A 72,089-nucleotide genomic window follows, 5' to 3' on the forward strand; every position below is an offset into this window, starting at 1 on the left:
TATTCTGTTATATATAAGAATATTCCGTTAAAGTTAATATTAAAAAATTAAAAAACTGTTAAAACCAAAAATTTCTGTTATCTACACACTTATTATATAGAAGAGATATAGAAGTTTTGATTGTTGAAATACGGGGAAAATGGAACCACAATATTGTTTAATGGTTGAAAAAGATAGTCAAACTTATCTTCTTGGAAGTGGGATTTGCTTCATAATTGATGAGGAATAGTTTTGTCATTTAATTCTAACTTGCTAAAAGGGGAATGCATCTAACTTGTTGCTTCTTCTTTTTTTTCTTTCAATCAAAGTATTATATGTATATATATATAGAAATTTACTTGTGAATATATAAATTGGATTATATACAAATATTCTTTTAAAAAAATTCCTTAGCCATCTTTTTATGTTTGCTTAAAAGAAAAAGGAAAAAAAAAAGTCAAGATAAATCAAGACTAAAAGATATGACATATATTTTTAACATAACTTTGCAAGTGAGGTTAAATTAAAAGTGATTAGTATCACGATTAACTCAGGTGTGCATAAAAAGTATTGTAAGAGGGAATGTATAATTAATCACCAATATTAAACAGATCATTGTATATGGTCACTTTTCTAGGTAGTTTTTTTCAATAATTTTTAATAAAATTACCTCTTCGATATCAATAAAGTACTGTTAAGGATTTTTAATGCAATGTCTGAAACTTTTTATAAGATGTCAAGAATTTTTTTACATGCTGATGCGTATTTGAAAGACTATTTTATAAAGAATTATCAAAACAAAATTATAATATAGAAAGACGACAGTTTTACAGCCTATCTTTCTATGCTAACTCAGGTCTTCTTATTGATTCAAATGGGATAAGAATCATTTTTCTTATTTATTTGTTAGAATTGTGTATTAATTACTTTTGTTTATCATGTATAGTGTTTAATATTCGTAGATGTAGAAACATGGCAGCTGACTGTTTGGCCAATTAGTCCAGTCAGTTGGGTATTACAAGATTTGGAGGTCTACAGGAGGTTGACTCCATATGCCAATTAATATTAGACTACTTTCAATGTATATAAGATAACAAAATTTTTTGTTTTATCAATTTCTTTTGTTAAAATTTGAAAGCTAATTAAAAATAAATATTTATTAATTATATTAATATAAATTCAAATATTATAAAATATCGTTAGATATTTATTAATTATATTAATATAAATTCAAATGTTATAAAATATTATTATTATAAGGGTTATTTGAGGCAATAATGTCTATGTAGTTTATTTTGTTACACTTAAATGTTTATGTAAAAAATTTGGCGGCAATAATGCCTATCGTTAATGATTTGGTGCAGCTATTGGTCCCTGAGCCGTTAGGAGTGTATATGATACACGTGGCACGAACCGATTGGGTTAAATTATTAAAATTTAAAACAAAACTCTATTTATTATTCTGGTTTCTAATTTAAAACAAAAAAAAAAAACTAACCTTGATTAATTAATAACCAAAAAAACTGATTGTCTAAAACCAAAAAATCTCAAAATTCCATACCCAGAAAAACGATGAAGCTTTCCCCCCGACCACACCCAGACGATCCACCCCCGACAGTATACCACGTGAACCCACTAGAAGAAAACTTGTAATTCCTTCGAATTGGGGGTTAGGGCATCTTTTGCATCGTGTTAATGGAGATTGGAAAAAATTGTCATTGTCGACCACCAAGGCCAGTGGTAGAAAGAACAGCTTCGACAAACAAAAATCATGGGCGAAGATTCAGAACATGCAACAAGTATCGGGTAAGATTGGTCTCCATTTGTTTTTGTAATCTGATTCATTGAATAAATAGTTATGGGTGTTCACTAGAAATTTTGTATGTTTTGGTCAACTCAGATTCATGGTGGGTGTAATTTCTTTGAATGGATAGACCCTCCAATGTGCCATTGAGCAAAGGTGGTCATCCCTGGACTACTAAGAAAAATTGGTGACCTTGAAACTGAAATCACATCCCTAAGTACGACAACTGACATTGGAAGTCATCGACAATGCAGTGGTTCTTCAAATGGATTTGAGACACAATTTCACAACATTCAAAATGTTGGAAGAGAAAGCAGTGAAAGTTGTGCTGAAAGCAGGGGTAGAGTAAATGATGGAGGTCGAATGCAGTGTTACTACTTTTTGAATACTACGTATTTTGCTGTAATTCTATTGGTTGTGGTTATTTGGGCTACAAAATCAAAGTAGAAGTTGTTGGTATTGTTAGTTTATTATTAGGTAATCTTCATGTGCAGTATTGACAATGACAAAGCTATTGCACCCTAGGCATTAATTTGTAATGAATTTTGTTGTAAAATGAAACCCCGAATCAATGTAATCTATCTTGGTCTATTTTGAATTCAGTATTCTAGTTTATGTATTTTGTGAAATAAATATGATCAACATCTAGTTACATTCATTACCATAAGAGATAGGTACAAAAATATAGGCCTAAAAAGCCAAATGTATATGATATGTACATGACCAATATCATGGCCAGCATGACCCTGTCATGACTCAAAAAACAGATATGATCAAAAGGTGATTTGTACATGACTCTAAAATGGTCAACATAACAGACACCAAAATACAAGATTCGACCACTACTTCAAAATAAAATCAAAAGATGAAACTCCTTCCAGTCAGACAGTATCGGGTTGAGCATTCTTTGCACCACTAGTTCCTCCTTTAGCATGTTGTTTCAGTCTTCTTTCCTTCCTTAAAAGTGTGGATTTAGTTGGTTTCTGCAGTGGTGGACGACCTCACTTTTTGACCACACGATTCTAAAATAGATTGAACAAACAAATATTTAGCTCCAAATTCACAAAACAATGATAAAGTAACTAATCAATGATAAAAATTATCTAGGAAGAGAAGAAAGCATAAAGTGTATACCTCAACCACCTTAGCAGATTTGCATGTTTCTCTCCTGTGGCCTGTTTTCAGACAATTGCTCCATGTTTTAACTTGTCCAGTTCTTCGAGCTTTCTTTAAAGCAGGTGGAGGTTCATCTGTCTCCCTTCTCCTAGCTTTCTTAGGTCTTCCAGGTAGCTTCGTCTCAGGTGGTGGATCAATTGGGTTGAGTCCTGTCTGAGGCCACATATCTGGACTAGGCATAGGATGCACACTCTGTTCATATGCTTTTTGCAATGATTCTTTTTTATAGAATTCGTGGACATAATCAAAGACATTACCTCCCATGAACCAGATAGTAGCTAGTGCATGGCCACAAGGAAGCCCAGATAGTTGAAACCTCCTACATGTACAAGTTTTGAATTCCAAATCGACAACCAAGGCACTACCATTGCTACATTGAACCTGAAACTGAAACTTGTCAGACCTAGTAACCAGACAATGCTTTGCAACCTCTTTTTGCTTCTCAATTATCTTCAAAATTCTCTTCCCCACAGGTTGAGTCATCTTCTCCAACTCAGTTTTTTTGTTATAAAACCGAGACATCAACCAAAATCTAATTTTCTCTAGTAAAGTTATAATTGGCTTATCGCGAGCATCAAGTATGGCTGCATTGAAACTCTCACACAAATTATTCACCAAAATGTCACATTTTGGGTACTCTGAAATATGTGACTTACTCCATTCTGTGGGGTTCTTCCCTGCCAGCCAATTGTAAGCACCATCCGAGACATCCTTGACTTCTTGCATTGCTCGAGCAAACTCAGCTTGTGTTGTTGTATTAGCTGCTGCCCACAAAAGTTGCTTAAGTAAAAGTCCAGGATATTCCTTTTTAAAGTTAGCATGAAGATGTCTAACACAATACCTCACCTCACACCCACTAAAGATGGCTCCCACTGCATTTTCTAATCCTTTTTGACGATCACTCATCATTGTCACCTTGGTAGGACTCAAACTCCCAATATCAGCCTTCAATAGCTCCAAGAACCAAGTCCAAACCTCAGTGTTTTCCTTTTCAGCAACACAGTAGGCAATGGGAAACATGGAGTTATTACCGTCAATGCCTATTGCAGCCAATAAAGTGCCCCTACAATAATCTTTTAAAAAGCAGCCATCAAGACCAATTAGAGGTCTACAACCCCCCAACCAGCCATCTCTACATGCCTTAAGACAAACATAAATACGCTGAAATTGCCTTCTCCCATTAACCAAATCAGTTTCAAACTTCACAGTAGAGCCATGATTGGTATCCAACAACCTTTTACAGTAGTTATCAAGAATGGCGTATTGTTCCTTGATAGACCCATCCAACATCTTCCTTGCTTTTGTCTTGGCCCTGTAAAATGTCCAGCTAAACACACGTGAGTACTTGGTCTTTGCAGTTATCTCCCTAAATGCATTGTATTCCATACTCGGATTTAGCCTAAATTGCTCCAAAAAGTGCTTTGCAAGCCAAGTTGAGGTCAGCTTTTTATTGTCCAAAACAATGCCACAACTATGCTTGTCAACAAGTGTTTTGACCCTCATTGTTTTGCCATCTATCTTGTTAACTATTGAAGCAAACAACATTCATTCACAGTTTGCACCCTTGCACTTAACTCTAACTCTATTTGAATCATTGGCATTAAATACATATTCTCAATCACATTCAATAAAGTACTCCCTTATTGCATTCCTTAAAATTGTAATAGTGGCAAATTCCATGCCAAGAACAAATTGGAAGTTTTGCATTTTGGTTTTCGGGTTGAATTCTTTGGAATTTTTACCAGAATCAAACTCATCATCTAACTTCAATTCGTGTAACTCCTCCTCAGAACATATATCATCTGAGTCTCCATCATCAAGATTTTGAGTACAAAAATATGAAACTGATCGCCACCACTTCCTAGGGTCAGACTGTGTACCCATCTCTATCTCAGCTTCAACATCTTGCTCAAACTCTTCCTCCTCCAATATGAAATCTTCATCACTTTTCTTTCCTTTCCCTTTTCTGTCACGCTGAACTTTGTCTTGGCTCTCCTCAGCTGTATTTTCCCTCACATCAGCTTGCTTTCCTTTCCCTTTTCTGTCACGCTGAACTTTGTCTTGGCTCTCCTCAACTGTATTTTCCCTCACATCAGCTTGCTTTCCTTTCCTATTTCTGTCACTTTGAACCGAGTCTTGGTTCTCCTCAACTGTATCCTCCCTCACATCACCAATATCATCCTATGAATCTGAAAGCACAACCACCTATGGTATTTGGTTCTCCATATCACTTTCATAATCCATGTAGTCAAACTCTTCTTCATATTCCTCTTTATCAGGTTCATCAAAGGCAGCATCATGAAATTCCTCAAAATATTGATCAGCATCAAACTCTTATAGTTCCCCATCAATGGTTGCATCAACAGGGATACCAACAACATCTGTAGGGACATCACAATCATCTGGTAGTTCCTCTATAATACATCTTTTCAAAGGAGGTAAAATGGTAGCAGGGACATGTTTAACAGCTTCTAAGTCTTCCTTCCAATCTAAAGGTAGAACTGTTTCAGGAAAAACAAGATATATGCCAATCTTTGTAGCCCGATTCCTCTCAATATCCTCTACAATTCTTAGGATAACCTTATCCCCTACCACCATGAAGCCCATATTAAGCACCTTTCCTATTGGTTTGTACATAAAACCCACTGGAAGTTTATGTCCTAAGTCCAATGCCATTCCATCCAATTCCATCCTAGTGAAGTAATCAGTATCCACCCAATCAACATAATCAACTTTACCTCCTTCATATCTTCTATTGCCGAATGGAGTAAACCAGCTTCCCCCATGGTGTATTGCAATAGTGAAGATGTTAGTATGACCACTTGTCAATAGAAATAAAAAATGCAATGTCAACATTTCACACACACACAAACTGAAACACAATATAGTTCACACACTTGAAGAGCAACATAGTCTACCACATGATTGAATTATGGACCACAACAACAAAGATTCCTTTTAATAAACAAAGTATATATTTCAATGGACTCCACTCTGTCAATTGTATGCACATGCTTCCCAACAACATTTTTACCCAAATTTAATAATACCACCTACCATAAATCAACAATATTCTCACCCACAAAAAATTTGAAAATCGACACCCTTCTCCGCCCAAAATGCTCTATATAGAGTATCATTATCATTCTCCCCAAAAAATAACAGCATGAACACTTTGAGAAATGAAACCCAATCAACATAAAAGAATTTTGGGTAAAAGAACTCTGTACGACAGAAAAGAACTCACCGTAGTCGGGTGGTTGTTCCTCCAGTTGTCGAATGGTCGGCATTGTGTCGTCGTCTCTTCCGTGCTAGGTCGGTCATCTCTTCGATCGTGGGGGGAAAACTTAGATGATTTTTCTGGGTATGGAATTATGAGATTTTTTGGTTTTAGATTAGTTTTACAACTTGGTTTTAGACAATCGATTTTTTTGGTTATATTAATTAATCAAGGTTAGTTTTTTTTTTGTTTTAAATTAGAAACCAGAATAATAAATAGAGTTTTGTTTTAAATTTTAATAATTTAACTCAATCGGGTCGTGCCACGTGTATCATATATACTCCTAATGGCTCAGGGACCAACAGCTGCACCAAAACATTAACGGTAGGTGTTGACTGCGTTTTTAGCCAACGACGTGAGAACGCCAATAACGACAAGCCTTCAAGAGAAATAAAAACGACAACAGACGGTATAAACAAGAAAAGTAAATAACACAGGAGATTTTTATAGTGGTTCAGCCCCGATTGTCGGTAATAGCCTAATCCACTTAGAGTTGTGATTTATAAATCTATACTCAAGATCAGATGGATTGTGCCAACTGAGTTTCTTCAGTACAGATTGTGAAAATACAAAAATTCTCTCTAATTTCAGCACTTTCTCTCTCTAGAATAGACAGACCCAATTTTATCTCTCTAGAAAGAAAAAGCAGAAGGAAGCCCCTCTCTCATCCCATAAACTCTCTATTTATAGGCCTGGGATCCTTAACTGATATCCCCTTATGATAGGGATATTTTATTATATTTATTACATTTAAACATTCAGAATTCGAAATGTAACAAACCCCCCATTTGTGGGAAGAATGAGAGATTCCCGCGTATGTTGTTGGAGTTGTGTCTGACTTAGTCTCCTCTAGCTAGTTGGTCCACCTCCTACCCACTACCCATGCAAGTGCTGGTTGAACATGCATGGTGGTAGGATATGCATGGTGGTAGGACATATTTTTGGTGGGTTGAACGTGCATGGTGGTAGGAGATGCACTTCTCTCCTCTAACATGCACTCTCCTCTAGCATGCCATGTTCCTCCTTGAACCAATCTCCTTGGCTTCTCCTCGGACCAAGGTGGTCCGAGGCAACCTCCTTGGCACCTCACCTTGAACAACATTGAGGGAACCTCACCTTGGACAACATTGAGGGAACCTCATCTTGGACAACATTGAGGCAACCTCCTTTAGCATCTCCCAAACATGTCCGATCGAACATTGTATAGACTTTCCTTATGAAAGTCTAAGTCTCCATTCTCTTGCATGAGACTCCTCCTCCTTAGCTATTTACCTTGGACACGTTCGAGCCAACACTTAGAAAACCTTGGGAGGCTTACCTCCTACACACCCTTGGGGTCTCCTAGGACCACACCCTCCTTGGGGTCTCCTAGGACCATTCCCCTTAACTCTCCTAGAATGCACCTTCCTATTTTTTGGGTATAACAGTAGGCATTATTGCCGCCAAAAATTTTACATAAGCATTTAAGTGCAACAAAATGAACTACATAGGCATTATTGCCGCAAATAACCCTAAATAAAATACCGGGAATTCTCCTATAGGGGCTTCACTTTAAGCCCTACCAGTAGGGCTCTCAGTGTTCTCGACATTTGAACAGTTTTCGGCGCGATTTTTTTTATGACCGTGTATATTGTAGTTATTTAGAGCATCCTGCAAATTTTCAAAAAATTCTGAATAGTTTACAGTACCGAAAACTAGGTTAAAACATGTTGCTTTCCACGCGCATAAAAAAAATTAGTCACGCGTGCAACAACATATTTGAACCAAGTTTTCGGTACTGTAAATTATTCAAAATTTTCTGAAAATCACGCCAATACTCTAAATAGCTACAATATATACGGTCATAAAAAAAAATCGCGCTGAAAACTATTCAAAGGTCGAGAACACTGAGAGTCCTACCGGTAGGGCTTAAAATGAAGTCCTATAGAAGAATTGTCCAATAAAATACCATCCGACACTAGTATTTTATTTATGGGCTGTAAAATAAATAAACCCACCTTGTTTTCTTATTTTTCAGGTACCATCTTAAAACATCACTGGTTTCATCACTTTCAGTACTTAATTACCTTGAAACCCAAGCAACCTTTTCTTTCTTTTGTTTTGAAAAATATTATACATGAAATGAGACTTGCAATATTGTTCTTTTCAATTGCTTCTTGTGACAAAGTAAAAACAAGTAGAGTCAAATTTCATATTTATACTAGAGTAATGATGGAATTAATAAATAATATTATTGCATTAAAAAATTTAATTAATAATCTGATTTATTGAATATTTGTGTTATAGATTAATGGTTTTCGGGTCGCTTCTGTCCTACACTGTCAAGGTGAGGATGTCACAACAAAAACTAATACAACAAAAACTAATAGAGAAAATGACTAAATTACAAATGAATTAATTTTCCTGGAAAAAAAAAATTATGCGATAATTATGAATTGTGAATTAATTAATTAATTAACTTTTATTGGAAAAAAATTATATTAGTTTAATTAAATATTAATCAGTATTTTGATTAATATATGAAATAATTAATTATTATCTTATTATAAAATAATTATTTAAGCTTTATTATAATTAGTTTTTAGTGAAAAAAATATTTAACAAATTTGTTTGAAGCAATTAAGAGATTTCAAGAAAAATAAATAAAAATTAGCTTTTATAATAACATATGTAGGGTATTTCTCACATGCAGTAGCTAGAAACAGCTGCACCGGTGCAATCATTTCTTTAGACCATTGGATTTTATTAAATGGCTAAGATGTGCATGACACCTCTAACTTAGATACATGTTACCGTGGTCCCTAGCACACAACATACTAATTCTTTTTTTTTTTTTTCATTTGAGAAACAGTGGTCTATCCTCCCTCATTTTCTCTATGTAGTCAACCATGACTGCTTTGTCACAAAGCTTTCATCGATGACACGGACAGTGCCATTGTGCTCCTCTCGCCATCGTAAGCATGGGCATGAGGTATGGTAATTCCTCTCGGCATTTTGGCTTCGCATGGTGCTGACAAAGTTTCCCTTCGCCGACGTCTTTTTGGACCACCTAAGTTGTAGAGGACTATGTACATGTAAATAGTTTTATATACATGTATGGCCATATAAATTGATATATATATATATATTGTTTTTCATACACATAGTAGCCATGACGAAAGTGACATTTATTATTTGGCCCCAACGACGACAAAAAAAAAGTTGTTGTGTCGTGGTGGAGAAGACTAGGTGGTCGTTGGTGATCTTGTACCAAGAATCACCTATTATATATATATATATATGATTTAATAACAATGTTGGCAGCTCTTTGGTTGGGTTCATCTTCAAGAATTGATTTTTTTTTTAAACCATAGTCCCAAAACAGAAAAAGAGAGATAAGGAATGATATTCTTCTGGGTAACATGAAAGTAAATCTCAGGAAACAACCACTCTCTCTACAGTCTACAAACCCGATGTCATTTCTTGCTTGATCTATCTTTCATGACCATCAATGGTTGGCGTCACCGCCATTTCCACACCTACGGCGATGGAGACTACGCCGTTGTGCTCTCATTCACTGCCGCTAGAATGGACATTGCTGTTGCAATGGAAACTGCCAATCTGAAACTGCCGCTGCAATGGAAGCTGCCATCTTCACCAATGGACAGGAGAGAGCCCTCAATCCCAATCCCAAAAAATGGTCATCAAGTCCGCTTACTCGATCTAATGGGTCTTAAGTCTAGGGAAGAATTATATCCTCCACGAGAGCCTACATTAACTCATTGGGGTGCATCCAGCTGGACCAATTAAAGCAAAGAAAAATGTATGCATGGGTGGAGACGTTTAAGGGGCTGCACATGAGCAATACCCTATACATATATAGAAGAATTTTTCTAGGGGCTTCACTTTAAGCCCTACCGGTGGGGCACTTCAGTATTCTCAACTCGTGAACAGTTTTTGGCGCAATTTTTTTTATGACCGTATATATTGTAGTTGTTTAGAGCATCCTGTAAATTTTCTAAAAATTCTGAATAGTTTACAGTACCGAAAACTAGGTTCAAACATGTTGATTTCTACGCGCATAAAAAAAATTAGTCACGCATGCAACAACATGTTTGAACTTAGTTTTCGGTACTGTAAATTATTCGAAATTTTCTAAAAATTTTCAGTATGCTCTAAATAGCTACAATATACACGGTCATAAAAAAAATCATGTTGAAAACTGTTCACGGGTCGAGAACACTGAGAGACCCACCGGTAGAGCTTAAAGTAAAATCCCTATAGAAGAATTCTCAGATATATATATATAAAGCGATGTTTTGTATTATGTATCATTTTGACTAAATTATATTAAATTGAGATTAATACAAAAATTGTGTTTGGCAAAATAGTTATATATATATTTACTTTGCACAACAATTTTTTGTAAAATGACTTTGAAGACACTCAATTTCTTGTTTACTATACTCAACACTCACTAAAATTCTCTATACTTTGTTGAAATTTCTAAACACTCTATTTAAAGACCATTTAAAAAAAATAAGAAATATTATTTTATAAAATAACATTAAAAAATAATCTATGTTTACCAATTACTCTAATATATAATTATATGTTTATCATATATAATATCTAGATTCATCAAATATATTTATATTGTAATAGAAATTAAATAATCTTAATTTTAAATTGATAAAATAAAAAATTATATAGTTAATTGAAATTACTTCATAAAATATGGAGAATAAAAAAAAACTATATTAATTAATATTTCAAAACATTAAAATCACCATGCAATGAGGTGCAAACATCAAAATCATGTAAAGTCGTAGCATTTGAAAAAAAAAAGTTAATAAAAATAAGCACAAGCAAGACCACCAATTAGAAAAGGGAAATTTCCATTTATATGCTTGATAAAAGTTATAATTACAAAAAAATACTAGGCATATTAAAAATTACAAAATAATGCTATATTTTGGCACTTTACCCAAAATGCCCTTTCCACTTCTTCGACCTTGCTCGATGGTGGTTCGATGGTGCTCGATGCCAGCTCGATGAGACCTTCAAAATCATGATTTTTCATGAAAAATGACTTTGCTCGATGGTGGTTCGATAATAGTTCGATGGTGGTTCGATGGTGCTCGATACCAGCTCGATGAGACCTTCAAAATCATGATTTTTCATGAAAAAATGACTTTGCTCGATGGTGGTTCGATGGTAGTTCGATAGTGGCTCGATGGTGCTCGATGCCAGCTCGATGAGACCTTCAAAATCATGATTTTTCATGAAAAAATGACTTAGCTCGATGGTGGTTCGATGGTAGTTCGATAGTGGTTCGATGGTGCTCGATGGTGCTCGATGCAATTCTTGTAAGAGACATAATTTTTCACTCGGGTGTCCGTTTGGGGTGATTTTTTTTTTATTTTGGGTATTTTTTCAATATCTACACGTTGGACATGTTAATATGAACATTTATGAAGTGTAACACTTGTAAAAATACAAAATTGCAAACATACCTCATGTTTAAGACATCTTTTGGTATATTTTTAAGTTTTAAACTTCCCAAATGTGCATATTAACATGTTAAACGTGTAGATCTTGAAAAAATACCTAAAATCAAAAAAAAAATCACCCAAAACGGACACCCGAGTGAAAAATTATGTCTCTTACAAGAATTGCATCGAGCACCATCGAACCACTATCGAACTACCATCGAACCACCATCGAGCTAAGTCATTTTTTCATGAAAAATCATGATTTTGAAGGTCTCATCGAGCTGATATCGAGCATCATCGAACCACCATCGAACTACCATCGAACCACCATCGAGCAAAGTCATTTTTCATGAAAAATCATGATTTTGAAGGTCTCATCGAGCTGGCATCGAGCACCATCGAACCAGGTCGAAGAAGTGGAAAGGGCATTTTGGGTAAAGTGCCAAAATATAGCATTATTTTGTAATTTTTAATATGCCTAGCATTTTTTTGTAATTATAACTTTTATCAAGCATAAAAATTGAAATTTCCCTTAGAAAAAGCATACAAAACTTATGTATACACATTGATGGTTACGGTAATTTTATCATCAGATCGCTATTTAATGATTGTGATTAATTTAAATGAATATTAAATAATGACGTATAACGTGATACTAATATAATTATAATTATTTTTAAAAATATTTTATTTCGTTATAAAAACCTCAATTAAGATTTTCTTTTATTTTAAAAATTAAGTTTTTAATGAAAATATTAATTTGTTCGGTTCAAAAATCGAAGTTGGTAAATAATTAACATTGATTGTTTTATTGTATAATTCAATCGCTCACAAGTTTTTTTGGTGAATTTGCAGGGGAATTACTAGCTGCCACTCCTCGTTGAAGTGGCACATTATTCCAATTCACTTTTCTTTATATGTTTATTTTGAATTTTTTTTTTTTTTTAAAATAGAAATGTTTCTCATAATTTCTATTCATCATTAGATTTTTTTTGTTTGCATTATATTACATTATAAAATCTTAAATGTTTTTGGTGCTAAAATTTGCCAAAATCCTTCTAATGAAACTATTTTTGATATATATCACAGATCAAGATAAGATTCAGAAGACCAAAACCAATACCAAACTTTAACAATGTTGAACTCATGAGAAAATCAGTTGCTGGTTTCTCTTACACATATAGTTAGAAGAAGCTTATGAACTTGTACATATATAACAATGTTACTCTCATATATTTTTATATCAATCATAAACAGTCTTGATAGAAGCAATAGAGTGATACCATCTCTTAAACACTTTTTTAAAAAAAAAATACAGAATGGTAATTGAAAACAACTACATATATTACTATCTTTTAGTTCTGCATGTATGAACTTTCTGCTTGGTCTTCTGTTTTTTCCTAAGCTTAGAGGATTAGCTACCAACCATAGCTTCCATAAGTCCCACATGGAAAACGAAGACAAAGAATGAGTAGTATATAAATAGCTCACAAAGCATTATAGTTCACCGGGCCTAGCAACGTGGGCCTGTAACCCAAGTGGGGGCATGTGGGAAATGGGACTTTGGGTTAGCCCGGTGGATCGGGTCCAGTGTTAGCTGCTTACTGGTCTGCCCATTTCAAGCAGGGAGTTGGGCTGAGTGATCTGGGCGAAGGCCTGGGTTGCGCAGCTCTTAGAGTGGAGGGCAATGCGTGAGGCTGGTTTCACAGAGCAGCGACTACCTCCCGCTCTCGGCAGTGGAAGGATAACGGGCCGGTGCTACCTGGATCCACCATGGTTCACTGGGCTGACTCTTAATCGGACCATTTCTTTTTGGATTTGTCTTCTTTTCCAGCTATTGAAAAATGCCACTTTTCTTGTAGGAGTACATATCATCCAGTTGATGGCCTGACAACAAGATTAAAATCTTCTTCATAAACTTATCATTTAGTTTAGTTGAGTGAAAGTAAGAACAGCCCTTTTTATTTTTTTCTCTCATTTCCCTTTGCCCCAAGTTTGGTTTACTTTATCTCTATAAAACTCGTGATGAAAGTTTGAGTTTTTAAGCTTCAAACTAAATTGGTTAGTTTGGGAAGAAGGTGTTTATGAACCAACTTATGTAAAAACATGATTTTATGAGTATGGACTACTAAAATGTAGTTATAGAAAATTTTGATAAATTTATTGAGCATACCATAGTCGCTAAACTCCCAATCGTACTTTTTAAATTTTTTATGAAATGCATGTATTTTTGTAAATTGGGCCTTACTTATTATTCAGTTGGAGGCTCACATTAAATTGGGCCACCCAATGTAGGCCTAATTGGGCTACTACCATTGGGCCCCTTCGTAGGGACACCAAACATTTATTTTTATTTTTTGAAATAATGAAAAATAAACTCCCAATAGTACTTTTTAAAATTTTCATGAATTGCATGTATTTTTGTAAATTGGGCCTTACTTACCATTCAATTGGAGGCTCATTAAATTGGGCCACTCAATGCAGGGCCAGTTAACATCTAATTGGGCTACTACCATTGGGCCCATTCACAGGGACACCAATCATTTATTTATTATTTTTAAATAATGAAAAATAAATTTGAACAAAAACAAAAACCCTCCGAATGAAATTAAGCCAAAAACCTCGGTTTGTTCATTCCTTAGCTACTCTTATCTTCTTCTCACTCTTACTCTGACCAAACCCACGACAATGTCGACCCAAGATTCGCCGGAGAACCCAGAAAACGAGTCAAAACCGAGTCAGGAGTACCAAGACAAAGAGGCTGAAGAAGATGAAGATTTGTTGGTATCCTCCTCCGATGATGCAGTAGGAGATTGAGGAGGAAGAGAGCTGTGGAGGACCGACAGTATGAGTACTACGAAGACCTCTTTGATTTTCCAGAGGACCCGGAGAATTGGAAGGAGGAGGATGTGATGGAGTATTGGGCTGATGCTCCATTGGAGATGACCAAGCCTGGTTGGGACCCCGATTGGGCTGACGAGGAGGATTGGGAGATTGTTAGACAGGAGATTGCTGCTGGGAGAGACCCTCCAATTGCCCCGTTTTACGTTCCCTATAGAAAGCCTTATCCGGTCATACCCGATAACCATTACGATATTAAGAACCCAAAAGCTGTGATTGAAGAGTTGGATAGGATTGAGGAGTTTCTCACTTGGGTCAGCTACATTTTCCCGGATGGAAGCTCGTAAGTATTTCTTTTGTTATGTGCTTAGGAGAAACTTACTTTGTAGTTATCACTGTTTGAATTTGAATGGTCACAAGTTTGTTAAAATGGAGTTCAGTGATGATAGCTCTATGTTAGATAATTGACCTTTATCAGCAGCATTACGAGAATGAGCAGCATTACGAGAATGAGGGATAATTCGAGTGGTCAACTCCATGGTTGGAACTTGGAAGAAACCTTAATCATTAGTTTGATATCACTATTTGACTATTGAATTAGTGGTGTTTCACTCTCTGTCTGTTTGAAATTTGAATGGGTTTGGTTCAGTAGTGATTCTTGTTTGTTTGATTGGTCATACTATTGCTCAGTGGCTATCTTTTTCTCCTTGTAACTCATTGATGGTTTTTGTTTAAGCCTTGGCCCTTATATTCTATTCTGTAAAGCAATAGGTTTTATTTTTAATTTAATCAAAATACATTGGTTCATTCATTCCTTTTAGTGGTGGTGAGTACCGAGTATTTAAAATTTATACAAATTTGATATTATTATTTCTAGTTGAGTTTGAGATGTTTGACAATTCATCAATTCCTTTTTGACAGTATTTTGAAAGCTATACTTTGATTGTAGCTTGTTGTTTTTTCATAAACTTATACTTTTCATGCTTTCCTTCGTGGATTATTGCAGTTAGATTATATATATATATTTTTTTTTTCATTTTCTCTCAAAGCTTAAACTTCAATTGCAGAAATGACTGAATTGCTGGCAGTTTTTCTTTTCTATTTTTGGGTGGCTGTTCTTGAATAATGCTATATTTTCATCTGTTGGGATCATTAGCTAGTGTGGTAGGGTAGCTAAAGTTAATATCGAACTGTTTTGAAGCATATGCACATAACTATATTTATAAGTTGTCTTAATAAGAAACGAAACTAGCACTAGTGGCAAACTAGTAAGATTACATGTTTAAAGTGGATAAGTTATTCACCCAAAGGAAAATCCTAATTATAATATATATTTAATTATTTATACACACATAAAACTTAAAAAGTTAGCTTTACTATTTCATTCAACATATTGTGCTCAAGTTATATTAGAAGTTAGAAGTTGTTCACCTTATTTTTTCTAGTATTAGGTCAGTTAATATAATGGAATGTATTTCTTTAATAGCTCGTGATTTATCTCCTCCTCCAAGTGTACTTATTTTTCCCCAATGAAAATTGTATTTGAAAGAGGAAATTAAAATAGATGATAAGTTATCATCTTTGAAGATGATATAGGATCATCTTTAAAAAAAAATACAGTCGAAAATATTAAAATTCCAATCTCTAAGAAGATCAGTAGAAGAGAGAACCTTAAACTTGTTAGTGTTGAAAATCCAAATAGCTACTGAAAATTTAATTCTTCCCACTTGTATACAATCCATTCTTATATCCTATTATTATTTTTAACCAAAGGGCCCATCAAGTTGCCATTATGGCTACATTCCAAAGCTTCTGTCTTTTTCCAAGTGTACTTATTCTGTGATAACTATAAACAGTTGAATTTTGAGTTTTATTGTTTTTTTTTAATTCTAGTCATTTCTTTACTTTGACACATTCTTGGTTCTAACTTCCATTGTTTTGTTAACTTGGACTTTGCTCTTTGTGCAAGGTATGAGGGCACTGTTTGGGATGATTTGGCTCATGGCAAAGGCGTTTATCTTGCTGAACAGGGATTGGTCAGGTTTGTTCATTATTTCAATTGTTATATGCTTTACATATAGCTGTCTATCTCAGTACCTTATGCTTCAATATCTCTACGGTGGACTCCTAATTGGGAAAGTTGATACATTATCTCTAGTAATATGAAGCACGCAGAAATAATCAGTGAGAAGTTTCCAGAGAGAGATTTAGTTAGGCTATATGACTGTTTCAGTTGATATTTTCTGTGCACTTGTGATAAATAACATACAACTTCCTTCCTTATCTCCTCAAGCTCTGGTACTTCTCATGTGTTACTACTTATGTTTTTTTTCTTCGTAACTTGAATATATATTCTTTGTTTTTCTGAACTCATTTCATTTTCATAGGTATGAAGGTGAATGGCTTCAAAATAACATGGAGGGTCATGGTGTTGTGGAAGTTGATATCCCTGACATAGAACCTATGCCAGGTTCCAAGTATGTTTTTCGTTCTTAATAAACTATATATGCACTGAAAAGGTGACACTATATCTCAGTAGTTATATTTTGTGCAATCTTTGCTAGAAAGATAAATTTATCGAGATTTTGGTACACTCTTCTCAGGCTTGAAGCACAAATGCGTGCTGAAGGGAAAATAATATCACGAGATTATGTGTCCCCAGAAGATAGAGAATGGTTGGAGATGGATATAGAAGACAGTGTTGCTTTGGCCGGAGATAGCTACGAGATACCTTTCTATGAGAGGGACGAGTGGATCAATGTATTTGGGAGGAAGCCGTAAGTTATATTTTTGCTGTTGTTGTTCTTAGTAGTTATTGTTCAACTGAGTTGAAAACAGACTGTATGTTGACATAGTAAGTTTGTTTGTAATTTAGTATGTCATATAATGTGATTTAATTAAACATTATAGATTATTCAAAAGTTTATTGAGATGTCTGTCTTTAATCTGATGTCATCTTTGCTGATAACTGTCATCTATTTTTCTCAGGGAGAAAGGTCGTTATCGATATGCTGGTCAGTGGAAGCACGGCAGGATGCATGGATGTGGTGTATATGAAATCAATGAGCGCACTGTCTTTGTATGTGCATGAAACTCTAACTTTAATTCAAAGGCTGATTTACATTTCTTTTGTGTAATTAGTTGATATGCATGATATGCTCTAATACAAGGAAGAGGCCCAAAAAATATTGAATTTTGAGAAATTGTCTGCCTCTTTGCCTGTATCCTATCGTTTCTCTTTCTCTCTCTCTAAATTAGCGCCCTGAGAGTGATTTAAATGTATCGATCTTGCTGAGCTTGAAAGATTTACAAATCTTGCTTTGATTGAATTGAAATATACAAGTCCAGACTATAGGATAGTAAGCATATGGGGAATGCTAACGAGGCCTTATATCTAAAGTTGTCTAATATTGTACCTTTTATCTGATAATTGGAAGCAATTTTTTTCCTTTGCTGATTATGCTAGTACTTATGTTACGTATTCCATACGCATGCAGGGTAGGTTCTACTTTGGGCAACTACTGGAGGATGATTATGGCTGTGATGCAGATATATCAGCGGTATCTATTGACCTGTGACTCTTTATTTTTTATTTTTTTTATTTATAAGGGAGAAGAAGACAGCTATTACAAAGCTTTTGTTTATGATCTTTTGTTTTGTTTATTTGCTTGACCTTTTCTCTCTTGTTTTTTCTTTTTTGAAACTTATTCAATGAATTTATTGAATGTATCAAATTGGGAGTTTGTATATAAGTTTGATTGTCAAAGTTTTGATCATATAATTAAATTTTAGTTTTTGTTTTTGTTTTTTTATTTTATTTTTTAAAAATTCTAGGGCTTATTTTTTTATACTAACATATATGGTATTCTTATATCTACATTTTGTATGCAGCAACCCCATAACAAATTGACCAAAGGAATAATATCCTTCCACACTTTATGGTATTTTAATAATTTTTGTTGTGTTTTCTTGTTGCAGGATCAGTAGGCAATAGACTCTCTAACGAGGAAGATATCTTCTGAGAATGTTGAGGATCATGTTCAACCCCAAGAACTAAAGCAATATTTTGAAAGGTACAATCTAAAAAGTGATTATTTATTGAAGAGCACCCAAAGGAAATTTAGGAGTGATTCGCTACACTAATTCCAACGATGCTAGTAGCTCATGTGAAACTGATAATACTATAAGAACTACTTTTAATATTATTATTTTTAGGATTTGTTGAACTACTTTTAATATTTACTTTTGTTTACATATTAATTATAAAATTTCATTTTAAGTGTTTAAATGGAGAATTATTAAAGTTGACAAATGTTTAACTCATAAGAGATTTGATTTATAGAATGATAGCGCAAGGATCAGAAGATTTGTTCATACAAAGTAAATGTGGCCACCAAAAGCAGTCCTGATTAGTCCTGATTAGGAGTGTTTTCTAATTGGTTTTTTTTTTTGTTCATTACCTTCTAAATTTTGGTTTGATTGATTTTGTGAATTCTGATGGAATAGCGATTTTGTAAATTGATATCCTAAACTCTTAAATTTTTTGGTAGTGGGCTATTTTCTAGTGAATTTGATTATTAGTTGTTTTGGTGTATGATTTAGCATCAGTTCCATTGGTTTGATGTATGATGTCCACTTTTAGGTCTTTTGTTTAGTCCATATAAGGTTGTGAGTTTAGTCTCGACCCGAACCCGACCACATCTGATCCTATTTTGGGCAGGTTCAGTTACACTCCTCCCACACCTGAACCCGACTCGATCCAAACCCAAAGAAATTCAATGGTAATTCGGGCGGGTTCGGTATTAATTTCTTGCCCCGAAATCCGACAAACCCGAACCCGACAAACCCGCTCTAGGTGCAGCCTTAAAAAGTACTAGTTGTTCCTCTGTAATTTGATGATTGGACTACAAATGTTTTCTTAATTTATTTGGTGAATCATGTTCACCACTTACTCATTGTTAAAGTCCGTTGCATTGATATGTAATAGATGTAATATAATAAGAGAAGAAAAAAATATTCATTAAGAATTGGTGTGGGAGTTTGGAATAATCCAAAAACTGTATTTTGACGAGTACAACACACAAAACTCACTGTTAATGATTAACACACAAATAAACTCATTGTTAATCAGAATGCAATAATTAACGTAGAGATGTCCTTTTGGTGATTTTCTTCTGCAGTCTCTTTATGCATGTTGTTTTGATATATGCTATTTGTGCTCTGTATGTCACTTCAATTTGATGTTATAAATGGCGGTTGTTTGAAGATATTATGAAATACTATTTATTAAAGTTAACCTTCCCTTTGCTATAGATATGGTTAGGATTATGAGTTCATATTTCCAGCATATATTGGGCAGAATGGTAAGGATTAGATGATATAAAGTCCAGTATATTGAGAGGATATGAATGTGTTCAAATACATGATCTCTTTCTATATATTTGTAAATAAATCATTTGTAGTAGAAGGGAGTGAGGAGAATAAAAGTGGGTGCTAATATGTTTTTCATTCATGGCAATTTAGTCACTCTTAAATTTTCAATCCAAGAGCTTCTTCCAAACCAAAGATACTGGAATGGGGTGTGGAAAATAGTAATTATTATTATCATCAAGTGTTAATTCCTTTCCAACCCTAAGAAAGAGGTGGAGTTGTTCTTTTTCTTTGTAGTAATGATTCAAATGGAGCAGAAATCTCCCGGTAATAGATTGAAAAGATTTGAAGTAGTTTAATGTTCATCACAAACAATATAAACCCATTAAAAGAAGAACGAAAATCCTCTGCCTCCAATCTCCTGTCCCTTTTCTATCTCATCTATAAGAAGTAGCCACGTATACTCTATTTTTTTAATCAAAGTATGATTGTTTAGAAAACATATTATGACAGTGAGTTTGACAACAGATTTGAGCCATTTCGGCTTGATTGGTTCCGGTTAAAAAACAATGTATTTGGATAGTTAAATTGATTTGAAAATATTTTAAATCAATTCTGTGACATTCATAATTAATTCCTAAACCTGACACATAAGTGTGGTCAAATCAATAGTTAAGGAAGTAATGGGCTGCACGGCCCAACCCAATCGTGGGTGTCTGAATCACGCACGTACCTGCTGCGTGTCCGAGAAGTCATATATGCACGTTTACCTTGCGTGTGTTTACTTCTCAAGGGGTCATAGCTCCATATCCAGCTCGTACCGCAAGCTGCATACTGGACCCGACCTTCGGCCTCATGAATGTCACAAAATATTTTAACTTTCCAAAATTTTACAAAATTTTGATTTAAAATGATGTGGGTCTCTCTAAAATCTAAGAAAATTATAGGAAATGATGAAATATCATCTTTAATTCTTATGTGTAAAAGCAAGCTCATTTTTCAAAACTTGTTTTGGATTTATTTTTTAAAATAACCTATCGATCAAGGATTATGTGATACCTTTATATTTTAAAGATTCAAAAATATAAAATGTATTTGAATGACAAACCAATCATACCGTTTTCTCAAACATTATTTCCTTCAAATATTTAAAATAATTACTATTTTAATTATTTTATAATAAAACTATGAAAGTTGAATAATTCAACCTCTCCCATATCTCTTGCTTGAGATGTGAAATTTGATGCTTCTTCTTCATCATCTTGGGCGGCAAAATAGTAGTAGAACACGACGACGAGGGGATGGTTTGAGTTGTTGTGTGTGCGTAAGATCTAAGCGTTGGTGGTAGAAGGAGACTGCATAGGGGCAGTTGGGTTGTTGGGTGTGCGCGAGGAGGTCTGATTCCGCCGGGTCGTAGATCTAGGTGTTTCGCCCGCCCGTCATGGTGGTCATTTGAGCTATGTAGTAGACTGATATTTTTTTAGATGTAAGTTTTTATTTTGTTCATTAACCAGGGTATATAACTGCGTTGGACAAATTTGAGGAAACATTTGAAGATGATGGATTTTGATTTTATTGAGTTAATTGGGAAAATATTTGTTGATGAAAGATGAATATAATTTAAGAATTGTATCATGAATATGTACTCATATATACAATAAATATGAATTATGTGTTTTAGTCTTTCATATTTATGGGTTTAAGTTTTTTTTTGGGATTTTTTTATTAATACATGTATAAAAAAAATTTAATGCATTTATACGGTGTATACAAATATGATTCATTAATGCATAATTTTAATTTTTTTTTTTTTGCAAATTCACGGGCGGTCTCACGCAAAGTTATGGTACTAAATTGTCTACATACAACTTATAAATTTAAACCATTATTTTTTTGCCCATAATATATGCTGGAAAAAATTTGTTCTGTAATATGAAATAAAATTGTCTATATGCTTTAATCGTTTTTAAAAAAATTACAAAATTAATCAGTGCACTATATATTCAATTAGAATATTTTTATCATGATATTGATGTCCTATTTTAATGTGGTAATTGAGCAAGATAGTGATGTATTTGCTGGTATATTTTCTTCGAAGCAAAAATATTTTTCAAATGCCCAGGTACATTCTCATTGATCTATTGTTGACAAATGAAGTAATGGGTAGAACAATTGGTTATCTTTTTGAAAAGGCAATCAAGGATTTCCTAAGCTTCTTTTAAGAACAAAAATCATCTACCCTCAATTTCTTGGGCCTTCTCTGTCGCATCCATAAAAATATAACCACGTGTCTTCCATAATTTTTACTCACGTGATTTCTTTTTCTCTATTAGTTTGGTCTTCTGAATGACCGTTTTCTTCAAATATTTGAAGTAATAATTATTTTATTTATATTAAAAAAACTAACAATTATAATTAATTTTTTTAAATCTAAACTAATATTAATATTTTTCCTGTAACCGTAAACTCTATATTCTAATTAATAAAAAAAAAAGTTTATTCTGGATTTTGTGTTTTTTCTCATTATTTGTTTGGACCCTGTGTTTTAAAAAATTATTTTTTGGACCTTATGTTTTGTAAAATGTTTAAAATACAACCTTAAACCTGATTTTGGTCAATGTTTTCTCAGCTGAAATCACAAATAATTTACCAAACTAACAATTCAAAACAAAAATAAAATCATTCTGCTTAAAAATTGTGTTGTTATATTCAATTTTTTCTTCATCAAAATTGAGTTTAGAGTTCTATTTTAAGCATTTTACAAAATATAGGGTTCAAAAAGTAATTTGTCAAAACACAGAATCCAAACATGTATAAACCCATAAAAAAATTAAGAAAAGAAAATCTAAACCAATAAAAAAAAAGGGAAATTGCCCTATATATGTTTATTTTTAAATATACGGTTTATATATTTTATTTATTTCCTTTTTACTGATTCTTCTTCTCTCTACCTCCTCATTTCTTCTTCTATGTTATTTACCTTTATAAAGCTTACTATCCTCCAATTTATGGAAACTTTGAACCATCCTATTTTTCACATATATAAAAGTGAAAGGGAAAAAAATGCAACGTAAAATTGAAAAAATATGGTAACTTAACGTATATAGGGCAATTTCCCTTAATTTAAAAGTATATTCGGCTAAATTTTGCATTAAATATTTAGAATATTAAAGTTATCCTAACAAGAATTTCTGGTATATATACATTATTTTTCTGGTATTACATTATATTGTTCTTCCCGTGCTAGCGTTTCGTTTCAAAGCCATCAACCAGCCCAGGCTATCATGGAAAATTATAGGAAGAAAAGGCGACGCGAAATACTCCCTATGAAGAAAATCTTTATTACCCTTGGATCGAAGAAGAAGAACAACAAGAACAAGAACAAGAAGCAATTGGGCAAAAAATTTGGAGGAGGTGCCGCAGCTATGGTGACGAAAAGCGAGTTAGAATCCCAATTGATCACGTCTGTGATGACCAACGACGATCTTCTGCTCGAAATACTGGTCCGACTCCCAGATTTCAAAAGCGTTATCAGATTGAGTAGTGTGTGCAGAACGTGGTGGGTTGTGTCCCGGCAATCACGTTTCGTCCAAGATTTTATTCGTCACCACAGCCAAAAACGACAAGTCGTTTTGGGTTGTTCCGAGTCTGAGGCGGCTATGCAACTGCAACTGCAACTGCGACCCCATGTTCTTTTGATGAGAGGTTTGTACATAACCTGTGAATACGCTCCATCTTACTACTACCACTGGTACTACCACTACGGTCGCTTACCTCTTATCCAAAACATCTTCTCCGCCGCATCAAAGATTCTCTTCCCATCTTTGCCTGCTACTAGTTTCGGCGATGGGTCTTTTCTAGAATCCTTTGATTGGCCCAATGCTTGTATAGTGGCCTCCTTTGAAGATTTGTTACTGGTTCAACAATTGCGTTTCTGCTTCTGTATCCTTAACCCATAACCCAGTAACCAAACAAGTCGTGGAACTCCCTCTCTGTCCCAAAATTCTGTACGACGAGTACAACAAAAAATGTCGCTTCGAAAGCATTGCTTATAGGTGTGGATTTGTGATGCGTAAACAAAACTCATCATCATCATCATCTAATCAGTGTAAGTACAAGGTCGTCATGGTCACTTCAGATGATGACAAGCCTGAACAGGAGTTTCGTGCATCAGTCTTCTGTTCTGAGACCAGACAATGGGGTTATTGTTTCAAATTCCACTTCTCGGTGAAGCTATACGAGTGGCATCAGACACCCATTGGATGCAGCAATAATGGAATCATATATTGGCCATTTGGGAAACGCTTCTACCATGGAATAGTTGCATTCGACCCCTTCGCCGAAAAATGCAGTTTGCTTACCATGCCTCCGGAGTTCGACACCACCCATTTTCGGAATGCGGAGTCTTCAGTGCGCCTTGGAGTGGTTCGGGGCCAACTCCGACTGTTGCAGTTGTACTTGGACAGGGACAGGGAGGCCGGTCACTATGTTCTAAAAGTTTGGGATTTAGTCACTTCTTGTTATTCACATTCGCCGCCTTGGATTTTGGTTCAATCAGATATACTGAAATGGAGATCACAGGAAAGTGTGTCAAGTTCAAGTGTGTCCTTGTTGCCCATTGCGATTCACCCGGAAGATGCAGGGGTCGTATTCTTGAAACGAGTCATCAATGTTGATGATGTTGATATCTGCCAATACAGATTCGGGAGTGAAAGTGAAAGTTGTTATCAACATGTTTGTTACTGTCCATTCGGTAAGGATAGTGGCTGCCTTCGTGTTTTGCCTCTCGTGCTTTCTCCTTGGCCTACTATAATGCCTCCTTTGCATTGTAAGCGGCCCCAAGTTCTTTTCAAATTATAAAATATTGCTATGTTTTAGTTTCCTTTTTTTCTTTCTTTCTTTCAAGTTATTTATTGAATAGAACAGAACAGAACTATGATTGTTTATGTGAAGTTTCTTAGTTTAATAAATTATGAGAATCTAGTTTTGTTAGTTTAATTATTATTAATACTATTTTCCCATCCCATCTTCATTGTGATATCAGTTTGATGTTTATGTTTTTTGATTTGTGACTTAATTTCATTTCATCCGAATTTGTTTTATTTAATCTAAAAGCAATTTAATTTGTGGGTTGTAGTCCTTCTGTGTAAGCTACTATACTACTGAATTACATATTTATGTTTGAGAATTTAAGGGTCTGTTTGGACCTTGGAATTTGGTAGGGAAAAGGAAGAAAAAAGTTGAGGTTAAATGGTTTATTGTGTTTGGAGTTTCATAAAATTTGGGAAAAAAATTACTCAAGGGAAAATCTTTTAACAAAACTTGGATTTTACTTTCCCTTATTTTGGTGAGGAAATTGAGAGAGGCCACCAACTCTCCTCCACCGGCGCGACCATTTGCTGCGATCGCCTCCATTCTCGGGTTCACCAACTCAGGCAAGACAATTTGGTTATGAGTCGTCGAACTCGGATTCCTACTCTACTGCTGTTGAGTCTTGTTTTCACTGAGTCCGTTTGATATCTATTACTGTTTTTGATTTTGTTCAGATGTATGTAGTTCTTATGGTCTTAGGTGTTTGATAAAATTCCTTACTGAGCATTGTCATGTCGTATTTTGCTTATGTGATTCACTGAGATTAGAACTTGGTTTCTTGTCTTTCCCTCATCTGAATTTGTAAGATTCTTTAGAACTTGGCATTGATGAGAAAAAGGGTACATTATATATCTCTTATTCTTAGAAGAAAAAAAGAATACATAGCAGTTATTTGGTGGCTTGGCAAGTAATTTGTATATCTCAGCAGAAAGGAGGTATGTGCATAGGTAAATTATGCCTTCATAATAAAGATCATCTCAGTTGGAAAGGGGTGTTTGATTTAGTATTATTGCCGGTCCTAACTTTTTGTGGGCTTTTGGATGTGTTTGGTTCTTGTTTTGTAACTGTGTGTGCACATAGAGATAGACATTGTATTTGCTTTTTTCTTGGCGTTGTCTTATTGTTCTGTCTTTTCTGTTCGGCTTCATCTTTAGGTGACATTCAGCTTTGTTCTGTTTAAATAAGAATTAATGATTTTAAATTATTTGTTTTGTCAGGTAAGCCTTTATGCACGTACCTTTTAGTTATGGCTCAATCCTTATTTGCATATTCATATAGACATATATGTACGTTAAATTTATATTTTACATATTTATTGATTTGATGATTTAGTGGCTGATAATGGTTCGAGAATTTTGAATGAACAAGCTATTTGATATCTATTAATATGATGCAACTTGAATGGTTATATAACTCGTCATTTTCATCATGAGTTCCTTTTGTGTTTTTTTTTTTGCTAAAACAAACTTATGATTTTTAGTGCATATGATGCAACAACTTGAATGGTTTAGTCATATCGATATAACATCATTTTCGTCGTGAGCTTCTTTTTTGTGTTTTTTGCTCAAACTGATGATTTTAGTTGCAAAAACATCTGTTATCAACCATATTCTTTTGTTTAGAAAGCTACTACTCCTAAAGTAAGAGTCTTTAGTTGGTTGAACATTTTACTTTGATGACCTGAACTTTTCATTACTTTGGGTCAGCGTAACATTTTATTACAAGGTGTGAAGAAGTGGCTGTGGAGATTTGTAGTTACAGACTTAAATAATTGGTCAATGAAGTCTTATTTCATTATGCTAAATTTTCTATAATTTCAAAAGACTTTCTGCAATTGGTTCATACTGAAGCTACTAAACCATGAATGACTCGTAGCAGTACTAATGTTTAATTGGTTTATATGTTGCTTGCTGGTTTATTTTCAAAATGACATTGGAAATTAATTGTTAAAATGTATCTTCTCTTGTTGAATAAGAGTCTTACAAATTGAGAGTGAGTATGGTTACTGAGAGAGGTCCCAAAAGTTTCTTCAAGAATAATCTTGAAAAAAATGGGGAACAGTAGAAGAAAACTGTGTGTGAACCTTGGCTCTCTGGCTAGCATAAGCCATGGTTGAACAGTATTTTGTTGTGTGGCTCTGTCTAATAATCCATTTTAATGTTATAAAATTACTATGGAGCCACCCTTAGCATCTTTCTCAATTTGTTCTAATTCATTTTTATGCATGTTATTGAATAATAGTCATCAATGCACACTACAAAAAATTTTAGTTTTAGTCACGATAAATTATGTGACTAAAAAACAAAAAAATTGTGACTAAAGAAAAATCATCTTACCTATGTCATCACTAAAAAGTCTGTGGTTAAATGTATTAGTCACAAAAATAATAATTTGTTGTCACTGAATGTATTTTTAATCGCAACAAATTTTATCACTAAAAATAATAGGTTGTGACTAAAACTACATTAGTGACAACTTATGATTAAGTATGACTTTTTAGTTACAAATAATTTTTTGTTGTTACTAAAAATAACATTTAGTCACACAAAATATATATTGTCACTAAATATTACATTTATTTGTAGTGGCATATACTGGTTGCTTCAAATCTTATTATTTTTTAACAAAAAATATTAAATCCAAAGTTAAAAAAAATATATTATTTTTTAATCTCATTTATGTTTGTTTTGTGAATTTTTTTTTATTAATTTACAAAAGTTTTGTTTTAAAAAAAACAAATAAAAGAACTATATAAATTATTTTATTTTTATAAAAAAATAAATATTATTTCCCTCTTAATTTATCAAAGAACCAAACAAAATAAATATTTTTATAAGGAATTCATTTTTTTTTCTCATCTTTTATTTATCCTTACCAAACATAAGAGAATCTTTTTTTCCTTGTCTATATCTTTTTTTTTCTCACATTTTCCAAAAACAACGGTCTAAGAGTTACCGAGCCTTAAATTTATCAAGTTTAGCAAATACGAGTTATTCTACTACAAAAAAAATCTTAGTTTTAGCACAATAAAATTTGTGATTACAAGTAAAATATTTGTGATTAAAAAAAGTTATCTTACTTATGTCATCACTAAAAATTCTGTGACTAAAAGTATTAGTCACAAAATTTACAATTTGTTGTTACTAAATGTATTTTTAGTCACAAACAAATTTTATCACTAAAGGTAATCAGTTGTGACTAAAACTATATTAATGACAACTTGTGATTAAATATGACTTTTTAGTCGTAGAAAAATTTTTATTGTGATTAAAAATAATATTTAATTATACAAAATATATGTTATGACTAAAATATTGCCACTAAAGAGTACATTTATTTGCAGTGAAAGGCCAAAGATCTTCTTTTTGGGTCTTCTTTTCCTTGATGTTCAATTAATTTTATATACTCGAGGTTAGTTTTTCATTTGAGTCCTTTCTGAACTACGTGTTTGAGCCAAATTCACCTCAAAAAAGTTACTCGTGCCATGATCTTCTTTTTCTTCAACTTGTTGGCTTCCATACTGTTTAGTAAAGACCAAGTGAAACCTTTTATAGCACTGCCTAAGTGACTGTTATAAAACAGACCAATTCTGCATTTTTTGATTTCACCTTCACTTCAATCCTTCTGGCTGGAATCTAGTTGTTCATTCTCTAGTTCCCTCCATTTCCATCTTTAAGAAGCTGCCAATGCCATCTTCACAGATAGATGCCTTGATAGTATTACGAGAGATTCCAGCTTTAGAGAAAGTTTTGCTCAATGTCGGCAGCTTCGTGACATGGTTGGTTAGTTCTCGAGCCATCGTTGGCAAGAGTGATGAGTTGTGTATTCAGTTTTAATCTGAACGCTTGAAATTAAAAACGCTTCAAGCTTCAACTCATTTTTCTCTCTTAAAGGTGTTTGTTTTGAGTAATTAAGTGTATAAAATAGTTCATTTTACCTTTAAAATACATGTAGAGCCCGTAAAAATTATTAACTTTACCCCTAAACATTTTAACCAAACATGGGTAACGTTTTAGGACCTGATTGATAGTAAATTCAAATTCAATTTTATGATTTTTAAAATTAAAAAATAGTAATACCCACATGAATACTCGAATGTTGCTTGTTTTCAAATTCTCAATCTAAATACTGATTATAACTTTAAACTACAAATAAAAAACATTATTTACACGTTTTCTCCCTATTCAAATTATTATATCCTAAAATCCTACAAATCTATCACTTTTTTATATTTTCAAATTTTCTACCAATTACATATTCAGTTTTTTTAAATTCAAAAAACAGTATTCCCACTCTCACTTTACCTCGTACCAAACACTTGTTACGGTGACTGATTGAATACATGAGATTTTGGATAAATTTGACCAAATTTTTAATCAAGACATGAAGATACATACACATATACACACATACATATTTCATAGAGATGAACAAGACGACTAAATATACCAATGGCCTGACTTTAATTTTAATTTATAACTCAGTGATACTCGGTGAAATGAAAAACAAAAACAAGAACAGACAAGGAAGTTGCATTTATTTTATGTATTTTTTAATATCGAACATCATAAATACAGTTCAAGCAACAACAAAGAACTTCCCCTTTGAACACAACAAAAGAAGAATGATATGATTAAAGACTCAAATTATTTCCATTTTATGGATTTTGAATTGAACCCACAAACCAGGAAATCAGAACTACATTTAAATTTTTTGACTAAGCAGCATTACAAAATCGAACAGCTTCAAAAATTAACAAGTTCTTATACATTATCAAAGAGAGAGAGAAATAAATGCTTACCATATTCAGTTTCTTTGAGCTGCTCCAAATATGGAACAGGTGTGTGCAAGGACAATATATTGTCTAATTCACTGTCTGGTCCCATGTGCAGCCATGTACTATTTCTCCCCCTTTTATGTTCTGTGTTTCTCTTTGGCTTCATATTAGCCGAAGGATGTGACTTCAAGGAATGTAACCGACGTATTCTTCCATTTGAGGTGTTCTTCACTCGAAATTCGATTGATTGACTTTTTGGGATAAACTTTTCTTTGGTGCCAAGCACTTGATGAAACGTAACCGAATCCACTCGCTGTGACAAGGCAACGGGGCTCTCTGTGCACAATGGAAGAGTTGCCTTAGTCGTTGATCTATTCTTCTTCCATGAGAAAAATGATTGTTGCAACAATGATGGGACCTGCAATGCCAAAAAGGGAGATCTAAGTTTCTATATCACAGCAAATAACCGTTTGATTGATTAGTATTCAGAAAGTAAAAGTATTCCTAAATTATAATTTCGTAGAGCACAAGGAAATTAATTGAAAGAAAGAATAAGAAATCCTTGCAAAAGAAAGTACAATTTATAAGTGAGTTACTCACGCCTGAGACAATGCTACTAGTAGCAAATGATAATGAAGATGCCGAAAAGGGAGATGGCCTGGGTTTGCTTCCCTTTGGGTCATTCTTACTTGGGTCTTGATTAGCAGAACCAAAACTTGATGGAGCATCATCGCCCTCATCATCGTCACCATCTTCCTCTTCTTCTTCCTCTTCCTCTTCCTCGACTAAAACCTTCTCATCTTGTTTAGCCGATGGTGTAGTATCTTCTGTCTCCTCTGAAGCCATTTCCACATTTTCCTCTTCTTTTTCCCTCTGCTTCAGTTCTTCCTCCATGTCCTCTATAGCCTCTTCTAGACACAATTCAGCATCTATCAGATCCATTTCTTTTTTAATCACCTCCACTTCCAACTCACTAGCTTGTTTCTGCTCTTCAGCCCATTTCTCTACTTTATCAAAAATTGGCCTGAATGTGTTTCCAATTCCAGATATAAAACGAGCCATAGGGCCCTCCTTCTTCACACCAGTCTCTCTTCCATAAAACTCATCAAAACCATCGGGTAGAAACTCAACCTTATTAGGGTCCACTTCCCCATCTTCTGGCTGCCAAAATAAACGGATCCCATGTTCTTTGTCCTCGACATAATTGATTAAACGTCCAGTTGGTGTGTGTAAGATTAGGGGATCTTCAGTTTGCCCAAGCTGGGATGGATCTTCAGGATTAGACTCTTGTTCCTTAGGGTTGGGCTTAACCAGAACAAATTCGGGAGTATCATCTGAATGCAGAAATTTCATATGAATTAGAAAAACAATCATTTTGTGCTTAATTATCTTGCCATTTTATTTGTTTATTTTACTTTTTTGGTGGAGAGGGAAGACTAAACTCGTATAATTATCATTAGGAATCTTTGAAAAAAGTAGCAGCATACACAACCAGACAATCTGAAGCAGACAATTAAAATGACAATAAGATTTGTGATTTAAAGTGTATAAAATGCTAAAACAAACAAATATTTGTTCAAAGGAAAGAAAAAATGTTAATAAATAAAGAAAATCTAAATCTATCGTTTACAGTGATAAATTTATTCATTTTGAAAATTCAAAATGTGTCGTTTGTCCTCGGGTATAAACAAGAAAAAATGCAGCAAGGGCTAAACCGATGAATATGATTGCCTATCAAGAAATATTCATTACAAAGAAAGGGAAAGAAACTAGGTCTAAAAAATATATCTCAAAAGGCGGTAGAGGAAACATCATCCTATTTTTCTTGACTGTACAAAATGTCAAGCAGCTATCAGCTCATGCAAAGAAAAGGATACTAGATACCTTGTGTTTGTGGGGAGGATGATATGGTTTTGTGTTTGAGAAGGCAACCCATATAACTTAATCTTAATCCACTTTTATTTTTGGTTGATCAAGAAGGGGAAAAAAATGCAAATATAGGAGAGGATGGTCTCATATACCTTGTGCCCACCAGTACTCAAGCTCAGCAGGCATAGGCAATCTCAATGGAGCTTTATAAAAGGAGTTTAACCACATTTCTCTTTCCTTATCCACCTCATGCACATATGTTTTCCAATAATCAGGGACCTGTCAACAGAAAATATACATTAATAACTTCAGCAGACTCCCAATACCCAAGATACATACATATATATATTTGTGTGTGCGTGTGTTCACACTTTCCTGTGCTATAAAACAAATTGTGTGTATTCACCAAAACAGAACTTACTTCATAGAATTGGTTTATAAAGCCCGGTGCCATCCACACATCTTCTTCCTCATAAAAATAAGGATGTTGAGGATCACTGTATGGGCCTCTCTCTTCCCTAACCACTGTAAGCCAGAGGAATACAAAAAAATGAATAACAAAAGGCGGTATAATTAAGTGAATGTTACGAGCTGAGACTGTGTCAAGGAATGTTAGTTATTGTACGTTATAAAATCCAAGTTTACTTATATGTCCACAATTTTTAAAAAGCCTGAACACAGGCTTATTAGTGAAATGTATGAGATGGCACCAGGCATTAAACAAAACAGCATAATCCTGGGATCTATAGTGCATCCAATCCTGTAAATAACTTGGTCCATCCCATATACCCCAACATAAATCTAAAATGGACACTCAAATTACTATGCTACTTGTATTTTATTTTTTGCATACTACAAAATTTCCAGAAGTCATATTATGCAGCTTGGAGATGAAACTACATACTTCCATCGGGCTTGTTTACAAACATCCGAGCCTTAGCAGCAGCTACTTCTGCTATACCTGAATGCATCTAAATAAACAAAACAAAAGATCATAAACAAAAGCTTTGTAATAGCTGTCTTCTTCTCCCTTATGCATTAAAAAAATAAAAAATAAAGAGTCACAGGTCAATAGATACCGCTGATATATCTGCATCACAGCCATAATCATCCTCCAGTAGTTGCCCAAAGTAGAACCTACCCTGCATGCATATGGAATACATAAGTACTAGCATAATCAGAAAAGGAAAAAAAATAGCTTCCAATTATCAGATAAAAGGTACAATATTATACATCTTTAGATACAAGGCCTCGTTAGCATTCCCCATATGCTTACTATCCTATAGTCTGGACTTGTATATTTCAATTCAATCAAAGCAAGATTTGTAAATTTTTCAAGCTCAGCAAGATCGATACATTTAAATCACTCTCAGGGCGCTAATTTAGAGAGAGAGAGAGAGAGAGAAACAATAGAATACAGGCAAAGAGGCAGACAATTTCTCAAAATTCAATATTTTTTGGGCCTCTTCCTTGTATTAGAGCATATCATGCATATCAACTAATTACACAAAAGAAATGTAAATCAGCCTTTGAATTAAAGTTAGAGTTCCATGCACATACAAAGACAGTGCGCTCATTGATTTCATATACACCACATCCATGCATCCTGCCGTGCTTCCACTGACCAGCATATCGATAACGACCTTTCTCCCTGAGAAAAATAGATGACAGTTATCAGCAAAGATGACATCAGATTAAAGACAGACATCTCAATAAACTTTTGAATAATCTATAATGTTTAATGGAATCACATTATGTGACATACTAAATTACAAACAAACTTACTATGTCAACAACCAGTCTGTTTTCAACTCAGTTGAACAATAACTACTAAGAACAACAACAGTGAAAATATAACTTACGGCTTCCTCCCAAATACATTGATCCACTCGTCCCTCTCATAGAAAGGTATCTCGTAGCTATCTCCGGCCAAAGCAACACTGTCTTCTATATCCATCTCCAACCATTCTCTATCTTCTGGGGACATATAATCTCGTGATATTATTTTCCCTTCAGCACGCATTTGTGCTTCAAGCCTGAGAAGAGTGTACCAAAATCTCGATAAATTTATCTTTCTAGCAAAGATTGCACAAAATATAACTACTGAGATATAGTGTCACCTTTTCAGTGCATATATAGTTTATTAAGAACTAAAAACATACTTGGAACCTGGCATAGGTTCTATGTCAGGGATATCAACTTCCACAACACCATGACCCTCCATGTTATTTTGAAGCCATTCACCTTCATACCTATGAAAATGAAATGAGTTCAGAAAAACAAAGAATATATATTCAAGTTACGAAGAAAAAAAACATAAGTAGTAACACATGAGAAGTACCAAAGCTTGAGGAGATAAGGAAGGAAGTTGTATGTTATTTATCACAAGTGCACAGAAAATATCAACTGAAACAGTCATATAGCCTAACTAAATCTCTCTCTGGAAACTTCTCACTGATTATTTCTGCGTGCTTCATATTACTAGAGATAATGTATCAACTTTCCCAATTAGGAGTCCACCGTAGAGATATTGAAGCATAAGGTACTGAGATAGACAGCTATATGTAAAGCATATAACAATTGAAATAATGAACAAACCTGACCAATCCCTGTTCAGCAAGATAAACACCTTTGCCATGAGCCAAATCATCCCAAACAGTGCCCTCATACCTTGCACAGAGCAAAGTCCAAGTTAACAAAACAATGGAAGTTAGAACCAAGAATGTGTCACAGTAAAGAAATGACTAGAATAAAAAAAAAACAATAAAACTCAAAATTCAACTGTTTATTGTTATCACAAAATAAGTACACTTGGAAAAAGACAGAAGCATTGGAATATAGCCATAATGGCAACTTGATGGGCCCTTTGGTTAAAAATAATAATAGGATATAAGAATGGATTGTATACAAGTGGGAAGAATTAAATTTTCGGTAGCTATTTGGATTTTCAACACTAACAAGTTTAAGGTTCTCTCTTCTACTGATCTTCTTAGAGATTGGAATTTTAATATTTATGACTATTTTTTTTTAAAGATGATAACTTATCATCTATTGTAATTTCCTCTTTCTAATACAATTTTCATTGGGGAAAAATAAGTACACTTGGAGGAGGAGATCAATCACGAGCTATTAAAGAAATACATTCAATTATATTAACTGACCTAATACTAGAAAAAATAAGGTGAACAACTTCTAAATTCTAATATAACTTGAGCACAATATGTTGAATGAAATAGTAAAGATAACTTTTCAAGTTTTATGTGTGTATAAATAATTAAATATATATTATAATTAGGATTTTCCTTTGGGTGAATAACTTATCCACTTTAAACTTGTAATCTTCCTAGTTTTCCACTAGTGCTAGTTTCGTTTCTTATTAAGACAACTTATAAATATAGTTATGTGCATATGCTTCAAAACAGTTCGATATTAACTTTAGCTACCCTACCACACTAGCTAATGATCCCAACAGATGAAAATATAGCATTATTCAAGAACATCCACCCAAAAATAGAAAAGAAAAACTGCTAGCAATTCAGTCATTTCTGCAATTGAAGTTTAAGCTTTGAGAGAAAATGAAAAAAAAAATATATAATCTAACTGCAATAATCCACGAAGGAAAGCATGAAAAGTATAAGTTTATGACAAAACAACAAGCTACAATCAAAGTATAGCTTTCAAAATACTGTCAAAAAGGAATTGATGAATTGTCAAACATCTCAAACTCAACTAGAAATAATAATATCAAATTTGTATAAATTTTAAATACTCAGTACTCACCACCACTAAAAGCAATGAATGAACCAATGTATTTTGATTAAATTAAAAATAAAACCTAATGCTTTACAGAATAGAATATAAGGGCCAAGGCTTAAACAAAAACCATCAATGAGTTACAAGGAGAAAAAGATAGCCACTGAGCAATAGTATGACCAATCAAACAAACAAGAATCACTACTGAACCAAACCCATTCAAATTTCAAACAGACAGAGAGTGAAACACCACTAATTCAATATTCAAATAGTGATATCAAACTACTGATTAAGGTTTCTTCCAAGTTCCAACCATGGACTTGACCACTCGACTTATCCCTCATTCTCTTAATGCTGCTGGTAAAGGTCAATTATCTAACATAGAGCTATCATCACTGAACTCCATTTTAACAAACTTGTGACCATTCAAATTCAAACAGTGATAACTACAAAGTAAGTTTCTCCTAAGCACATAACAAAAGAAATACTTACGAGCTTCCATCCGGGAAAATGTAGCTGACCCAAGTGAGAAACTCCTCAATCCTATCCAACTCTTCAATCACAGCTTTTGGGTTCTTAATATCGTAATGGTTATCGGGTATGACCGGATAAGGCTTTCTATAGGGAACGTAAAACGGGGCAATTGGAGGGTCTCTCCCAGCAGCAATCTCCTGTCTAACAATCTCCCAATCCTCCTCGTCAGCCCAATCGGGGTCCCAACCAGGCTTGGTCATCTCCAATGGAGCATCAGCCCAATACTCCATCACATCCTCCTCCTTCCAATTCTCCGGGTCCTCTGGAAAATCAAAGAGGTCTTCGTAGTACTCATACTGTCGGTCCTCCTCAGCTCTCTTTCTCCTCAATCTCCTACTGTCCAACACATCTTTGAACAGCTTCACATTCGTCTCCGGCGAGTTATCCAAGTTGGTAATATCTTCACCGCGTCGAACATACTCAATGAGGTCTTCTTGTTTTTCAGTCGTTTCTTCTTCTTCTTCTTCTCCTCCTCCAGCTGGTGCTTCTCCGGACTCGGAGGAAGAATCGTCGGTGTCAGACTCATCATCGGAGGAGGATCCCAACAAATCTCCATCTTCTTCAGCCTCTTTGTCTTGGTACTCCTGACTCGGTTTTGACTCGTTTTCTGGGTTCTCCGGCGAATCTTGGGTCGACATTGTCGTGGGTTTGGTCAGAGTAAGAGTGAGTAGAAGATAAGACTAGCTAAGGAATGAACAAACCAAGGTTTTTGGCTTAATTTCATTCGGAGGGTTTTTGTTTTTGTTCAAATTTATTTTTCATTATTTAAAAATAAAAAATAAATAAATACATGTTTGGTGTCCCTGTGAATGGGCCCAATGGTAGTAGCCCAATTAGATGTTAACTGGGCCTACATTGGGTGGCCCAATTTAATGTGAGCCTCCAACTGAATGATAGTAAGGCCCAATTTACAAAAATACTTGCATTTCATAAAAAAATTTAAAAAGAACGATTGGGAGTTTAACGACTATGATATGTTCAATAAATTTATCAACATTTTCTATAACTAGATTTTAGTAGTTCATACTCATAAAATCATGTTTTTACATAAGTTGGTTCATAAACACCTTCTTCCAAAACTAACCAATTTAGTTTGAAGCTTAAAATCCCAAACTTTCATTACGAGTTTTATAGAGATAAAGTAAACCAAATTTGGGCAAAAGGGAAATGAGAGGAAAAAAAAAAAGAAGGGCTGTTCTTACTTTCACTCAACTAAACTAAATGATAACTTTATTTATTTATGAAGAAGTTTTTAATCTTGTTGTCAGGCCATCAACTGGATGATATGTACTCCTACAAGAAAAGTGACATTTTTATTAGCTGAAAAAGAAGAGAAACCCAAAAAGAAAAGTGGCATTTTTCAATAGCTGGAAAAGAAGAGAAAATCCAAAAGGAAATGGTCCGATTAAGAGTCAGCCCAGTGAACCATGGTGGACCCAAGTAGCACCGGCCCGTTATCCTTCCACTGCCGGGAGCGGGAGGTAGTCGCTGCTCTGTGAAACCAGCCTCACGCATTGCCCTCCACTCTAGGAGCTGCGCAACCCAGGCCTTCGCCCAGGTCACTCAGCCCAACTCCCGGCTTGGAATGGGCAGACCAGTAAGCAGCTAACACTGGACCCGATCCACTGGGCTGACCCAATGTTCCATTTCCCACATGCCCCCACTTGGGTTACAGGCCCACGTTGCTAAGCCCGGCGAACAATGAAGTTTTGTGAGCTATTCATATAATACTTATTCCTTGTCTTCATTTTCCATGTGGGACTTATGGAAGTTATGGTTGGTGGCTAATCCTCTAGTCTTAGGAAAAAACAGAAGACCAAGCAGAAAGTTCATACATGCAGAACTAAAAGATAGTAATATATGTAGTTGTTTTCAATTCCCATTCTGTATTTTTTTTTTTTTTAAAAGTGTTTAAGAGATGGTATCACTCTATTGCTTCTATCAAGACTGTTTATGATTGATATAAAAATATATGAGAGTAACATTGTTATATATATGTACAAGTTCATAAGCTTCTTCTAACTATATGTGTAAGAGAAACCAGCAACTGATTTTCTCACGAGTTCAACATTGTTAAAGTTTGGTATTGGTTTTGGTCTTCTGAAACTTATCTTGATCTGTGATATATATCAAAAATAGTTTGATTAGAAGGATTCTGGCAAATTTTAGCACCAAAAACATTTAAGATTTTATAATGTAATATAATACAAACAAAAAATCTAATGATGAATAGAAATTATGAGAAACATTTCTATTTTTTTTTTAAGTTCTTTTTCAAAATAAACATATAAAGAAAAGTGAATTGGAAAAATGTGTCACCTCAACCGGAGTGGTAGCTATTAGTTCCCCTGCAAATCCACCAAAAAGCTTGCGACCGGTTGAATCATACAATAAAATAATCAACGTTAATTCTTTACCAATTTCGATTTTTGAACAGAGCAAATTAATATTTTAATTAAAAACTTAATTTTTAAAATAAAATAAAATAAAATCTTAATTGAGGTTTTTATAACGAAATAAAATATTTTTAAAAAATAATTATAATTATATTAGTATCATGTTATACATCACTATTTAATATTCATTTAAATTAATCACAATCATTAAATAGCGATCCGATCGTAACCATCAATGTGTATATATAAGTTTTGTGTGCTTTTTCTAATTGGTGGCCTTGCTTGTGCTTTTTTTTATTAACTTTTTTTTTTCAAATGCTATGACTTTTACCTAGTTACATAATTTTGATGTTTGCTCCTCATTGCATGGTGATTTTAATGTTTTGAAATATTAATTAATATAGTTTTATTCTCCATATTTTATGAAGTAATTTCAATTAACTATATAATTTTTTATTTTATCAATTTAAAATTAAGATTATTTAATTTCTATTACAATATAAATATATTAGATGAATCTATATATTATATATGATAAACATATAATTATATATTAGAGTAGTCGGTAAACATAGATTATTTTTTAATGTTATTTTATAAAATAATATTTCTTATTTTTTTAAATGGTCTTTAAATAGAGTGTTTAGAAATTTCAACAAAGTATAGAGAATTTTAGTGAGTGTTGAGTATATTAAACAAGAAATTGAGTGTCTTCAAAGTCATTTTACAAAAAATTGTTGTGCAAAGTAAATATATATATATATAACTGTAATGTCCTGAATTCCCTATTATGGTTAATGGCTGGATTAGTAGGCCGGGAGGGTCATAACTGTTTAATTACGTCATTAAATGTGTTTATGCATGTTTATGAGAATTATATTATAATATGATGTTAAATGCATGCATGTGAGTCCACATTTGTTTACAGGGGTGTTTTGGTAATTTGGCCAGTTGAGGGTATAATTGTACATTTGTATGTGCGTTAATGATATATTGTGAGACCACATTATAATGTGGATTGGTTCGAGTATTTCGACATGAGACGATCTTTAAACATGATTTATCGGTTTGGTCATAACGGGTTTGAGCTCGGGGCTCGGGGTGAGTCTCGGGGTCATATTTATGGTTATAGCGTTACCGGGGAGTTTAGGGTAACGGGATATGAATTATTGGTGTTTGAGGATTTTGAGATTAGCGGGAATTAGAAAGCGTTAATTATAATTAACGGGTTAAGCTAAAAGTACCAATTTTACCCCTAGAGTAGCTTGAAAGGCTTAGGATGACACAAGGGTATTTTGGTCATTTTAGGGGTGGATATACGAGACTTAAGTGGATGTAGAAGGTGGTGGAATAAACAGAACAAAAACAGGGGTTTGCTTCCTCCATTCCCGTACATCATCTTCTTCACTTCTCCTTTGAGGGTTTTGAGTTCTTGGTGGAGATTCAAGCTAGGGAAACTTAAGGGCTGGATTGGAGACTTGTTTTAGCTTGTGAGGGAGGTCCAAAACCAGTTCCAAGGTGAGCTTTAGCCACTGGTTTTTATACATGCTCTGTTTTGATTGTTAGTTTCAGCCTTAGAGTTTTGATGTGGAAAGTGAGAATCAAAGGGGGTTTTAGTGTTAGTTTGATTAGGGTTTGATGAGAGTAAGCTAAGGGTGTTGTTTGGGGGGTTTAATTGTATGTTAGGAAGAGGTTTTATGAAGGTTTGAAGGACTGGTTTGAGAGGAAATCGCACAGGGGAAAAACTGGTTTGTTAAGGGCGTTCTTGCTGTTCTGGGCTAGGCGCCGCGGCGCAGCAGGGTGCGCCGCGGCCCTTGGCGTTTGGCAGGCAAGGAACCCTCTCTATTTGAGGGCGCGCCGCGGCGCAGCAGAGGGGGACCGCGGCCCTTAAGGCCAATTTTGCTAAAATGTGGTTTTTAGCTTGGGGATTCAAACCATAGGCCTCGGGGTTGGACCTAGTACCCGGTTGGGTAGTTTTTGATGTCTCGGGGGGCTGGGATTTGGTTTGGGAAACCTCGGTTATCATTTTTATTGATGAATCCTATAATTTGGTTATGACCAGGTGACCGTCAAGGACTTTAAAGGTTGATCGTTCTCAAGGGTCGTTCATATAATAATTCTCACTCGAACCAGAGGTAAGAAAACAGTGTATGAATACAGTTGCACCCTGTATAGGTATATGACATGCATGGTTTGATATTGGGGCATGTTGGTTGATATATGTGGATGTGGATTGCATATTAAATGCTAGTGTACGCTGATTACCTATTTGAGACACTGACTAGTCAGGGACCGACTCTAAAGTCGATGATCATGCATTGAATGACTCTATGGCATTAATGCGGGACCGACCCTAGGGTCGAAGAACTTATAAGCGCTTGCCTGGTCTACGACCAGATGACTATAGCCAAGGTATATGACCCCGGTGACCATTTGTCACATGGCTAAGGGACGTTGTCCATAGTTTCGACTCTAGAGTCGTGAGGAAGGTTATGTTGGTGACTAATCACCATACACTTGTCCTGACCAAGCTTATGAAAGAATCACCTATCAGTTAAGCCCTGGTGACCCTATCGTCACATGGCTAGAGGGAGCGATGCTCATTATTGTGACTTTTGGCTATTGTCACCTATTTGTTGGACTGATAGTCCTGAATGGTTATTATGATCGTTGTTGATATTATAGCATGCTTTATTGTGTTTTCTTGCTGGGCCTTGACTCATGGGTGCTATGCGGTGCAGGTAAAGGGAAGGAAAAGCTTGACCAACCCTGAGTGGAGAGCTTGGGCGATGTGATGTACATACAGGGCCGCTTGACCGCCACAGTCAAGAGTTCTCAGAGGGACTAGGGGTTTACCTTACTTTTGCCGCTTAGGCCGGCGGGAATTGTAAATTTGAAACTGTAGCGACTCTTTTGTACTATGGACATATTGTAAACATTTTAAAAGGCACATGAGCAGTTTATTTACTCAATGAAATGTACCATTTCTTTTTTATTGGTTTTCACCTTAACCTGTTAATAGTACCTAGATCACGTTTTTAACCAAAGGACTCGGGTAGCGAGTCAAATTTCCGGTTCACCGTAACTGTTCTGGGGTAACCAGGGTGTTACAATAACTCTTTTGCCAAACACAATTTTTGTATTAATCTCAATTTAATATAATTTAGTGAAAATGATACATGATACAAAACATCGCTTTATATATATATATATATCTTACTTATTATATAAATGGCTATCTAACAGAGTTTTGTATTTAACGGATTTTGGTATGATTTAACAGATTTTAGCACTACTTAACAGTTGGTTATTAACACTTTCACATATTCTATAATTTAGTCAAACAATGCAACTGTTGAGAAATATACAACCATTACCATAAGACACAACCAATGGCATTTACAGCCATGATTAAAATCATTATCTCATCAAACCTCCTCTTTTAATGAAATACAGACATTGCGATGGAAAATTGGTTCTCAAGGTCACTGATAATCGAGAGGTACTAAATCATCTTTCTTGGAATATTGTATAGATTGATTGAATCTTTTAATGGAACCCATTTGAATTTGTGATTGTTTGTTTTGGAATTAGTGACGTCCAGCAATGTACATTTAGATTTTTACTCCAATGTCCTACTTTTTAAGGAATTTTTTCAATTTAATAATATATAAACTTTACTGTTTCTTTTGTGCTTTTAGTTGTTTGTGAATTTTTTTTATATGATTGCTTGGGCATCATCCTGCAATTTATTTTTACTTATATATGTGTTTGGTAATATGTATTTATTAAGAAATTTTCGACCCCAAGAAATACAGTTCTGGAATTAAGTCTCTTGCAAAGTTTCAATTCGATTGAAGCCTTGTCACAGTAAGATATCCCCTCGGCTTTGCAGCAAACCTCTCAACCTTGTTTTGGTGAAGAAGTCAGAGCATGAAGTTAATTTGTATTTAACAGATTTTGGTACGATTTAACAGATTTTGGTATGACTTAACAGTTGGTTATTAACACTTTAACAGAAATTTAGTCAAGCAATGCAATTGTTGAGAAATATACAACCATTACCATAGGACACAACCATTAGCATTTATAGCCATGATAAAAATCATTATCTCATCAAACCTCATCTCTCATCATTATAAACTCGGATTGCATTTACAATACCGTTCGGCAAACTTCTCCATGATGCGATCGATCTTTTGTGCCTCTCCAAGCAACCTGAACTCGCACAGGGAAAACCTTATTGCTTCACCGAAATCTATCCCTTTAAAATTAAAGGAATCCACATGGACATGCATAACTTTCAGAGGAAATTCACCTCTCTCACCCAAATAGTCACTGATCATTGTTTCATTCAAACCATTAGTGTTCTTCAGAAACAAAGCCACATCTTTTGCTGAACTACCAAATTTTTTTACATTTATAAAGAACTCAATCCTCTTTGAAGGCTATAATTGAAAAAACCCAACTTTTCTTTTTCTATGTGTGTGTTTATATATATATAAGCGTATAACAAGGCACCAAATGGAGGCATTGTGTTCTATATTTTGTTTCACCAAAATATAACGTGCATTGCACGTATTTTATACCTAGTATATATATATATATATATGAGAATTCTTTTATAGGGATTTTACTTTAAGCTCTACCGGTGGGTCTCTCAGTGTTCTCGACCCGTGAACAGTTTTCAGCATTATTTTTTTTATGACCGTATATATTGTAGCTATTTAGAGCATATTGAAAATTTTCAGAAAATTTCGAATAATTTACAGTACCAAAAACTAAGTTCAAACATGTTGTTGCATGCGTGACTAATTTTTTTTATGCGCGTGGAAAGCAACATGTTTGAACCTAGTTTTCGGTACTGTAAACTATTCGGAATTTTTAGAAAATTTGCAGGATGCTCTAAACAACTACAATATATACGGTCATAAAAAAAATTGCGCCGAAAACTGTTCACGAGTTGAGAATACTGAAGTGCCCCACCGGTAGGGCTTAAAGTGAAGCCCCTATAGAAGAATTCTCCTATATATGTATAGGGTATTGCTCATGTGCAGCCCCTTAAACATCTCCACCCATGCATACATTTTTCTTTGCTTTAATTGGTCCAGTTGGATGCACCCCAATGAGTTAATGTAGGCTCTTGTGGAGGATATAATTCTTCCCTGGACTTGAAGCCCATTAGATCGAGTAAGCGGACTTGATGACCATTTTTTGGGATTGGGATTAAGGGCTCTCCCCTGTCCATTGGTGAAGATGGCAGCTTCCATTGCAGCGGCAGTTTCGGATTAGCAGTTTCCATTGCAGCAGCAGTGTCCATTCTAGCGGTAGTGAATGAGAGCACAACGGCGTAGTCTCCATCGCCGTAGGTGTGGGAATGGCGGTGACGCCAACCATTGATGGTCATGAAAGATAGATCAAGCAAGAAATGACATCGGGTTTGTAGACTGTAGAGAGAGTGGTTGTTTCCTGAGATTTACTTTCATGTTACCTAGAAGAATATCATTCCTTATCTCTCTTTTTCTGTTTTGGGACTATGGTTTAAAAAAAAAAATCAATTCTTGAAGATGAATCCAACCAAAGAGCTCAACATTGTTATTAAATCATATATATATATATATATATAATAGGTGATTCTTGGTACAAGATCACCAACGACCACCAAGTCTTCTCCACCACGACACAAAAACTTTATTTTTTGTCGTCGTTGGGGGCAAATAATAAATGTCACTTTCGTCAAGGCTACTATGTGTATGAAAAACAATATATATATATATCAATTTATATGGCCATACATGTATATAAAACTATTTACATGTACATAGTCCTCTACAACTTAGGTGGTCCGAAAAGACGTCGGCGAAGGGAAACTTTGACAGCGCCATGCGAAGCCAAAATGCCGAGAGGAATTACCATACCTCATGCCCATGCTTACGACGGCGAGAGGAGCACAATGGCACTATCCGTGTCATCGATGAAAGCTTTGTGACAAATCAGTCATGGTTGACTACACAGAGAAAATGAGGGAGGATAGACCACTGTTCCTCAAATGAAAAAAAAAAAAAAAGAATTAGTATGTTGTGTGCTAGGGACCACGGTAACATGTATCTAAGTTAGAGGTATCCTGCACATCTCAGCCATTTAATAAAATCCAACGGTACTGCACCGGTGCAGCTGTTTCTAGCGACTGCATGTGAGAAATACCCTACATATATTATTATAAAAGCTAATTTTTATTTATTTTTCTTGAAATCTCTTAATTGCTTCAAACAAATTTGTTAAATATTTTTTTCACTAAAAACTAATTATAATAAAGCTTAAATAATTATTTTATAATAAGATCGTTGACCCAGATTTTGGTCAACTGACACGGAGTCAGAATATGCTTGATGTGAATAAACGTGTTGACAAGAATCGAATGGCAAAAAGTAATAAGAACACGATATTTTATAGTGGTTCGGCCCCAGGATCTAGTAATGACCTACGTCCACTTAGATTATTATTGATATGAGAATCAAAAGAGTGATCAAAGAACAAGGGTTCAATGAGTTTCACTAACCTCTGAAGAATAATACAGTATTCCAAGGAGAATTATTATAGTCTCAACTAATTCAAAAGCCAAAAGTCCCATCCTTGAACTATCTTTCTCTATTTATAGGCTCAAGGGGGATTACTCAAGATTGTTACAGATATTCTCTCCTGAATAATCGGATACTCAGGAGATTGTGTAAGTTAAATTCGGGATTTACAAAGATCTTTATAGTAATATTACGTTTCATGCGGAACTATCGACCAAACTGGTTGCAGGTAAGACTGGGTAGCTTACTACTTCTAATACGTCTTCTGGTCGATACACTAGTAGAGCTCTCCCAGGTGTCAGCCACGTGTCCAGGGATTACTTGCCACGTCATCAATACCAAATTTTTGGATAACAAAGATAATAATTAATTATTTCATATATTAATTAAAATACTGATTAATATTTAATTAAACTAATATAATTTTTTTCCAATAAAAGTTAATTAGTTAATTAATTAACTAATTCACAATTCATAATTATTGCATAATTTTTTTTTCCAGGAAAATTAATTCATTTGTAATTTAGTCATTTTCTCTATTAGTTTTTGTTGTGACATCCTCACCTTGACAATGTAGGACAGAAGCGACCCGAAAACCATTAACCTATAATACGAATATTCAATAAATCAGAGTATTAATTAAATTCTTTAATGCAATAATATTATTTATTAATTCCATCATTACTCTAGTACATATATGAAATTTGACTCTTGCTTTTACTTTGTCACAAGAAGCAATTGAAAAGAACAATATTGCAAGTCTCATTTCATGTATAATATTTTTCAAAACAAAAGAAAGAAAAGGTTGCTTGGGTTTCAAGGTAATTAAGTACTGAAAGTGATGAAACCAGTGATGTTTTAAGATGGTACCTGAAAAATAAGAAAACAAGGCTTTTAAGATGGTACCTGAAAAATAAGAAAACAAGGCGGGTTTATTTATTTTACAGCCCAATAAATAAAATGCTAGTGTCGGATGGTATTTTATTGGACAATTCTTTTATAGGGGTTTTATTTTAAGCCCTGTCGGTAGGGCTCTCAGTGTTCTCGACCTTTGAACAGTTCTTGACGCGATTTTTTTTATGAACGTGTATATTGTAATTATTTAGAGCATTGGCGTGATTTTCAGAAAATTTCGAATAGTTTACAGTACCGAAAAATTAGTCACGCGTGCAACAACATATTTGAATCAAGTTTTCGGTACCGTAAACTATTCGAAATTTTCTGAAAATCACGCCAATGCTCTAAATAGCTACAATATACACGGTCATAAAAAAAATCACGCCAAAAACTATTCAAAGATCGAGAACACTGAGAGCCCTACCGGTAGGGCTTAAAGTGAAGTCCTATCGGAGAATTCCCCGTATTTTATTTATGTGTTTCTTTTTAATTTTTGTTATAAAAATAATAGTTCAATACTCACATTGGTGAGAGTAACTTTTACGCCAATCACTACCTGCATCATATATAATTTTAAAGTCTCGTACATAATTTTATAGAAATGAATTTACATATGTGCATGCATGAAATACAAAATTAAATAAGTTATTTATAGAATTTATTAATTATTTTTATTAAATTTATATTAATGTCATAATAATTTTAAATAAATATCTTATTTTAATTAAATAATTTATTTTTGTTTAAGTTTATGTTTATGTTTGTTCTGGTTTTTGAATTTAGGAGTGACAACAAGAAATAGTGATATATTATATGAGAATTTTAAATGGGATTTTTTCATAAATATGGCTTTTTACCCATTATTGTGCAAAAATATGGGAATTAAACTTTTCCTAATCTATATGGAAAAATTTAATCAACAAAAAGTTAATTTATGGGAAAACTAACTACATATGGTAATTAAAATTTAAGCAAAGACAAATCAGCCCAAGGAGGGGTAGAATCGTAATAAATAATACAACACTCCTCAAAATCAATCAAACCCATTACCGTAACATTGCCTTTCCTCTGCCGTAACTCTGTCCAATTTCTTCTTCCATCTACAGCTTCTTTCTCCAGCGATACCTTCCTTCTCCGGTGAAAACTTCTATCTCCAACGACCACCTCAACATTTGATCAACAATAGTTAATTTCGAACTCATCTCAAGCAAAAACACTTCAAGAAAATCTGATCACTTTTGCAAGAAATTTGGTGATCATCTTCTGCAAAAATCAATTCAAATTCAAGAAATCTTCCAATCAGTTTTGCTGCAATCTTTGGCATTTCCAACAAATTGCATCTCTGGTATACAATCAAGAAACAAGGTATGCAAAAATCATCACCTCTCTCAATTCTATTATATTGTCATTTGCTTCTATTTCAGAATATTAATTTCCTAAACTTACTGATATATGTAGATTGGTTGATCAAAAATAGACAAAAAACAAGAACTATGAAAGTTTTAGGTTCTAACTTGTCTTTTCAATAAAAAAAAATTCATTTGATATTGGTGTGAATTTTAACTGCAAAAACATTCAGTAACAACAAGGTAACTAGTTACCTTGAAAAACAGTCAATATTTTCAATTAAGTATTTCAGTAGGGTATGTGATTACAGACTAAGGTAACCAGTTACCTTCCCTAGTTACAACCAACTAACTCTTGAAAAATTTGCCAAATTTTGCAGGTATGGACAGTACTATTTTTTTGGTTCAATTTGGAGGCAAGTGGATTGAAAAAAACGAGTATGAAGGGAACACAATGACTGGGATATTGATTTCACCAAATTGTTCTCTTGACAACTTGGTGAATTTGATAAAAGAGGATATAAAGGAAACAAGATCCACTATTGAAGTTTATTATCAAGTAGCCAAAGGAACACCACCAATGAATGTTGAAACACACAATTAAATGTTGTTCTACATGGAAATAAAGAAAAAAGTTGCTGCAAAAATAACAAACTTACCATTGTGTGTCACTATAGTTCAAGAATTAAGCAATGAAAATAACCTTATTCTACTAACAAATCAGAAAGTTACAGCAGAAGAAATGGAGGTGGGGGCATTATTAATGCAAGCAAACAATGCTTCCATCAATGAAAATATGTTAACTTGATATTTTAACAGTCAGAAAAAGCAAACGACATAACTTGATATTTTATAAAAGAGGATATAAAGGAAACAAGATCAACTATTGAAGTTTATTATCAAGTAGCCAAAGGAAACCACCAATGAATGTTGAAACACACAATTAAGTGTTGTTCTACATGGAAATAAAGAAAAAAGTTGCTGCAAAAATAACAAACTTACCATTGTGTGTCACTATAGTTCAAGAATTAAGCAATGAAAATAACCTTATTCTACTAACAAATCAGAAAGTTACAGCAGAAGAAATGGAGGTGGGGGCATTATTAATGCAAGCAAACAATGCTTCTATCAATGAAAATATATTAACTTGATATTTTAACAATCAGAAAAAGCAAAAGACATAACTTGATATTTTACAACAAAACAACCATATCATAACATTATTCATTAAAGGAGTGACTTTCATATTCATAAATTATTATTGAGTATTGTATTAAGTCTGGTACAAATTCAAATACATTGAATGATTACACAAACATATAAAATTCATTTTAGAATAAATTGTTGGTTTTTTTGTTGCCTGTTATATATTTATGCCACCAACACCTGAAAAACATGTTTTTTAAAAATTAAACACAATAGTCTGGGTAATTGGTTACATTTAATATATCCCAGTTGCTTTAAAATGTGGAATATATATTATATATAATTATTAAACGTGAAATACATAAAAAAATAAACAAGAAACTAGACACTTTGCTCTAACAATTGCCAAAAAAAAAAAGAATAGCAAAAACATCAAGTACCAAAGATAACCAATTACCCTTTGTATATAAGATGAAGACCAAACTAAGTACCTGGTTACCATTAAAGTGTCTCAGTTGCTTTAAAAAGTAGAATATTATAATATATAGTTATTAAACGTGAAATACAAAAAAACACACAAGAAATTGGGTACTTTTCTCTAACAATTGCCACAAAAAAATAGCAAAAACATCAAGCATCAAAGGTAACTAGCTACCCTTTTGTATATAAGATGAAGACCAAAAAAAGTACCTAGTTACTATTAAAATATCCCTGAAATCTAATTAAATATATACAGATAAAGAACACAAAAAAGATCAAAAGATATATAAAATAGTTTTAAGTAACCATGGTCTTACAATATTAGCAATTTAACATATACAAGTATCCAACTAACTATCTGTCATCATTTCCAAAAGCTGATATAGTCTAGAGTATAGAAAAAATAAAAAAAGTCTAATATCATTTCCTAAAGCTTCCTAAATAACATATGCACCAGTCTTCCTCCTCTTCTGCCTTTTATCCAAAAGCTTTTCACTAAACTCATTGTTAGTCAAATATCCATCTTCTTGTTTCTTCTTCCCATGAAAATACAAGCTAACAGCAATGTCTTGGCGAAGCAACTGAGTATCAAGTTCTTTTGGCATCTCGGCATTCGCCACTCAAAACCTCCACTCTTTGAAGCTGCAGCACTCCGTACGCCGAAGTAAGTCGGCTCCGATTGACGACTATGAAGACCACAACTCGCCTCTGTTCACCTGCACTCAACTCCGATGGTCGCCCGCCTTCAAGCTCGTGGTCGGATTGCCCCAATATTGCAGAAAGCCCCAAATCACCACATATGGGTATGAAGCTTTTGTAAAAAGTAAATGAAAACAAGAACTGAAAGAGTCGGTTTTGTAAAAAGTAAATAAAAACAAAATGTTTTAATATATAAAATAATATAAAATCAATTAAAAAGTTAAAATACTAAACATTGATATTTTTTTTTAACTAAATAGCCAATTTAAAATACTTGAAATAACATGTAAATTACATGATTACCCTTCTACTTTTATAAAATATCATTAGTAATCAAAATATGGCATAATGATAACTTAATACAAAATTATGGGAAAAAAAACCCATAATAGTGAATAAAATGTGTCAAAAGCCATAAAATAACACTTGTAAAAAAAAAGCCATATTTTTGAAAACTTTCTTAAAAAAGCCATATAAAATGTAATTTCCTCATTTTAAATTTAAGTTTCTTGCTAGTTTTAAAAAAAAAAACAGCTTGTTGTTAATTTACAATAAATTATATTATATGTTTAATATGATATTATTCTAATGATAGTGGCCCAATTAGATGTTAACTGATGGCTACATTGGGTGGCCCAATTTAATGTAAGCCTTCAGAATGATAGTAAGGCCCAATTTACAAAAATACATGTATTTCATAAAAAATTTAAAAAGTACGATTGGGAGTTTAATGACTATGATAGGCTCAATAAATTTATCAGAATTTTCTATAACTACATTTTAGTAGTTCATACTCATAAAATCATGTTTTTACATAAGTTGGTTCATAAACACCTTCTTCCAAAACTAACCGTTTTAGTTTGAAGCTTAAAAACTCAAACTTTCATTACGAGTTTTATAGAGATAAAGTAAACCCAACTTGGGGCAAAGGGAAATGAGAGAAAAAAAAGGGTTGTTCTTACTTTCACTCAACTAAACTAAATGATAAGTTTATTTATTTATGAAGAAGTTTTTAATCTTGTTGTCAGGCCATCAACTGGATGATATGTACTCCTACAAGAAAAGTGGCATTTTTATTAGCTGAAAAAGAAGAGAAACCCAAAAAGAAAAGTGGCATTTTTCAATAGCTGGAAAAGAAGAGAAATCCAAAAAGAAATGGTCCGATTAAGAGTCAGGCCAGTGAACCATGTTGGGTCCAGGTAGCACCGGCCCGTTATCCTTCCACTGCCGAGAGCGGGAGGTAGTCGCTGCTCTGTGAAGCCAGCCTCACGCATTGCCCTCCACTCTAGGAGCTGCGCAACCCAGGCCTTCGCCCAGTTCACTCAGCCCAACTCCCGGCTTGGAATGGGCAGACCAGTAAGCAGCTAACACTGGACCCGATCCACTGGGCTGACCCAACGTTCCATTTCCCACATGCCCCCACTTGGGTTACAGGCCCACGTTGCTAAGCCCGGCGAACAATGAAGTTTTGTGAGCTATTCATATAATATTTATTTCTTGTCTTCGTTTCCCATGTGGGACTTATGTTGGCTATATAGATACTCTCTCTTAAGAGTTCGTGATGTTAATTGTTCTGAGAAGTTACTCAAGCAGAAACTTTATACATGTAGAACTATATGAACTTCGTATATGTGTAGAAATATAAGATTACGTAGCTGTATTCAATTTTCATTTTGTAGTTTTTGAAATGGAGGGTGATACTCTTTCATAGAAGCAGTACAGTCATACCATCTTAAAACTCAGAGAAAAATGAAAACAAAGAAAGAAAACTGTTTCATTCATCTGAAAATGTGAACCAGATGATCTTTCATTGCAAGAGAAAACAGTGATATGCAAGAGAAACCAGCAACTAATCTCTCAATTCAACTAATAAAATTGTTAACAATAAATAAAAAAAATGTTAAGGTTTCATTGGTTGTGAGACTTGAGAGAAATCTAGACCAAGAAAATGTGTTGGTGTTGGTGTTGGTGTTTTGTTTTTAATTTACAATTTTTTTTAGTAAAATGATGAGATAATAGTAATCAATGTGGACAAGAAACAACTCATAAAATGACTATGAGGTGATTATTACCTGAATTTGCTAATGGAGTATCCACTCTATTCTCATTTATTAGAACTAACTTGGCTATAGATTTGGGCTGCATTTTATTAAACTCTAAGACAAAAGGATTAGATATATGAAAGTTGAAACTTAGAAAAGAGACATACTAAAATTGCATAACCCTGCATAGTGCACAAGCTTAAGAGTTGTACATATATACCCTCATGTGTTGTTGAGTTGAGAAGCTCAATTGTCCAGCACAAATGTACAATATTTTTTTAGTAGAGAAAAAAATGGACTTTCAATCAACTAAACTAGAAAGTATAAAAATGCATTTCAAAATGAGTAATTGGTAAAACTTACCTCTTTTTCGAAACCATTTTGTACTTTGACTAGCTCTCTTGCTAATGAATTCTTTTAAAATTAATGTAAGGTACAAATAACACGTAGGTATTGTTAAATTAGTTTTGAAAAATATATGCTAGGGTTATTCATTGGTCGGTTTGGATGGATTTTTGACAAACTCAAATTTATAATCAGATTAGTACTTTTCAACCCATAACCCACCCAATTAAAAAAAATTGAAGTTCAACCCGACTATCAGTGTGGCCCGTCTAAATTGCCGAAACTTTTTTTTTCTAAAATAAATCATTTTTTACTATTATTAGTTTGTATTTGTAACTAAAATAATTGTCACTTTAAAATATATGATCTTTTATAAAAAATATATATTTTTTAAATTTAGTTATATATAAAATATTAATAATTAAATAAATATAATATTAAAAATGGAGAATTCTGGCATCCCTCACAGGACTGAGTCCTTCATGTGGGGCTTAGATTTTTGCCAAGTGTCAAATTTATATTGGTATTAAAATGTTGACTTTTTAGTATTTTGACTTGGTATAACCGGTTGTGTTTTTTTAGCTGGCACAGTTTAAATAAGTGGAGGTAGAAGCGTAATTTTAGGTCCAATAAATTGTACAGTTGAGAGTTTTATAGTAAATTTAGGTAAGAGTTGAGACTTATTTACAATTGTGGACACGTAACTATTTGGCTGCTGCTAAGTAACTATTATAATTGACTTAGACAAATGTATAATAAAATAACGTAACAAAAACCGAAGCTGTTTAATTTTTTTATGCTGTATAAGAAATGAATATAATGTGGTGGCAAGTTTTTAATATTAATAATATTTTTTTTAAATGTATTGATATTCGGAACTCCAACTAGCAAACAGTAATTATACTATACGTACTACATACATGTCTCCAAGTGACCCACCCATGCATGCAAAACAATGATTCTTGTGAGGGGTGCAAGATACTTTCTACCACTATAAAAGTCTGACAATTTGGGAAACAATTAGTGCAAGCACCATTCAACCATTGCTTTTACCTCTGCCACTAATTGAAATACGTACATTTACTAAGACATGTATTCGGAAAAGAACCCATGGCTTCCTTAAGGAAGGATTCAAAGAAGGAGGATGAAAAGTTACACATTGAGGCTGAGTCCAACAGTCCAAAAGTTGTCCCAGAAAGCTGGGATACTACCATCGACAATTACGTACAGTCTCTGGGGAACTCAGTACATGTTCAAGTCAGCGAACCAGCACCTGGGATCAAGTTGACAACCATCGTTCCTTATGAAGTTGTTCGTAACCCCGTCGAACTGAAACTTGGGAGAGCAGAACCAGTAGATGTTCAATGTTTCATTGCAGAGCAAATACGCAAGTTCGGCGAAGCAATGGAACATGCTCAATTCGTGCGTAAGGAAGTTGAGAAGATTGGAATAAAATGGTGCACTGTGAATGGAATGCAAGATGCAGTTGACACTATGGTTCTATGTTTCCAAGAGTTGGAGGACAGTAGTTATACTGTATTTCCAAGAGTTGGAGGACATGTAGTACGTATAGTATAATTTTTTTAACCAAAACGACGACGATTCGGAACTCCAATTACTACTCCAGATATTCACATTGCAGAAAGTTCTCTTCAGAGTCGAGTGAGGGAATGAAGCTTACTAAGGCTCTTCCAACGTTCTGTTATTTTAGAATATAATAATCAAACCAAAGAAAAGGTGAAGAGGAAGGTTGTCGGTTATATGGAAGAAGTTAGGGGTATTTTCGTATTTTACACCACTTAAACTTCAACTCAAATCCTACCATTCAATCTAATAATTCACCTCATTCAACGATTAAAAATCACCACAGGACTCAGTCCTTGAAAATGAACTGAAGGACTCCAGAAGGCCCCATTAAAAATATAAGAAAATCTTTAATTAGACAGTTTGAAATGAACTTTTGGGTTTTGGGTTCGGGTTGGCTTGGGCGCATTATCCTCCGCTTTAGGAGCCACGCAAGCCAGACCTTCGTCCAACCCACACGGCCCAACTCTTAACTTCATTTTTACTATTAAGTTATATATAAAATATTAATAATTAAATAAATATAAAAAAATCTTTAATTGGACAGTTTGAAATGACCTTTGGGAATTTGGGTTCGGATTGGCTTGGGCGCATTATCCTCCGCTTTAGGAGCCGCGGAAGCCATAACTTTAATAATTAAATAAATATAAAAAAATCTTTAATTGGACAGTTTGAAATGACCTTTGGGAATTTGGGTTCGGATTGGCTTGGGCGCATTATCCTCCGCTTTAGGAGCCGCGGAGTTCGGCGAAGCAAATACGCAAGTTCGGCGAAGCAATGGAACATGCTCAATTCGTGCGTAAGGAAGTTGAGAAGATTGGAATAAAATGGTGCACTGTGAATGGAATGCAAGATGCAGTTGACACTATGGTTCTATGTTTCCAAGAGTTGGAGGACAGTAGTTATACTGTATTTCCAAGAGTTGGAGGACATGTAGTACGTATAGTATAATTTTTTTAACCAAAACGACGACGATTCGGAACTCCAATTACTACTCCAGATATTCACATTGCAGAAAGTTCTCTTCAGAGTCGAGTGAGGGAATGAAGCTTACTAAGGCTCTTCCAACGTTCTGTTATTTTAGAATATAATAATCAAACCAAAGAAAAGGTGAAGAGGAAGGTTGTCGGTTATATGGAAGAAGTTAGGGGTATTTTCGTATTTTACACCACTTAAACTTCAACTCAAATCCTACCATTCAATCTAATAATTCACCTCATTCAACGATTAAAAATCACCACAGGACTCAGTCCTGGAAAATGAACTGAAGGACTCCAGAAGGCCCCATTAAAAATATAAGAAAATCTTTAATTAGACAGTTTGAAATGAACTTTTGGGTTTTGGGTTCGGGTTGGCTTGGGCGCATTATCCTCCGCTTTAGGAGCCACGCAAGCCAGACCTTCGTCCAACCCACACGGCCCAACTCTTAACTTCATTTTTACTATTAAGTTATATATAAAATATTAATAATTAAATAAATATAAAAAAATCTTTAATTGGACAGTTTGAAATGACCTTTGGGAATTTGGGTTCGGATTGGCTTGGGCGCATTATCCTCCGCTTTAGGAGCCGCGGAAGCCAAACCTTCGTCCAACCCACACGGCCCAACTCTTATCTTGGAACGGACAGACTGATACCGAAAGTAGCATTTCCCACGTGCCCCCACTTTAGTTACGGGCCCACGTTGCGAAGCCCGGCGACAAGAATGCATATGGTGAGGTATCATATACTACTTAATTGTTATTTTTATTTCCCATGTGGGACTTATGGTGGCTATATTGTCTCTTGAAAGTTCATTGTATTGGTAAGGAAAAACCAAAGTCTATGCAGCAAGTTTGTACATGTAGAGCTATAGGCATGAACTTTTTATATGTGTAGAACTAAAAGATTATGCAGTTGTTAGAAGTGTTTGAGAAATGGTGTTAGAATTAATGCCTTGTTGATAGAAAAGAGTATGATATTTCTACAAGCAGAGGCACTACTACACTGATATTATCTTAAAAGTCAATGTAAAATAGAAGAAAAGAAAAACCAGAAGGAGACTGTTTTATATTTATTGATACGAAAATATGAGAGCAGCATTGCTTTTATATAACCTCATAAGCTTCTAACTATGTAAGAAAAACCAGCAACCAGTCACTCAATTCACAAACAAATAGTTAACAAAATAGCATAAGCTGAGAGCAGTAATCTAAGTTGAAAATTTTCACCACTTTCATCAAACTACAGAGTCTTTGTAAAGTTGGGGATGTTTCAGTGCATGAACCAACCAGCCAACTTCAAGAATGATTTGGATTTGGCAATCTCTATCCCATGGGAGAATAAACTTTGTAATTCTAAGGAAAAGTTTGTAAATTTCTTTTTTGTCTCCCAAATGTTGGTTCAGAGCAATGCACCACGACCATATTGAGTAGTGCTTTTTTTATTATTATTAAACAAATAATGGCATATACTACATATGAGATGACTTCAAAATAGGTGTAGAACTTGTAGAATAATGTTAAAAAAAATAAAACAAAGTTAAAAACTAAAAATTAGACATTTACAAATCTACCAACTAGAATGTAGAAGTGGAATGACAAGGTTTTCCTTTGGGAAAGTGATGAACTTCGGTTAAAATAAAATTAAAGTTCTCTCCTCATAACTTAATGGCATCAAAATTATTAATCTTCTTTTAGAATTCTAGGTCTTGTAAAGCCCCAAACATGAGAATTGGCTTCTTCACATTAGTAAACAAGTACACCACTGTTGTCCCAACTTGTAAAAACTACTGATATTCCCCTGTTTTCGTCTTGCCCGCCTTTCCTCATCACCCTGAGTTGGTCGTGTGTTCCTCCGAGGTGGTGAGGGATATCTCATTGGTGACGGAGGGAACCGTATGGGTGACGGTGGTTGCCAACCATTTCGGGGTCTGGATGGTCCCGAGTTTTCCCGTGCTTATTCGGTAACATTCTGCGTGTTACCAGGAATCTAAGTCCGAGCCTCTGCAGGGGCTCGGTTATTCCCAGTTTCCGCTGGTAACTCTGCAGTTGAGTTAACCGGAGCCCTAGCCTGAGTGCTTCTTCGGGGCCTCAAGGGAGCAGGTTGTTCCGTTCTTCTTGTGGCAGCATTTTTCTGAGGTCGCCCACGAGGCCGGCGGGGAGGAACATGAACGTCCCGCGGAGGTGGGGCTTGGTTCTCCTGTGCAGGTTGAGGCTGAGCCGCCTGCGCCTCCGCGGCTAACCTAGCCAACTCCTCGTTCCGCTTCTTGGCCTCAGCCAACTGTTTTCTTAACTGTCGGTTTTCAAGTTCCACAATGGGGACGTACTGTTCTGAGCTCGAAAGAACTTGGCATCGGGATATATCTAATGTCCAGTGTCTGCAGATCAAGTAGTCCGAGCTTGGCATAGGTATAAGCTCGGAGTGTGATAGCCTCAGTGGTATTCACCTGCTCCGAGCTGGCCTTGGGGAAATGTACCTAGCTCATAACTTATCTATAGACCTTAACCGGTATGATGCTGATTACCGACCTCGAACAACTTAGTGGGTCATCTAATGAGACGCAGTCTATGCATTCAAAAGATATTTATTGTTGTAACTTCCCTACATTAAAGGGATATTAACTAGTCTGTTATATGCCCCTTGATCTTCATGGGACGTTTCCTTGTATATAGGAATTACAGAATTTAATGTCATTATTTCCATTAATAAATAGGAATATCTTCTCGAAATATGTGGAAACGAGCTAGAACCCTCTATCAATAGAGAGGTCATGAAGATTTGTAGAGGACGAATTTTTGATATCTTGAGAGAATTTCTGGGGAATTCATCCTTGAAGGATTTCCTGAAATTTCCAAAGTCTTAATAAAATTGACTCGTGGACTAGGCAGAGTTAACTGCTGAACCACGTAAAATTCTTATTGTCTTACTGTATTATTCATCTGCACCATAGTTGCTATTGTTTATTTGCTCTACGTTTTAAGTTGACGAAAAACGGCGTCAACATATTTAATGTAATATTAAATATTATATATGGATTTTAAAGTTAATTTTCTTACTAGTTTTTTTTTAAATAATTTGTTGCCAATTCACAATATATTATATTATATGTTTAATATGATATTATTCTAATAAGTGAGTTTAAGTTTAATTAAATTTTATTTAAGTTATAAAACGTATGATTTTATTATTTTAAAATAATTATCATTGTAAAGTATCTTAAAAATATCATATTTTAATTTGTTTAATTATTTATTATTTTAAAATATTTATCTTTGTAAAATATCTGAAAAGTATCATATTTTAATTTATTTAATTATTTATTATTTTTAAATAATTATCATTTTAAAATATCTCAAAAATATCATATTTTAATTTTTTTAAATATTTATTTTATTTAAGTTTAAGTTTTTACAAACTATTGTTAAATATAAGAATATTTCGTTAATGTTAATATTAAAAAAATAAAAAATCATTAATACTAAAAATTTGCGTTATTTACACACTTATTATATAGAAGAAATGTTTAATGTAATATTATATTTTATTATTTAAGTATTGAACCCGATCCAATGGGCTGACCCAGTGTTCCATTTCCCGCATGCCCCCACTTGGGTTGCAGGCCCACGTTGCTAAGCCCGGCGAGAAACAGCATTTTGTGAGCTATTCATATACTACATGTTCCTTGTCTTCGTTTTCCATGTGGGACTTATATTGGCTCTACAGATATTCTCTCTTTCAGAGTTCATGATGTTAATTGTTCTGAGAAGTTACTCAAGCAGAAAGTTTATACACGTAGAACTATATGAACTTCGTATATGTGTAGAAATATAAGAATATGTAGCTGTATTAAATTAAGCCTAATATTGCTCATAATAATTCTTCTAATTATAATACAACATATTTCAGCATTTGTACTTTTTTTATACATATTTAATTTAAAAGACATTTATATATTTTGTATTGTAAATACCATGATCTACTAATTTTTAAAAAAGAAAAACTATCAGGTATATTTATCCATAGTATATATTATATAGAGAATGATTAAATATAACTTTGAATATACCTTATTACTTCAAAGATTTCTTATTATTTTTTATTTTTTTTGTTTTTATTCGTGCCTTTGACTAATTTTAAAGGCCCAAGGGCAAGTTTTTATATTTTCTTTTTTATTATTATTCTAACTAGCATATATACAAACTTGATTAAATATTCTTTATTTTATAAAATAAATATTAAGATCGCACTTAGATCATTATTTTTTTTACTTTTTATTATTTCTATTTGCTATTGTTAATTTAGATATTATTATTTTTTCCACTGCGTTTTATTGATGATTATTTTTCTTAGTTAATTGTATTTCTCTTAAATACAATAGACACTATTAATAATTATTCCTCTAAAATAATTGTTTTGTTTATCAATTATTTTTGTCGTATTATAACAAATGTCAACTGATCTTTTATATATATTTTATTTAATAGATAAATATCAAACAAGTAAGTGTCCAATAATCTGTTTGAATTTTTATTATGGTATTTTAAATTATTCATAATTTCTTAAAAATTTGTAAGAATAAATCTCTTATAACTATATTATACATTATTATATAAAAAGAAATATATTTGCAACTTATCCATGTAACGAAAGTACTAAAAGTACTTATAAGTAGTGATTAAAAACAATCATTACTATAGTAGTACCCATATATAATACATAATCTTCATTTTTATTAAAATTTTCATCAATTATATTTTTTTATTACTTATAATCACGTATATAAACATATAGGATAATGCTTAAGTGAGGGCATCACTTTTGCTCTCCCTTGTAAGGGCAATTTTGTAGATCTTTGTTACACCCAGATTTCGAGCTTTAGGAATTATGATCTCGAAAGCTAGATTCGTCAGAAATGGACTCGTAAGGTCTGGAGCACGTGTCCACAGCCTAGGCACCGAGCCTAGGAAGCAAGGGCAACTTCGAAGATGGTAGCCTCGAAACCCTCGCGAGCTCGAAAGGCAGATATCGAAGTGCGTCTGTTCTCGGATGACCTCGGATCAAGGGTTCCGAGCCTGACATAAGTATGAGCTCGAAGCCACATAATCTCGGGAAAATGCTATAGCTCGAAAGTCATTAAGAGACCTGGGTGAACGTGGTATTGACAATATAAGCTGATAACTTTGAATATCTTAGTGAATCATCTAAGAGAGACGCAGTATGCATTCATTGCTGTAAATCCCCTATAATCAAGAGATATTTATTATTTAGTTATACCCTCCCTGATCTTCAGGAGACGTTTCCTTGTATATAGGATTACAAGATTTTAATGCCATTAAATTTATTTACATATACAGAATAACTTCCCGAAATATGTGGGATAGTATTCAGAAATCTTCTCTATAAATAGAGAAGTCATGCACCATTGTAAATGACCGAATTTTTGTGATCTTGAGAGAAACTCTGGAGAATTCATTCTTAAAGAATTTCCAGAAATCATCTTAAGTTTTAATAACAAAGACTCGTAGACTAGGCAGAGTGAACTGCTGAACCACGTAAAAAATCCCATTTGTGTGGTCATATTTTTCTTGGCCATAACCAATTATTTTTTTCGTGCTCTTATTTCACTGTTGACGAAAAACGGCGTCAACAGTTTAGTGCTTTCATTGAGAGCCTTAAGCATTCAGCCCCTAAACAAGTTATGGCCGCTAACGATCAAAACGTTCCTGAAGAAAATTATCCGAGACGTCCTAGGAAACAACCAATGGAAAACCCGGATGTTGAAGAGAGAAGCGAGTCCTCCGATTCTCGGGGACCACTCGCACCACCAAGGGATGAGGATATGTATTACAATCCTGAGCGGTACATTCCCATTGTGAAACTTGAGAACCGGCAGCTGAAACAGCAGTTGGCAGAAGCCAACAAGCGGAATGAGGAGTTGGCAAGGATAGTCGCCAAGGCGCAGGCAGCTCAGCCCCCGCCTCCGCACGAAAACCAAGCCCCTCCTCTAAGGGACGTGCATGTTCCTCCCCGTAGACCCCGTGGGCGTCCACGGAAGAATGCTGCCACAAGAAGGCCGGAACAACCTCCTGCACCAGCAGATCAATCGGCCCCCTCTAGGCCCCAGAGAAGCACCCGAGCTAGGGCCCCGGCTAATCCACCTGTGGAAGTACCTACGACAACTGAGAACAACCGAGCCCCTGCAGAGGCTCGGACTCAAGTCCCTGGGAGCGCACTGAATGCAACCAACCCATCTCGGGCAAACTCCGGACCATCTAGGCCGCGAAATGGGTGGCAGCCACCGTCACCCATACGGTTCCCTCCATCACCTATAAGATATCCTTCACCTCCTCGCAGGAATGCTCAATCAGTTCGAGGTGAGGACGAAAGACGTGCGGGGAGAAGACAAGGGAATAGGGAGACTTTCCGGGAGCGGAGAGGCACCCCCTCTGAAAAAAGCCAAACGTCCCGATCTCGCACTGCAGAAACGAGGCGGCATGAAAAAAGACCCATCTCGAAATAATCATGCGACGAGTATTACTAGTGATGACTCTGGAGATACCAACTCGGTCAGCATGCATGATCGAGGTCGAAAGAATACTGGAAGCCGCAAGAATCACTCCGACCTACGAGAACACTTGAATTAGAGTCGGGGTAATGTTAACCCGATGAACACAGACCTGAGGGATCGCTTAAATAGGCGTAAAGATCCCCTGCGAAGGCGCGAGCCTGGAATCGTGATCGATGACAACCAATTTCTGACAAGACCCCTCGCGGACCCAGTCCAGGAAAGAATTGATCAGTTAGAAAAATCCTTTAGGCTTTTGAAAAATGAGCAAGGTCAGGATCGATACGAAGATTCTGATGAGGAGCTTGAACCGTTTGCTCCCCATATTTCCAATACTCCATTTCCTCAAGGATTTCGGATCCCTCACGTCCCAACGTTTGAGGGAAAATCCGACCCGTACAACCATTTGAGTACATTCAATACCATAATGAGAGCAAGTAACGTGGGTTACGAGCTCAGATGCATGTTATTTCCAGCATCACTGACAGGACCAGCAAAAAGCTGGTTCGAAAAATATAGAAGACACTCAATAACTTCATGGGATCAGCTGTCCAAAGACTTCAAGAAGCAGTTCAAGGCCATGATGGGAGTTAGACCCGAGGCATCAACCCTGACTAATGTTCGGCAACAGCCAGGTGAGACACTGAAAAGTTACCTTACAAGGTTTAACTTGGAAGTTGCCCGAGCTCGGAATGTGGATGACAGCGGTCACCTAATGGTTGTCCAAGCCGGAGTAATGCCAGGAAGTGCCCTTTGGGATGACATGTAGAGAAAACCGGGGAGGTCCCTAACCGAGTTTAATAGAAGAGCACAGAGGTTTGTCAAGGTAGAGGAAGCGAGGTCGACACTTAATGTGACTTCCCAGCCTGTAACTACAACGATAAACGTAAACTCTGCCTCAACCTCGGCAGACCCACCAGCTTCAAAGCCTGCTGCGGAAAACCCTTCCAAGAGAAAAAAGAACGAAGGGAGTAACCCCGAGGCTGAGGGAGGAAAGAAAAAGAAGGGGGAGAGATATTTCTCCGTGTACAAAGTGTACACCGAGCTCAACGAGTCTCGGGAGAACATATACCTAGCTAATGAAAACCAGGTCCCCTTCAGGCGTCCAGACCCAATGAGAAATCAGAAGTCCAAGAGGGACTCCAGCAAATATTGCCGATTTCACAGAGACACCGGGCATACTACTGATGAATTTCGACAGCTGAAAGACGAGATCGAAGGATTGATCTCGAGAGGTTACTTCAGACAATATGTCAAGAATCAGAGTACTAATCAAGCGACTGCGAGCCAGAGAGCAGCTGCGCCACAGCTCACACAAAACAACAATTCCCGAGCCAGGGAAGAAGATAGGCCCCCTCCAATTGATGGAGAAGACGTAATAGCCATCTCAGGAGGGCCTCATCTCGCGGAAGTGGGTAGAAATGCCCGAAAGAGATACGTTAACGAGCTGAAGATTGGGGACGGGTCTCCTTATGAACCCGAACCTAGAGCCCAAAAAAGTCAAAAGATTGAATCCCAACCAATAACCTTCACTGAGGAAGACGCGTCCCATGTTCAATTTCCTCACCATGATCCACTGGTCATCACCCTTCAGCTGGCAAATAAAAGGGTCCACCGAGTTCTCATAGACAATGAGAGCTCAGTTAATATTCTTTATAAAGCAACCCTTGAAAAGATGGAACTCTCCCTTCGCGACCTGAAAGCATGCGCGACTACGTTATACGGCTTTTCAGGAGAAGGAACTGCCTGCATGGGATCCATCGGGCTCCCCGTGACCTTGGGAGACTACCCGGTCTCAACAACCAGGATGATGGAGTTCGTGGTAGTGGATCTACCTTCAGCCTACAATGTGCTGCTCGGGAGACCCGCCCTGGTTGGGCTGGGGGCAGTCTCATCAGTAAGGCATCTGGCCATTAACTTTCCGACCCCTAGTGGCATCGGGACATTGAAGGGAGATCAGTTAGCTAGAAGGGAATGCTACAGCATTTCCTTAAGAGGAAAGAAATAGACGAGCGCACAAGCACTCGTCATTGTTCAGAGTAAAGACGGGACGGTCTTAGAGATCGATGAAGGAATCGATCCAAGGGTTGAGGAGAAGGTTGACCTCGAACCCTTAGAAGAGCTCGAAGAGATTCAGCTCGAAGAGTCCGATCCCTCGAAAAAGGTAAAGGTTGGAAAACTCCTCCAGGAAGAAACCAAATAGCAACTAACTTGCTTTTTGAAGAGAAACCAGGACGTCTTCGCATGGTCACATTCGGACATGGTAGGAATAAGTCCAAACATAGCAAGCCACGCGCTAAATATTGATAAAAGCTTCCCTCCGAAGCAACAAAAGCGAAGACAACTGGATGACAACAGAAAGAAGGCATGAAGGAGGAGGTCGACAGGTTAAAAGCAAACCGATTCATTAGGGATGCTTTTTACCCTGACTGGGTAGCCAATCCGGTGTTGGTCCCAAAACCTAATGGGACATGGCGAACCTGTATCGACTATTCGGACCTCAACAAAGCTTGCCCGAAGGATTGTTTTCCCTTACCGAGGATTGATCAGCTCGTGGATGCCACGGCAGGGCATGGACTGATGTCGTTCATGGATGCTTATTCTGGATATAACCAGATTCCCATGCATGCCCCCGACCAGGAACATACAAGCTTTACAACCGATAAGGGGTTATATTGTTATAATGTCATGCCATTCAGGCTCAAAAATGCTGGGTCCACATACCAACGACTCGTGAATATGATGTTTTCGGAGCAAATAGGGAACAACATGGAAGTTTATGTTGATGACATGCTAGTCATGTCTCAACTTAACGATAACCATGTTAACGACCTCGAAGAATGCTTTGGCGTGCTCCGGAAGTATAACATGAAACTAAATCCTCAGAAGTGCACCTTTGGGGGTCATCAGGAAAATTCCTGGCCTTTATTGTAAACGCTCGTGGAATAGAAGCCAACCCCGACAAGATCCGGGCCCTGATCGATATGCCCTTGCCTCGAAGACACAAGGATGTCCAAAGTTTGACCGATCGGATGGCGGCGCTAAGTAGGTTTATATCAAAATCTACAGACCGCTGTCTTCCGTTTTTCAACCTTTTGAGGGGAGGCAAGAAATTTGAATGGACGGAGGAGTGCGAGCTGGCCTTCCAGGAGCTTAAAAATCACCTCGCAGAACCCCCCATCTTGTCAAAACCTATTACGGGAGAAGTATTGTACTTGTATCTTTCCACCACCGAACATGCAATAAGTGTAGTGCTCGTGCGAGAAGAAGAAAAGGTACAGAGACCCGTCTATTACATCAGCAAAAGGTTACTGGGGGCAGAGTCGAGGTACCCCTTGATGGAAAAGCTGGCTCTCAGCTTAATTCATTCATCTCGTAAACTTCGACCCTACTTTCAGGCGCACCCCATCCATGTGCTCACTGATCAACCACTTAGGCAAGTCCTATCTAAACCGGAGGCTTCAGGCCGACTTATTAAATGGGCAGTTGAACTCGGACAATTCGAGATCACTTACCATCCGAGAACGACCATTAGGGCACAGGCATTGGCAGACTTTATAGTGGAATGTACTGGCATGACCAACGACGAAGTTATAACCCCGGCCCACGAGCTGTGGTGTAATGACCCACTAATCTAGACTATTTGGACCATTAACAAAACTATACATAAACTTACATTTTTACGAAAATACCACAATTTTATTTAGTAACTTGTAAAATAAGAGTTACTTACAAATAAATAAAATTCTAATAAGGATATGGGATCCCATTGTCTTTAAAAACAAAAGATGATTTTAAATAAAAGACATTACATAATTGGAGCGGAAAATACACATAAAACCATAAAAACATAAAATGAGACTACATCCTCGAATCGAATAACGCTCGACCCCTTGACTCCATTTACCATCGATACACATCCTCTAAGCGTCACGAATCTTTCCGCCTCTAAAGCTTATTTTCCTGCACATAAAACAGAAAGGAATGAGCCTAATGCCCAACAAGGAAAATCTAACACATAGTCATATACATAATTTCATAAGAAACATAAAGACTTAACATAATACATATAACATACACTTATTATAATGGCCATTATTACTTGGGGTCCCATAGACTAAACAAGCATATGCCCATGGAATTAGTGGGGTCCTACTAGCTAAGTAGGTCATATGCCCATAATCCATTTGGGGTCTTGTTAGTCATATGGGTCATATGCCCAAGCCTACAAACATACATACATATCATAACACATTAATAACATAAAACATATAGATAACATAAGCACATAACATATTGATTCTAGCCTATTTTCCTTACCAAAGTTACCGGGATATAATGGACTGAGTTGGGACTTTTTGGAACACTCCTTAAACCATAAGAAAGAGTGAGTCTAAAGAAAGGAGATGAAATGAGAGAGATGGAAAGACTAAACCATTTGAGAATCACGCTTACCGAACTTATGTGCTCAAGAACTTAGATTCCCTAACCAAAATGAAGATTAAGGTTAGAGATTGAGTAGAAGACTATGAGAAAGAAAATAACATAATACAGAAAGGAACTAGAGTTTTGGTTACCTCAAAGACTTGAAAGACCAATCTACACCTCCACCGAAATACTATAGAACTCACTTCCCAAAGTGTTTGATGATGTTTAAGCTTATAGTTTTCCCAAACCAGGTGTTTACACTCTCACACTCACTTAACACTAGCAGCTTCTGAACTTAGAGCAAAAGGTGAATAATGGCTGGGTACTAGGTCCTATTTATAGAGTTTGGGAATGAAAGTATCTTGATTTTACTTGAATAAAAATAATGGCTTTTTAGGTGAAAATCATTTGAATAATCGTTCAGCAGAGGCTGAAGACTCGTTCAAAAGATGCTGGACTTTTGAAGAAGTTTGAATGGCTGAAAGGAAAAGAATTCAAAAGAGTTTGAATTCATGCTGGAGGAGGCGATATATCGCCCCTTGTAGGCGATATATCGCCTGGGCCAGTATGTCCGAGGCGACCGTGCATCGTTTCGTGTTTTCCGTATCTACGTGCTGCGACATATCGCTCCCTATAGCTGCGATATATCGGCACACGCTGAATATTTAAACACGAAATTACACATTTTTAGCTAAGTTTGAATGGAGTAAACAGCCTTGACTAAGCCCTCAACGTTTTCAAAGCTGCTGACTGACCCTATAACATTCAAACTTTACTCCTTATTAAATTAAATCCTCAAAAATCTTTAATCCTTAATCACCATTCATAACATGTGCTTAAAATCCTATTGGTTGATGTCTAGACCTTATAATATAATAAATATAATCCTTACTATCAGTCACATTAATCAAACCTTAGGTTATACTTAATATTCTTAAACTATAAATTAAACTTAGAAAATCTATAAGTACTACTATGAGTGTCCAAATAATTCCCGGTCTGAACCAAAAATCCACAGTTACATAGATAATACTAAACATACTATAATACTACTAAATAACTAGCTAAGTAAAGTTCTTGGACTCTACATGTGGAAACTTTACGTCGATGGTTCATCTAATGAAAATGGATCGGGGGCAGGGGTCATTTTGATTACCCCCGCAGGGAGCAGATTTCATTCCGCCTTAAGATTCGGCTTCAAAGCATCGAATAACGAGGCCGAATACGAGGCTTTATTGGCAGGCCTTCGTATAGCCAAAGAGCTCAAAGCTAGAGCAATACATTGCTACAGCGACTCCCAGCTCGTGGTTAATCAAATCACGGGAGAATACCAGGCTTGTGGCATGAAAATGGCAGCGTACTTAGAGAAGGCAAAATCCGCATTGGAACATTTCGAGTTTTATGCGATCGAACAGGTTCCCCGAGAGAAAAACTCAAATGCAGATGCCTTAGCTCGGCTCGCCACTTCCTTCGAGAATGATGAGCTAAATGTGGTTCCCATAGAACACCTCTCGGCACCTAGTATTAATGAGCCGGAAGAGGAAGACGTGTGTATGATGGAGTCCGAGCCTACCTGGATGACCCCGATAGTCGAATATCTCGAGACCGGAGTCCTTCCGAAAGATCGGAACCAGGCTCGAAAGTTAATGTATCAAACTCCCCGCTACACCATTTTGGATGGAAAGCTGTATAGAAGGGGATATTCTATGCCATTACTTCGGTGTGTGACTCCACTAGAAGCCAAGAAGATCATTGAAGAAATTCATGAAGGGTTCTGTGGAGACCATACTGGGGGGCATAGCTTGTCCAAGAAAATCATACGCCAAGGTTATTCCTGGCCTACCATTAAATCAGATTCTTTCGAGTCTGTAAGGAAATGCGATAAATGCCAGAGATTCGCCAAGATTCCTCGAGCTCCACCATCCAAACTGACCATGATGACTTCCCCATGGCCATTCGCGGTATGGGGAATCGACCTCATAGGCTCTCTCCCAACTGGCAAGGGCGGTGTGAAATATACTGTAGTTGCCGTAGATTACTTCACAAAGTGGACAGAGGCTGAACCACTGGCAACAATAACTTCCAAAAAGGTCATTGACTTCGTGGTAAGAAACATCATGTGCCGATATGGGGTGCCGAGGAAAATTGTATCCGACAACGGAACCCAGTTCGATAGCGACTTGTTCACCAACTTTTGCGAGAAGAATGGAATAATAAAGAGTTTTTCATCAGTAGCTCACCCTCAGGCAAATGGCTAGGTCGAAGCTGTAAACAAAACTCTCAAGAGTTTGCTAAAGAAAAAGTTGGAGGAAGCGAAAGGACGATGGCCCGAAGAGTTGCCCCAAGTCCTATGGGGATATAGGACTACAGCTCGAACATCAACGGGACATACCCCATTCTCTCTAGCATACGTTTGTGAGGCTATGTTGCCTATCGAGGTCGAAATCCCTACAATTCGAGCTCACATTTATGACCAAAGCTCGAACCACACTCAGCTCGAAGAAACCTTAGACTTGATCGAAGAAAAAAGAAACGAAGCTCAGTTGAGGAACACTGCCTACCAGCAACGAGCTACCAGGTACTTCAATAAGAGGGTTCGAGATCGAAAGTTCGGTGTGGGAGATCTGGTACTACGACGTGTATTTTTGGCAACACGAGATCCAGCAGCTAGCGTGCTCGGGCCAAATTGGGAAGGACCATACAAGATAGAATCAGTCATCCGACCCAGTGTTTATAAGCTAGCAAGATTGGATGGGAGCCTGGTACCGCGAGCATGGAATGGCGAACACCTAAGACCTTACTACCAATAGTATAGGAAGGATGTTGCCTGTAACCATGTTTGTTTATCTGTACTGATTTGTCTACTTTTGAATTTCATCAAATAAAGATCTATTTTGTTCAATATGTTATGTTTTTTCTTATTTTTGCAACCTCTTAATGTAATAACCTATGGTCACACTCATAGGATATTAAGGGGGTGTCATTAGTATACATACCATCAGCTTGAAAAATAAAATAACATACACAAAATACACACAAGTGTTTGGATGTAACCAAATGCGCGAGCTAGGATAATTTGGATATAACCAAATTATTAAAAAAACGCACAAGTGTTTGGATATAACCAAATTATTAAAAACATATAAGTGTATGGATCACAGACCAATCACAATCTTAAAAGGTTTGGAACAAACCAGCTAGAACTAATCGACGATAAGTTGGAACCTAAACCTACTTCGAGATAAGTCGAGATCGAGGCTGGAATATCTTATGGAAAAATAGTTTCAAACTCATAACCTCGGAGAAATAACCGAGGACGAGAAAAAGTAACTAAGCAATAAGATATAACTAAATCGTTTACATTACACACCATACAAATACTTTTGGGTTCATGGTTAAAGTAATATCCGACCTTGATGAATAATGAGATCGGAAGCGGATAATTCGAGCAAACAGTGCATGAATGCATTGTGCCTCGAGCCTAAAATCCAAATTATGTTTATACGAATAAATAAACATATGCGGTTCTTTAACATAAAATGTGCAAAATATTTCAAACCAAGAAATGTAAAGCATATATAGTAAAATAAAAAGAAATTGTATCGGCCCTATGGGCATAAATTAAAGCAATTACAAAAATAAGGGGACGCAGCCCCGAAGTGAGGTTCAGGAAGGAGCAGTTCCCTTGGCCTTCTCAGCATCAACGACACTAGACCCCCCAGGACGAATAGCATGACTATCCTTCTGAGCAGCCTCCCGAGCAGCCTCGTTCGCCTCTAGTCGGGCATTCCACCGCTCTACATAATTCGCCTCAAGAGGACCCAGGAAGCTAGTATCGAGGTCGGCATTGTCAACCCAGATTTTGTACATGGCCTGGTTGACCGCTTTTTCCTTCTGCTCTTTGAACTCGTCAAGGAGGCGGGCCTTCTTGCCTTCCATTATCTCGAAAGTGGCAGCTTTCTCCTCCTCGAGTTTGGCATTCACCTTCTCCAGCTCCGCAAGACGAGTCTTTGTCGTTTCAAGCTCGGCCTTCACCTTGTCAAGCTCGGCCTTCGAGTTTTTGAGTTCATCAGCCATTTTAAGCTGAAGATCCCTCGACTCTTGGGCCAGAGACATGCTCGTATGCACCTCGTTGGTCAGCTTATAATTAAGCTGTGCTGAAACGACAAGGGCCTGAAACATAGAGGATGAGTTAGAACACAAACCAAGACATAAACAATTAAAGAAGAGTTGCGAAAATTACCGCGGCAGTAAGTTCAATACTCTTATCATAAAGAGTATTACAGTCTCGGGCCTTATGCACAAGATCCCAGTGGTCAACGCTGACTTCTGAAAGACTCTGGCCCACTCGAGAAAGGACGTCTGAGCCAAGTACAGCCCCTTGGGTCCCAGCAGCACCGTCAAGCACGAACTCTTCAACATGAGGTTGGGCCGTCGACAGGAGGACCTTGGAGATGGAGGGTTTCTTCGGAGGCCGGCCGATTGTTATTTGAGTTGTGGCCGGAGGAAGCAAGGTGGATGCAGTCGAAACAGATGCATCGACCTGGACATTCGGCTCCTCGGCTGTACTCGCAGCAGTCTGAGCCGTTGGGGTCTTCTCGGTGCGTCTGGGGACCTTGGATGGCCGATCGGATTTCCGCGCGCCTCTCAGGCGCTTACTCTTTTGAGCTCTGTCATCGCTAAAGAGCACGGAATCGAGGTCTGGATCCAAAGCACCTGCCCAGTTCCAATCGAAGTTAAACATAATGCTAACAAAACTTGGAAGATTAAAAAAAAAACAACAAGTAGAGAATGACCTAACTGGAACTCTCCCCCGAGCTTGAGCTCGGAGACCATGAAATTCCCCCATCTTCAGAAGAGGCGGGGGGAGTACCTTCCCTATAGGTGGACGTCAACCTCGAAAAGTTCCTATAGTCATTGGTCCCATATTGGATGGCTATCCCGTCCCACACCTCGTTCAGACTGTACATAGTGTCATATTTCCCGAGCCAACTATCAAACCTATGAACCTGGTCATCTACCAAGTCCATATATAGAAGTGGTCCCTATCATCCGGGCATAATACTAACCTATCGGGTTTGTGTTTTAATAGGGTGGGGGACCACATTTTCGAGCTAAGGATGATTGTACCTTGATCATCCGAGTCTGAGCTCGAGGCTTCGTCGTTGGCCTCGTTCCCCGACTACGGGCTCCGTCGGCGAACCGGAGGCGGGGGCCTCACCTCTCTCCTTGGAGGGAGGATGCCTGTTGGCAAAGGCACGAGATCCCAGAGGTCGTACTTTTTGTTGGACCAATCCGAAGTGGACTGGCCATCTCCCAAAAGCCCCCAAGCTCGGAGCTTACTCTCATGCAAAAGATATGAGAGAGACCTCGTGCCATAAGGGAGTTGGAGCAGAGCCTCTCTATGATCCTTCATCACGTCATCGGGAGTAGCACGGTGAAAGTTGGCTGGAAAGAAAAACACATTTCAACTAAGTACAACCTACAGACAAAAGTTCGAGCACGGAGATAAAGAAGGTTGGGGTACTTACAATCCGTCTGAATGAGTAGTATCGAGACGGGGACAAGCCATCTGTCCAGAAGAAGGCCTTCTTAAAGTCAGGTGGATGGTTAGGAAGGTCCTCGAACACCTTTTTATCTTTGGGGTAGCTCGAGAGATAGTAGAAGCCATCTCCTCCCCGAACTTGGGAGGGATTGCTTTTCAGACAGAAGAGATACAAAATCTCCTTTGGTGAAGGTCCTTTCCACTCCAACTCGTGAAATAACGACCTCAAAGCAGACAGAATCCTGTAAGAATTAGTGTTGAGCTGGAATGGGGCTAACCCAACAATGTCCGTGAAGTCCTTGAAGAAAGACTTCAAAGGCAGTAGTGCTCCTGCCTTCATATGCTCCTGACTCCAAGCCGCATACCTCAGCCTGTTGTCAAGGTTTCCATTCCCTGGAGCATAACAGCTTCGTTCGCTGGAGGTTGGAGCTCGACACCTTAAGGAGCTTGACAACCTGAGACCGTGGAATGCCAGGATATTAGTTATCTGGCTTATCGAGGAAACCGAGCTCCAGTATTGCTCGACCTCAAAGAATTCCCTCCTCGGTTGCGAGGTAAAAGGCTCCCCCATCAGTGAGAATTAGAGCTCTCCCGAACTGTACGCAACAGTCACTTTTAACCTAGGGTCGAGGGGGATTGGCCTGGGCCCTGAATTAGATTCCGGATAAAGAGCCTCTCAAAGGGTTCTCCTTTTATTTTCTATGACCTCGACGATTTGGCGGCGATAGCGAGCTCGGGTTTCTTCTTGTTCGCGCACGAGATCGTATTCACGAATCAGACGTTGGTTCCGAGCAAACAGCGATTCTGGGCTCGGGGATTTTGGCGAATATGGAATTGCTAGCAACGACCCCCACCGTCTTTCCAGATTCTGTGACATCTAGCGAGAAAGAAAAAATGGTGAGGGCCATGCATGCAAGAACTCAAGAATTACGAGCTTGACAAGACAAACTCGGAGAGTGCTCGGGTACGAAACGAGCTCGATACTAAAAATCCGGTTAAGAGTCAGAACGTGTATTCTACGAGAAAAAGGAGGGGAGTGGATAATTTTTTTTGAAAATCCCGAAATATCAGGGAAAAAGGGTGACGGTTATTCAGAAATGGTAATCTTGGGTATCGTGCGTTCTTTAAAACCAAGATTTTGTACCCGATATCTTGGTGTACAAGATATGTCTTTTAAACTTTGAAAACCCAGAAAAAATAAACCTTGTTCTACACCAAAACTGGATTTAGAACCAGTGATTTAAACCCAGCATGGAGACTTAAACGTGAAAGCCTATCGGTCAGAACTTCCTAGCGTATCATACTAAGAAAATAAACTAGTGCATTCC

At 35.9% G+C, this 72,089-nt stretch overlaps 3 protein-coding genes across 3 annotated transcripts; 1 reads left to right on the forward strand and 2 right to left on the reverse strand.

Annotated features, from left to right (window-relative positions):
* Positions 1 to 2,784: 2,784 nt before the first annotated feature.
* On the reverse strand, positions 2,785 to 4,462 carry LOC133792612 (uncharacterized). The gene is made up of 2 exons (XM_062230520.1): positions 2,918 to 4,462; positions 2,785 to 2,805 (listed from the first exon to the last, which is right to left on the reverse strand). Exons 1-2 carry the CDS (start codon positions 4,460 to 4,462, stop codon positions 2,785 to 2,787), a joined length of 1,566 nt encoding a protein of 521 aa, XP_062086504.1.
* A 10,052-nt stretch (positions 4,463 to 14,514) lies between these two features.
* LOC133792613 (protein TIC 100-like) lies at positions 14,515 to 19,148 on the forward strand (the record flags this gene model as incomplete). The annotated part of the gene is made up of 8 exons (XM_062230521.1): positions 14,515 to 14,897; positions 16,524 to 16,595; positions 16,942 to 17,031; positions 17,158 to 17,331; positions 17,543 to 17,633; positions 18,052 to 18,114; positions 18,446 to 18,495; positions 18,533 to 19,148. Coding segments are annotated over 8 exons (939 nt in total), but the record flags the coding sequence as incomplete, so codon positions are not given.
* A 10,168-nt stretch (positions 19,149 to 29,316) lies between these two features.
* On the reverse strand, positions 29,317 to 36,451 carry LOC133789150 (protein TIC 100-like). The gene is made up of 11 exons (XM_062226898.1): positions 35,688 to 36,451; positions 34,041 to 34,112; positions 33,605 to 33,694; positions 33,305 to 33,478; positions 33,003 to 33,093; positions 32,522 to 32,584; positions 32,347 to 32,413; positions 31,864 to 31,967; positions 31,595 to 31,721; positions 30,174 to 30,907; positions 29,317 to 29,991 (listed from the first exon to the last, which is right to left on the reverse strand). Exons 1-11 carry the CDS (start codon positions 36,365 to 36,367, stop codon positions 29,560 to 29,562), a joined length of 2,634 nt encoding a protein of 877 aa, XP_062082882.1. The 5' UTR covers positions 36,368 to 36,451; the 3' UTR covers positions 29,317 to 29,559.
* Positions 36,452 to 72,089: the final 35,638 nt, after the last annotated feature.

This window comes from Humulus lupulus, chromosome 7 (assembly GCF_963169125.1).
Source record: "Humulus lupulus chromosome 7, drHumLupu1.1, whole genome shotgun sequence".
NCBI classification, from domain to species: Eukaryota; Viridiplantae; Streptophyta; class Magnoliopsida; order Rosales; family Cannabaceae; genus Humulus; species Humulus lupulus.

Excerpts from the sequence above, each read along its gene's own strand:
- LOC133792612 (XM_062230520.1), bottom strand. The coding sequence starts at position 4,462 with ATGAGGGTCAAAACACTTGTTGACAAGCATAGTTGTGGCATTGTTTTG. Across the intron at positions 2,806-2,917 it reads AATCTGCTAAGGTGGTTGAG|AATCGTGTGGTCAAAAAGTG; the intron begins GTATACACTTTA and ends AATCTATTTTAG.
- LOC133789150 (XM_062226898.1), bottom strand. The coding sequence starts at position 36,367 with ATGTCGACCCAAGATTCGCCGGAGAACCCAGAAAACGAGTCAAAACCG. Across the intron at positions 31,722-31,863 it reads TTATAAACCAATTCTATGAA|GTCCCTGATTATTGGAAAAC; the intron begins GTAAGTTCTGTT and ends TTCTGTTGACAG. Across the intron at positions 30,908-31,594 it reads TGAGTACTGGTGGGCACAAG|ATGATACTCCCGAATTTGTT; the intron begins GTATATGAGACC and ends TTCTGCATTCAG.